The 59690-nt window shown below is 36.9% G+C and overlaps 4 protein-coding genes across 14 annotated transcripts; 1 reads left to right on the forward strand and 3 right to left on the reverse strand.

The window, feature by feature from the left end:
- Positions 1 to 17459: 17459 nt before the first annotated feature.
- LOC117419566 (putative Dol-P-Glc:Glc(2)Man(9)GlcNAc(2)-PP-Dol alpha-1,2-glucosyltransferase) lies at positions 17460 to 20806 on the reverse strand. Its single transcript, XM_034032436.3, has 3 exons — positions 20341 to 20806; positions 19870 to 20067; positions 17460 to 19505 (listed from the first exon to the last, which is right to left on the reverse strand). The coding sequence occupies exons 1-3, from the start codon at positions 20500 to 20502 to the stop codon at positions 18447 to 18449; spliced, it is 1419 nt and encodes a 472-aa protein (XP_033888327.3). The 5' UTR covers positions 20503 to 20806; the 3' UTR covers positions 17460 to 18446.
- Positions 20807 to 27257: 6451 nt separating this feature from the next.
- On the reverse strand, positions 27258 to 30572 carry LOC117419433 (putative Dol-P-Glc:Glc(2)Man(9)GlcNAc(2)-PP-Dol alpha-1,2-glucosyltransferase). Its single transcript, XM_058986073.1, has 3 exons — positions 30189 to 30572; positions 29663 to 29869; positions 27258 to 29298 (listed from the first exon to the last, which is right to left on the reverse strand). The coding sequence occupies exons 1-3, from the start codon at positions 30408 to 30410 to the stop codon at positions 28240 to 28242; spliced, it is 1488 nt and encodes a 495-aa protein (XP_058842056.1). The 5' UTR covers positions 30411 to 30572; the 3' UTR covers positions 27258 to 28239.
- A 4335-nt stretch (positions 30573 to 34907) lies between these two features.
- Positions 34908 to 47241, forward strand: LOC117419434 (G2 and S phase-expressed protein 1-like). 4 transcript variants are annotated; one of them, XM_058986084.1, is made up of 12 exons: positions 34908 to 35038; positions 35296 to 35365; positions 35830 to 35887; positions 36249 to 36876; positions 37108 to 37272; positions 37554 to 37702; positions 40872 to 41265; positions 41372 to 41438; positions 44319 to 44564; positions 44712 to 44940; positions 45851 to 45985; positions 46735 to 47241. In XM_058986084.1, exons 2-7 carry the CDS (start codon positions 35344 to 35346, stop codon positions 40873 to 40875), a joined length of 1026 nt encoding a protein of 341 aa, XP_058842067.1. In that variant the 5' UTR covers positions 34908 to 35038; positions 35296 to 35343; the 3' UTR covers positions 40876 to 41265; positions 41372 to 41438; positions 44319 to 44564; positions 44712 to 44940; positions 45851 to 45985; positions 46735 to 47241. The 4 variants fall into 4 exon arrangements, 2 of the variants coding, with proteins under 2 accessions (XP_058842067.1, XP_058842068.1); XM_058986085.1 differs by lacking the exon at positions 46735 to 47241 and adding an exon at positions 46569 to 46726; XR_009307263.1 differs by having other exon boundaries at positions 34912 to 35038; positions 36249 to 36400.
- Positions 47242 to 47599: 358 nt separating this feature from the next.
- LOC117419680 (L-threonine dehydratase catabolic TdcB-like) lies at positions 47600 to 56538 on the reverse strand. Of its 8 annotated transcripts, XM_058986076.1 has the most exons (9): positions 56389 to 56538; positions 56240 to 56290; positions 54027 to 54145; positions 51078 to 51256; positions 50478 to 50659; positions 49359 to 49489; positions 48808 to 48956; positions 48345 to 48434; positions 47600 to 47961 (listed from the first exon to the last, which is right to left on the reverse strand). In XM_058986076.1, exons 1-9 carry the CDS (start codon positions 56440 to 56442, stop codon positions 47720 to 47722), a joined length of 1197 nt encoding a protein of 398 aa, XP_058842059.1. In that variant the 5' UTR covers positions 56443 to 56538; the 3' UTR covers positions 47600 to 47719. The 8 variants fall into 8 exon arrangements, with proteins under 8 accessions (XP_058842059.1, XP_058842060.1, XP_034782164.1 ...); XM_058986077.1 differs by lacking the exon at positions 56240 to 56290 and having other exon boundaries at positions 56389 to 56512; XM_034926273.2 differs by lacking the exon at positions 54027 to 54145 and having other exon boundaries at positions 56389 to 56436.
- Positions 56539 to 59690: the final 3152 nt, after the last annotated feature.

Consider the following 59690-nt stretch of genomic DNA (forward strand, 5'->3'; position numbering starts at 1 on the left):
CAACTGATATGAGTGCAGGTTTGTAAAGAGGCCTCAAGGTCAGAGACAGGGGCAGCTGTGTGTTTGGACAAAGTTATCTCAGACAAAAGAAAAGAGCAGCATAGGCGTATAAGAGGCTTGGGGAGGCTAAAAAAAATCCCCAAATTAAATTGCCCAAACCCTCACAAGAAATTGTTCTGACCAACACAAAAAGTATTTGTGAGAGAAGATCGATTTTTTTTTTCCCCGCAAGCGCGCAAAGCAGGTCTAACAAACATATTTCTCGTTTTCCTACTGTGCAACCGCCAGACTGCTAGGGCAGCTGGGATATCAAAATCAGCACTATAGACTCAGATTCAGGATTTACTTGCATTTCAATGTCATTGGAGGAGACAATGCTTGGCTGGTTTAACGTCAATTCTTCCCACCGATCTGAGCCCCCCATACCGCTGCAGGAGGCAGCCGACGAAAACTCGGAATCCTTTTTGACATTCCCTTGCCTGGAACATCCTCTTCACAATTTCTACATTTATTCGAATCTGATTTTTACAGAACTTGTGGCAAAATATTTTCATAGCATATACTGTCTGTTTTCACGCACCACCGTTTTGTGAGAATTTGATAACTGTGACTCTACAGTCAGAACATACTTCCTTCGACTGTTTGAACAAATGCCACATTTCAGAACACTGTTTGTGGTGCCAGATTATGAATGTTTTTGAAGATTTTTCTTTATATTTTTCCAGTCCTTCATTCCATTTTCAGTGAAAGCGGGGTATTTTTAACTTCTGAAAAAGTGTCTGCAGGGAAAGCAGAAAACCGCATCTACCTGCTTTACTGTACGCTAAATTTGAAAACGTATTTTAATATTCTGATGAAAATGAATGGTTTTGCTTGCCAAAGACAGTTTTCAGATACACAGGTAACAAGCCTATGATGGTCCTGTTGCAGTATCACCAAGGTCCAAAATACAAGATTTAGTTGCATTTCAATGTCAGGCAGGTTTAACGTCCATTCTTCCTGCCGATCTGCGCCCCATACAGATAGTCAAAAACTTACGGTAAAAACCCTTACAGTCAAGTACTTCTGAAAAACACATATTTGCACAGTTTTCATAACAACTTCACTAAACTTGTATTTATAACTCAACACTAGCCTCTTATATATGATTTGGATTGCATTTGACTAGAATCTTTCACTTACTGTGCTCTTATTACAGGATTATGAGGGCCCTCTGTATGTGTCTGCACTGGTTTTCATATAAGGTAGGGGCTGCAGAGACTGGAGTACATGCTTCTAGTTTGTTTTGTTTTTTCCAAAATATGTCAATGGACAGGTCATTTCAACCAGGCTTGAAATTGAAATGGTAATAACAAACAGGCTTGAAGAAAGTGTACATTTATGGAGTTTTGCATTTCCTTGAGACCATTTTCAAATATCTTTGTGCAGTTTACCAACTTGTATTTGATGCTTCATTTGAGAGCCCCTCACAGCTCCGTGGGCAGACTTGACATTTGTGTCGACCTCAATTGATCCCTTTACTTTCTGTTCAGGAGAACTTCTGCTTGCTTGACTGTAGACATCGGACAGGAAATGTTCTTGCTCTGGGGATAATCAGTTCATTGCTAATGGGGTTAAATACATTTCCTAGTAACATTTACTCTGTAATTATAAACTTAATTGCTATCACACTATCAGTGTATATTCAATTAATGCATGAAATATAATAGATTTTGTAGCTGTACTCCAGATTCAAATAATATATTTTTTTTGGTATAAGCGAATTATTGTACAATTAGACACTATGAATACATTGAGTATATAATGCATAGAGGCATGATCAGAGATAATAAACAGGTTTGGTCAGTAAATTACCATGAACCTAATGTGCCAAACTTGTGATCAATATAGGATGAGAAATGTGGCAATGAACATCGAGACTGCAGATATAAATATATCACTAAAAAGCTGAAAAGATAGATACAAAATAATCAGGTTTAATAAGAGCACATTCATACACTCATTGAGCAATATACATTATTAGGGATGCACAGAAACAACAAATAGACAAGGCAAACTGGACAATGTGTATAATGTGTAATTAAAGCAAGGAGATGGACATACTGTTGAATACTGACATTATATTGCATCAGCAGTGTTAGGTAAAAAAAAAGGGGGGGGGGGGGGGGCTTTATTCAGCTTTACTTGTCCCTTCATTTTCACTAAATAAAAGGACAGCCGTTTAGCTATAATCTCCTGGGGCTGAATCCACGTGTTGAGTACAGTTCGTGGGTAGGAGTATTATAAGGTTTCTGTGATAGTGACAAATGAGCATTGTTACTGCCAATTTAAGCCCATATTTTCAGTAGATTTGTACTGACACTGGTTATTGTCAACTTAAATCCTGAATCTGATGAAAGATAGCTACACTCCAAATTTACACTACATATCTACAATAAAGATTTAGAATTCAATAAAGAGAGGGCTTGCCATATCAGTTTAGTTTCCATTTCATGGACCATAGCTTGTTTCTTTAGCAACCAGAGATTAATTGAGAATCATTTACAATAGCAATTCAATTTTATTTCTGTTTAATTCATGGGACAGGAGCAAGGGCTGTGTGGATGAAGAACCTTGGGAATTGAGAACAGGAGAGAAGTGCTTAGTGACTGAGGAAGGAGTACAGGGTTTCACCTTGGCTCGCAGAGTCACAGAGGTGAGACCGAATCAATCGGCCTCCAAGGCTGGGAAGCAACCGCTGCTTCACCCAAGGGGAACCTAGAAGGTAGAGAACATCTGACCATAGCACCCGGTTCCAATCAAAGTGCCAATGCCGTTGAGCAAACTCCAGGCGCTAATGTTTGTTGGTTGCTCTCAATAAAGGCTTTTTTCTGGCAACCCTTCCAAATAGCCTACTGGCATGGAGGTGGCGTCTAATTGTAGATTTGGAGACTTGGTGACCCCAAGATGCAACCAAGTTCTTTAATTCTCCAACTGTGGCCCTTGGATTTCCCTTTGCCTCCCGAACCATCTGCCTCACTGTGCGTGGGGGCAAGATACACTTGCGTCCTCTACCAGGCAAGTTTACCACTATTCCAGTGGTTTTTAACTTCTTAATTATTGCCCTAATAGTGGTAAGTGGTATATTTTGTTATTTAGCTATTGTTTTGTACCCATTGCCTGATTTATGAAGGTCAACAACCATTTGTCTCTTTTCATTTGTGAGTTCTTTGCCTTTCCCCATGGTGATGGATGACAAATGGATTTCATATGTGTGTTACCTCATTTTTATACCCCAGTGAAACAGGAAGCCATGGAAGGCCACAATACACTTCCTTAAGACTGAGATGAACTTAAAGAAGTAGAATGTTAATAACAGATTTAATTTTGTTTGATTTTATTTATAAGAATCTTTAGGGGTGCCAATAATTCTGACACCTATCTTTTTGAGAAAATGTTGATTACTTGTTAATAATTTTTTTTTTCTCTGAGCAATTGTATTAGAATAAAAGAATATGGTTTTTCCATACATTTAAGCATAAAATATAGCTCATTACCTGTGTTGTTTATTTTATCCAGCCTTTTTTGCTCATCTTTATCAAGGGTGCCAATAATTCTGGAGGTGACTGTGTGTGTGTGTATATATATATATATATATATATATATATATATATATATATATATATATATATATATATATATTAGCTCAAAGAGCCAGCTGCCCATGTACATATTTTGTATCCTGATGATGCACATACAATAATTAGTCTCTATATAATTTTAAAAGTGAGTGCCTATATTATGACCGTAGGTTTCTGTCAAAAATAGTAAATCAACTGAAATACTGTAACGGTAACTTACTTACTCGTTAGGTAAGCAAGGGAATTAAGAAACAGACAACCCACAGTCCACAAAATGATTTCCTCTGAGTGGACGTTCAATAGCAGTTGTTTTGTCCCCACTTGTGTTGTTTTAGGTGACACAAATTTTTCAGCAGCACGATAATTGCTGGATGAATCAGCTTTTCTGATAACGATGACCTTAAAAATTGCATCATAACTCCTTCATAATCCCTTTGATACGTGACCCCTTTTCAATCCACTCTTTTCCACATGATCACTGCAGCTAGTTTTATCCATTTCCATTACTGTACACTGTACTCAATACACACATTTGCAACAACCTTGACTTGAAGGTGAGTTGTATCTTTCAAATCTTATTTTCATTAAACCCCCTCCCCCAAAAAACTTGCCTTATATTTGGGCTAATACCTATATATATATATATATATATATATATATATATATATATATATATATATATATATATATACACCTGTGTGTGTGTGTGTGTGGGTTAATGGTTGTTTCCTATAAAACCTCAATGATATATTTTTTAAAATAAAAAATAAAAAACATTTGACATGCTGAAGGTACCGCATCTGACTTCAGCCTGACTCGTTGCTTGCTTCTCAATCCCATGCTATATTCAAGTAAGTCGCCCTCCAGATAATCACTGTCGAGAAAGTGCGCACCACAAACAACAGAATTCTGGTCCTCTCTTTTGATTTGTACAAACCGCACCCAGGAGTGAAATACGACACTTTTTTTCCCTCAAAAGGCATGCACCCGATGCCCTGACAGATTGGAGTTTGTGCAACCCCCACACTCGCAGGTATTCACCATATTATTATTACTATTACTGTATTATTATTTTTTTCATCTAACAAACCTGTCGGCCAGACATACGGGCCGAGAACTGTTTGCCTTTTGAAACGTCACATGTGACGTAGTATAAAAAGGTTGTGTTCTTGGTAGGCTTGGTCCGTGATCCACAAATGTTATTTTAAAAAAAAATAATAATGCTAATATTCTTAATAGACACTGCTGCATCCATTTCAGTGATAAAAAAAACACCCTTGCAAGGTACACTTTAAGCTCAGCTCTGTATACCTTATTTCCTTGGTCCTGCATCACATACAGCTGCTCGACTGATCAGCACTTATCCCCTTTTCTTTAATATTTAGGAATTAAACAACAACCTTATGGTGGACACCATCCTTACTAACCTTTGTGGATGCCACAATAAATGCAAGCTTTTAAACAGTGAGAGGTGTTCCCGACCAGTCATTGTATGTTTGTGTGTTAAATATCTGAATGGTTGTATAAAAAGGCTTGTGTCCACTGTACATACTGAATGACAACAGGGTCAGGGGAAACTGTCTATAATTTCAAAATACAAAGCAACATACTTCAGTTATATTATGTTGTGTGTCCTTTTTCTAAAAATAGCTGTATTCATATTTGATATTCATCCACAGGTCATGACCTCTGTACATTGCCTCTACTAGCTGCTTCCACTGTAATTTGTCTTCAAGCATTTGGTCCAGTGACTGAAGTTTGGCAGTGAGTTTCAGGGGTATATAAATAGCTGTGGCAGGTATTTTTAGAAACACAAGCTTATATTGATGAGCAGAAACAAGCAGTAGTCCTTCAGCAGGAATATTTTAACCTTGGTTAGCAGTCATAAGAATGCAATGATTCATTAAATTTGTTGAAGTAAATAAAGAGGTATATTACCAGAGATATATTTACCCAGATCAAACTGAATGTGACCTGGGTAAATGGCACTGACCTGCTATAAAGAGTATTTTTTTTTTAAATTAAGAAACTGTCAGTTTGTAAACCCAGCATCTTTACATGCTAAATAATTAAGTAGCTGGGATAGAACGGGCAAAATCACGTGGCTTTATTTTGTCATGGGCCATAATGATGACTCCCATGCAATTTAAATGATCACCGTTTGCTGTGTGCCAATGTATGTATGTGTGTGTGTGTGTGTGTGTATATATATATATATATATATATATATATATATATATATACACACACACCTATTTACATTAATTCCTAATAATCATTCCATATTATTTCACTTGTCATATTTATATCCAGTGCAGTGGGTATTACATGCTAGATAATTGTCTGTATCAAGATTTTTTGTGTGCTTTTAATGAATAGTCGTGATTGCTATTTAAATCTGTACATTAAATCATGTCCACAAAAAATTCAAAAATACAGGTTTCTAAAAAATTAGGAGAAAAACAGGAATATAACTATTTCATATTAATCAGTGAAGCACAATCTTTCTGCATTTTCTAGAAGTCAAATGCTCCAGTAACATAAATAATAATCGCAATACTCATACTTTTTGTTGTATTTATTAGGCGCGGCTGCACTTTAGTAACAGCAATAGTGGTTACAAGAGAAAAACAAAGGAAGAAAACACAAAAGAAACTCGGTATAACAAAAAGTTATACCGAGTCCCTTCTGGATCATTTTAACATTGGCTTTAATAAAAAGTTTATCATTGTTAGTTATTATAGTCTTATCTTGAGGTTAATGTTTTTGACATTGTTTACATTTTAAATGGTACTGTGACAGGGAGACATTGTTTGTTTGTTTACGTTGAGGAGGAGAGTGTCCGCTCTGCAGGAACTACTACACAAAACCCTTCCAAGACAGTGCTCGTGAAGGCATTGCCCAGACAAGGCCCTGTGAAAAGGCCGTTTGAAGAGGCAGGAGCCCACAAGTAGGTCCGTTTAGGGGATGTTGATCCTAAACAGTGTATAGAGAGTAGAGCAGTAGGTTCCTGGAGCGGGATGTTCCTTTTAGTGGGACTAGCACTTGCCATTTGTGTGGCAAACTTTTCTTTTTCGCTTTGTTTTGTTTTCTTTTTTTTTTAAATGTGATACTAGGGCTACCCTTGCCGGTACCCTAGTGTCAGCACTTGTGTTAATTAAATGTGTGTCAACACCCAATGCTCTGTGTCTGCCTCAGTATAGTTCAGTGATGACCCACACACGTACCAAAGCCCCCTGTTACAGGCACACATAATTAATTATGCCGAGATGGGAAGTAAATGGCAACGTAAACATTTACAGTGCAGACTATTTTGGATTATTTATAATAATTTTATCGAATAGAAAGCAAATACTTGTTTCCAAAGAAATTCCCCAAATACTGTCTTTTGATTCTGTCCATCCAAAGATTTAAGAAGTACTGTTTGGTATTCTGTTCTAAACCAGCAGTTTGTTAGTCCCAAACTGTTGTGACACAAATTATATAGTAAATAAACAAGAAAAAACTACAATTTGTTAATCAAATTATTTTACCTTTGCGACTGTGGTACCATTCATACAGCGAAAATTGTAAAGGGATACTTGAGGCGAAACCTCCAGACAGAAGGGTTACAGTTTAAAAAAAAAAGTTGAAAACCACTAATCTAAACCTTGTGAATGAGTTTGCACTGCAAGTGTAGTCTGTTGTGGAAAGCCAATGTTATGGCCTGGGCCTTTAAGCCTGCTGTTTTCAGGTGAATGATATTGACCTCAATGCCATCATGCCAGATTAAATGTCTGCTAATACTGTCAGAATTCAGATGGAAAAATCCAGGCAGCCATGAGAAATGGAGACATACATCAGCATGTGACAGTGTGAGCTGGCACAGTGGTATTGTCTGCTATGGGAGAATAATTGAGCACATCATGTCAGGAAAGTCTTACATGCATGTTGCAGTGTGGCAAAATGCTGAAAATGTGGATGTTCATAAAAATATACAGTGTACTTGGAATTATTTATCCAATGACACACCGATGCTGAAAAAGCAAAGTTCCTGTATTGAGATGGTGATATAAAAACTTTTGACGATTTTACAGGATTATCCCTGTTTTTGGCTTTGATTTCTGAAAAAACGAATGTTCCTGATTTTTAGGACCCTTCTTATCTAATCTATAAAAAGCGTGCACCTATATTTCTGTCAATGAATATCAATCAGCAACAAAAGATTCTTGCACCAGTTACCTACAGTATGGTGAACAGAGAGGCGAGAGAACATGATTTAGACTCCCCAACTGGCATGTTTGTTTTGTGATTGACTACAGCTTCTTCTGCTATTGGACATGTCTGAGTGGCAGGCAGGGCGGTATTACGAATTTGCGAGAATCTCACACTGAAATTAGAAAGGGCTGTTACAGTTAGTGCAGTTACAGGCAGCAACTGAAAAAAAAAATATTAACAACCATTCTGACAGCATGACCCTATTAAACATGTTTTTTCTTTTTTTTCTTTTTTTTGCTGTTATAACTCTATTCCTTATTTATTATGTAGTTTTAATTTCAGATTTCTCTTCTTGTATGAAGGCAACCACACATAGTAATAAAGATTTGAAAGGTTTTTGGAGTGAAAGATTCTGCAGAGACCCTCCCCGAAGCAAAGTCTAATCACCCAGTTCATTTCAATGTAGTAGGAGTTTATGACTCATTGACAATTTGGGATGCTCAGCTGCCTTGTCATTTTTTTCTGTGACTGTGAGTCTACTAATTAGGTCTCATTTGTTAGTACTGCACGAACTGACAGTAAAAAAAGGACATTGAGGATGGAAGTTTTTTGAAATCCTATAAAATAAATACATGGAAAAATTAGTAATGCTGAAACTTTGAGGTCGATTAGCAGCTTCCTGGTATCAAATGTGAAGCATTCAAATCCATTAGTGGGATATGGCTTGTCTTAAGGAATGTCCAATAATGTGTCTCTTTCTCCATAAGAATGTAAAGCAATGCAAAATGTCAGGCAGGCAACTTATTATAAAATCAAGCCGAGATGAACCAGGAGCTTACCAGAGTTTGTGATAAAATCAATTTATCAAATGTCTCTAGGTCACCACAGCAACCCACATACCAATCAGAAGGGCTGAAGATAAGCAGATGACCTGCACTGCAGTATACCATGGTAAATACAGACAGTGGTAAAATAAGTATGAATTGTAAAAACATGGATAAATCATTCAACACTACTCTAATAGTTCCCATAGTAAACTTTGATATTTTTCAACTGTGTTATGCTTAAGCTGTTCGTGTTGCATAATCTTCTGAAGTGGCACACCTATGTGCTGCCACCTACTGGTGCAATTAAATCAGAGTAGTCTTGCTTAATTAAATAAATAGCTACCTTTCAGGAAGGAAGTAGTGTGTAAGGGATGGACAGCTCTGCATTAGCATACAGTTCATTTGAGTCAGATGTATTTGTACTGTATGTGTGGGTGTGGGTGTGTGAGAGAGGTCATTTTGTAGACCATAATCTTTGGACCAAAGCTAACAAAAATAAGACAAATATAAATAGCATAAGGCATCCAATTATTAACTCGCATTTTTCTCTTGAAATCTAATGACTAGATTAAAATAAAAAATGAAACTGAATTTTAGCCAACATTTTTTTGATCACTTTTTGATGGAATTGTCTTTGACAGCTATTTGCTCGAAATAGTGCCTGGTTGCTTATTTTCTCAATCTTCACTTTACCTGGGTGGTTATTTGGATAAGAGTGTCTTTTTGAGAGTAGGCGCTAATTCGCCACTGTGAAATCATCAATGCAGCACCACTTCACGACAGGGATACAGTATTTGTCAGATGATTCACTTGAATATTTTACGGTGGTTGAGTTCTGATCTCCACATTGTAATTCCTAAAGCTAAACATTTTGTGCAGCGGCTCAGACAAGCCTCACGTGCAGGTTTCGCTTTTCACCTCAATACCATCAAATGCTGTGACTATGATGTTAGGGTCAATGCACACCAGAGCAAAAAACTAATAAACAAACAAATTGATTTAAATTAACTAATGCACACCGCAGGCAAAGTGAACAACGCGTTCATTATGGATATTAGCTTCAAGTTTTTTTTTAGGTCAAGCATTCTCATGCTTGACCTAAATTAATAGGTATGTCAATTGTTCTTAATTTGAATGAACAACCAACCAAATTCAATGATATTGTGTTCCAAAAATACCAACATCAAACAGTAGAACTTGCCTGCTAAACAAATAGCATGCCAGAAGTAGATTTTTCTTTTCATTTACAGTCACTGGCGTCAAGCTATGTATATCGCGCATGGTGCTTGACATTTCTCTTCTTGTAGAATGCTGATAGCTTAGCATTTAGCAGAAAAATCACTACCATTAAACACAGACCATTTTTATACAGGTGTCCTCTGTACAATTTAACCCCCTTTTTTCTTTATGAAAACATGACAGATGGTCAGTGAGAAATACAGCATTTTCTATGAAGCTAAGTGGTTCGAAAATCCATGCATGTAACTTAAAACCTCCTATATTGGAAACAAAATACTTTTGTGTTTTTTCACCAGTCCTGCAGACCATCCATTTCACAGGTCAGACCCACGACAGTCATTGTACAACCCACAAAATAAAACTTAGGGGCCTATATGTAAGATCACTGTTTGGATGATTTAAAAAACTGAAGTTTGAAATTATCAACATATGACTGTATGTACACTCCATGGGTTCATAATTGAAGTTGCAAATTATATACTTTTAAATTAACCTATGTTTCACAAGCAGGTGTTACACGTTGCAGCTTGTGAATACCAAAAGCTTCCATTGAGTTAAAGTCATTTTTATAGTGTACTGTACGATTACGGTAACATCTGGAATATCCCGAAGCCTACAGTATACCGTAAAGCCAAAATATTTGGCGAATCACATTCTCATTCGAAGCATTATTCACATATGTAATACTTTCCCTTTTCTTTGTACCTGTCTTTTGCTTAGCTTTTTGTAGAGTAGCAGACAAGGCTGTCACATTTGATTGTGAAATTTCACAATTTGATGAAAGATTTGTCTACTTCACTTTGTGTTTCAATGTGTACACACCTTTTCACCTGTTACACTACTGGTGTAACAATTATTTTTACATATGCACATATTTGCTTGCTAGTGCTTGAGATTTCCCCCAAAGCAGTACTGAACCCAGAAAATATTCTTCCTGTCAGGTATACCAGAAACAAATACTTTTCCCTCCCTTTTAGGATAAAGAAGTCATTAGCGAACCCTGTAAAATTTCAACTGGAAGAGCTGAATCTATTATCTAGTTGACACTTTGTCTGCAACAGACTGCTGAATTCTCAGCAAGAAATTGGCTCCCAGTTATGCAAATACAGTAGCTCTTTCTAGCAAATTGGAGATCAAACTTTTTGGTGCTGTTATAATACAGTATTTTAATGATTTTTTTTTACCATACTTGACATTGAATGTATCCATATTGTTCAAGTATGTACTCACGATCCCAGGCTATACTGCATTTATAGTGCTAGTTGTAGTCTATCTCTGAGACCATTATACTATAAAACTGGTTCCTATTGAAGTTTACTAGACTGGATGTTTTTTCATCAGAGTTGCCCCAAATAGTGACTGCTAAACAGTGACTTGTTTCATTAATTTATTTTTGGCACTACACTAAAAGTCTTTATTTTATGCTCCACTAACATTCCATTTTCCTTTTCACTGAATTTAGGTTTTCATTTGCCTTGAAATCCACCCATATCATTTCCTTTTTTCAGCTACGTTTGCTTTGATCCTTTCTGTTCCCTACATGTTCTCATGTGCTTACAAAATACAGTAGATGCCATAAACCTTGAAATTACAAAAAAGCTTATCGGCCTCTAACAGACACAAGGACTTTCCTCACTGCTTGTAATTGATTTAAATTAACCAACTTGTTATAACACTTCTTGATGATTAGACATGTGCTGCAGAAAGGGGGCAAAAAAAGAAATGTCTCTCCCTTGTCATTCTCCATAAAGGTTGCTGATCCACTGTGGCAGAACATTCACACTCCCTGCTTCCACACATTAAATGTAGCCAGTAGATTGACAATACCGTAATTCAACAAATTCAGCAGCAATGTTTCCAATTGGATAGAACATCCCCAGAAGATCTTTTTGATTAGGGTGGCAACTTAGGCCCTCAAAATTCAGATAACAGCTGTTTACAGCCATATTCAGAACCAACACTTGAGTGTTTGTTCTCACTCTATTGTTCAATCAATATGAGCAACCATTGACTTGGCACACTTAAGTGAGGAACAATTAAGAATTGTTTCTGAATATGTGAATAATCTCATAGACTGATGTTTCAAATGCTTCCAAAAGTTTCTCTGGTGTAACACCAAAAGATTCACTAACTCTGGAAGCTCATAGAAAATTGAACTAATATTATAAGGCTTTTATTCCTGCAATATACATAACTAATTGAAAATGTTATATTGAGAAGGTTGGCAGGTTTAATAATATTTAATATTTTACAGTACCATGGCATGTTTAAATATAGACTCTCATCTTTGAAATACTGCATTTTAGTGGTCAAATTATTGCATTCCTAAAGCAAATGAACTCATTCTCACAGATAGATCAACATTTTTTGAGAGGAGTTGTTTTTTTTAAAACTATAAGTGAACTCATTCTAGGTTGTTTTTTCAGAATTTTAGATGATGACTGGAGTTAATTAATCCTCATAAAGTGGAAAGCCTTGCAATAACAAATATTGGAATGTGTCAGATTTATTATTTTATTAGTGATATGCTTTAAAGATAATGTAATCACTCTCCCAGCATCAAGCTGAGTAGTCTAATCTCCCTGAGTCCCATCACATTAAAACATTTTCAGCTACTTATTTCCTAATTGCTTTAGAAGGATTAAAAGAGACGTTTTAATAATCCTCCTACTCGTCTCAATTTATTCCTCCTACACATAATCATATGCTCCCTTTTTTAGATGTAAAATGTTGTATTCTGTCTAATGTGATGCAAAGTAATCGTCATTTTCATTAAAACTGCTTTACAGTCTTTATTAGTTTCAATTACAATTATAAACTTTAACCACAGAAATGCATTTGTGAAGATGTCCTGCTGTGCTGTTTTTCCCTTTTGTGACACTTCCTGAGCAGAAAACATACTCATCATGATAATCTCTTGAGGAGTCCTGGCAGAGTCAAACACCAGCACAAATGTATGAACTATTTCAAGCCATCATGAAATATTTGTAAGGTCTTAACGTGGTTTTAAAGTATGTTTAAAAAATAATGTTATCTCAAGATGTAATAGACATGTCTCGAAGGAGGCTGTGTGGTCCAGTGGTTAAAGAAAAGGGCTTGTAACCAGGAGGTCCCCAGTTCAAATCCCACCTCAGCCACTGACTCATTGTGTGACCCTGAGCAAGTCACTTGTGCTCTGTCTTTCGGGTGAGATGTAATTGTAACTGACTCTGCAGCTGATGCATAGTTCACACACCCTAGTCTCTGTAAGTCGCCTTGGATAAAGGTGTCTGCTAAATAAACAAATAATTATGTAAGCGTAGGGATATGTCATAAAATAGGAGAGAGCTCAAGTGGTTTTTGGAAGGTATTAATCCCCTAAAGTTTCTCACCAGGGATGTCAGATGGCAGCTGTTCAGACAGAACCCTCAGGAGTAATTTCAGTTTAGTCTCAGAATCTTTTGGTTCATTTAATCTCTATTGCATCAACCAAAGTATAATAAAATGTGTATTCAGCACTTACAACAGATTAGTGAAAACAACATATTGTTAATATATACAAAAACACTATTCTACACCCAATTTACAGCAGTTGACTCAAAGTGAACAATCCTAATTAATTACAATCTTTATTGGAAAACAGAATTGCAAACTACAACATATGCACACAAATGCTTTAGTAAATCTGTATTTTAAATTGTATTCATCTACTATACTCTACATAAACTGGAATTTGTATTCCAATATGCTTTCCACTAAATTTTCTTAGACTTGTCTTCTCACTAGCAGGCTGTCACGCAACACATATAAAGGTTCTCCCAGCTGTCTGCTCGCCTTTGGACAAAAGCTTTGACTTGAAAGACTAAGGTTTTAAAACAAGCCAATTGGAGTTGGAGTAATTCACTTTCAGGGCAAGATTTATGCAGGAAAGTCTGTCTCATGGCTGTGTATCCAAAAATAATTTTGATAGCATTACAAAATTAGGCAAGGTACAAAATAAAACATCAAAAACTATAATAAATAAATAAACCCAGTAAGCAGGTACTGTAAGAGATCAGACCCAACAGCCTCGGTGTGAGTTGAAGTAGCTGCTTTTGCTGAGGTGAGAGAGGGAGAGAGCAGGTTTAAGACTCTCTGTGACCTATGGGAAAGACTGGGAAGTACAGCCTCCCTGCCTCCATGTTGATAAATAGAGACCAGAGCTACATCATCCCTGTGGAGTGGAGTCATTGCTTCAGCAGAGTATTATTTCTAAAGATGCTGTTAAAATGTGTTATATAAAAAAGCTTGGGTACAATCACCAATGTTTATCTTAATGCTCCTGTGCTGTAAATAAAGTTTGTTTTAGAAGAACAAAAAAATCCTCCGCCCATCAGTTTTTGTTCCAGCTAAGATTTGCTAGCACACATACTGCATTAAATGAGTCAATACAGAAATAGGTTTCAAAGAAATTGCCATCTAATCAGATCGATTTTCATATGAAATCAAAATCTTCTGCTCAGCAAGAAGTATATCAATGATGACAAAGCCAACGAGCCCTTTGAAATCAGGAAACTAGAGGTACATCTTAACAATGTAATGAAGATTTGATATCTTCAATTTGAATTAGTCTGCAACAGTGGACACTGAGGTTCAAAATGTGTTGGTGTTTTCAAACTAATTATATACATTTAAAAATTGTAAATCCTAAATAAGTGTAATCAGGGACCTCATTGAATGTGTGGATAAGTTATATTTTAGTGAACAAAAATTCTCAGTACATGTGATAGCATTTCTGTATCCAGTTTCACACAGCTGCTGGAGAGTGGAATTGTGTTCATTGATTATTTCTTTGAGTTTACCAACTTAATCTCAATGACTAAATTTGGAGAACAAAATAAGATGTTAGGGTTTAAATCAACAATGTCCACCTGTCATTAACAATGTAATTTCGGATGTTACAAAATGTGAACTGCAGATTTCACCCATGTATCACGCACCAAACTACAGCATATGTGACTGTCAATATCAATACATGAGTTTATCAGTTCACTTTAAGCTTGGATCAAATTCATTTCCCTGCTGCAACTTCTTTTTCTTAAGCTGATATTTAGTGTTTATGGCAACCACACATTCCACGCAGTTTCAGTAGCGGATCCACAAACTCACATTAACTCAAAAACATCAAGAATATTTTGGTGGTTTCCATGAGAAATACATTTTAAAAAACTGTCAAGATGGATACTACATTTTAGAATTTTAACACAAGGTTTTGAGTCTTTTGCTAATGTAGTGGCATGTTGAACTTGGTTATTCAGTTTCATTAACTTTTTAAATGTTTATTATATTGTGAACTGGTACTACACTTGTATGACCCAAATGAAACTAGCTATTGTTGCTTGTCTTCTCCACCTCTGAGGGGTGCACCTGTCTGTACGTGCATTCTGGCCCATAAATGACCTGTCTTTACAGAGAACTTGTGGAAGGCTGTGTGACAAAGCAGGTGAGGTGGCTGGGGAAGAGAGAAATAATGTCAATGTCAGGCATGGTCATTTTAGTAACCAGGATTTTCATGACTCGGTGGCCATTGTGTGGTTTGTCAACTCTGTTATCTCAGCTAATAATTCTGAAAGCTTCCTTCAGTTATATAGCTGCATGAGGAAAGTTATGACATGTGCTGTCTCTAGGATACTGGTATTTGAACATCTCAAAGATACATAAGCATTTATCCTGATGAAACTCTTGATATTGCACATTCTATTGCTAATGCTATTATTTTGGTAAATCAATATACTTTCTCTGGGTTCTTTGAAACAATACAGTATGTGTGAAAAATGTCATGAAATGTAATGTTAGATTTGAGTTTCTAAAATTCTACTTGCATTTTAATATAAATAAAAACTGACCACATGACACAATTCATGCCAGGAAACCACATTGTATTTGTTGCTTAGCTTAGCCTTGAGAGGAACATGTTTTCAGCATAGTGTATATAGTTTTAATTAATTCCCCTTGGCAGATTTTGCCACAAACACAACTTGCAATTACACACCATTTCATAATTAGAAAGCATTTTCCTCATTTAAAAACATCATTTAGTATGACCAATCCTGATTATTCAAGCTTTCCAATCGTACTTTAATATTTATTTTACATACATAATTGTGAACAGAACACAATTACTTTTATACATATAGCATAGCTTGGTGAAAGATTTTTCGTCATATCTAAAAAGGTTCTACCAATCAGTGTTCAAGATGTCATTTCCAAGAACGTAAACATTTCTTTCAGTTCCAAGAAAGAATGTACTATTACCAAAATCATCTCCAAGTACGCCTTAAAACTCAGACAAATTGAAAACTACACAAAAGATTATGCTTAAACTGCAGCAGCTCATAAAAAAAAGGTTTTGTTGGCAAAATAAAAAGAGGTTAGAAACTGAATAAACGGTAGAACTGAAGTAGGTTATAGTTTATTAAGTCAATAAGCACTTCTGGTGTGTTGGGTTAAAGTGATGTTATTCCCAGACTGCAGCTGTTGGCCGTACAAAATAACTGCATACTGTGAACAATTACCTGTAATGTTCTCTGCTTAGAAGATATAAAGGGATTCATTTTTGTTTTTACAGTATGTGTTATTTCTCAAGAGTAAGAGTCGACATACTATATTGTATCTGGAAGCCTTGTTCATAATTTAAATTTAAAACACTAATTCTCTGTGTATTAAAAAAAGTACCTCTTGAAATGTATTAGCTTTCATTTTCATGAAGTCTCAGTTGCAATTACTGTCAAACTTTTTCTCCTACATAACTATTACCAACATTATCAAAACGAATGCATTTAACCGTACAGTTAAGCCCTTTGTTTTTGGAGATTTACCAAATGTTTTGCTTCATAGTCTTTGGATAAGATGCTTGTAGGTCCAATTCCCAGCTGGATTACTTCACCTGCCCAAATATAGAATGTATCACTTGTTTAGCAAAATACTTCTCAAAGTGCAATGGTCACCTATTATTTTCATGCTTGAAAGCACCATCTAATGATACTTTACTCTGGATGTTATACCGATTGGTAAGGCTGTATTTTTTTCATAGCCATCAGTTTTCACGATTTCTGTGAAATGTACCCACTGCCGTGTAATATGTAGTTCCCCATGTAAAAATGCCTATTTCTGACTTAAAAAGAAATACAGCAAACGTTTGCCTATTGATGCACAACGATTTGGGGCAGCACTCTACACTTGTGCATCTGCATTTCAGTTAGAGAGTTCCCCTCTCCTTAAATAAACAGCAACATTGATTTTAAAACCAGTTCATGCAAGCTGCTTTAGAAACTGTCTTAATAAACATAGAAAAACTATGTAAACTAGCAGTATAGAATGAGTGCATTATATTTTACTCAGTGTCTAGAACAGTTCAATTAGGCCATCTAGTGCTGAAATGATGAAAAACATTCACATTCACATTCAAGAGTTGCTACAAGACTAAATAATAATAAAAATAAAAATAAAAAAAACAAGAAGGGTACTAATACATTTCTAAATTGTTGAGGAATGTAGTTCCTAAACTAAAAAGAGAAAGATATGCAATACACACACAAAAAAAGAAGAATTTATCTGATTTATGTCCAACCATATCATTTATTAAAACAGTAAACATTGCAAATGTACCAATATAGTCATATTACATACATGATACATTTTCACAGAGCAATATGTGTTTCAATTGAATGAAAACTGTCTTAATCTCTTGTGATCCCAGGGGCCATGGGACAGAGTGTCAAGAGGCAATGTAAATATAGTTACCCTGGGTTGGGTGAGATTTAAAAATCTGTCCAATAGTACATTTTAGTAAAGGGTATGTGCAGGTTTTTAACATGATCAGGCATTATCCAATAACCAATAGTTTAAAGGGTGCAAAACTAGTTAAGTAGTAACTCTTCCAGCTCCACAAAGAAAGACAGGTTTGTGGAGTCGTGTTGGAACAATCATTGATTATTGTGATACAATTGATAATTGGGTCTCTAAAGCTTAACATGATCAGTGTCATTGTAGACAGCCAATTTGTCCACAAAGATAGGTGTCAAGTGCTATATAAATAAACTCAGCATTGGAATGGATTTTATTCACACACACACACCCATATACTGTGGGAGAGCCAACAAGCAAAAAGCACACTGATAAAAAAAGAAATATTCATCAATAACTATAAAATACTCAATGGCGGTATATGTAGTAGTACTGAAAAATGGTAAAGTCAGAAAGACGGAAAGTCTTTTTAGGGCATTGAGAAACACTTACAGTCAAAACAATAACGATGGTAAGAAATAACCCAAACTAAAGGAATACAGTATTAATTGAAAATGTACATGTACCTACCTCATTTTCTTTAAAAAGCCCACAAACCAATAGTTGTAGACATTTCCCTTTGGTACTTCAAATCCAGTATTTTATTTTTATTTTACAACCTACTTATTACACCCTTATTACATGACATTATGGCTTTATTTTCTTAGTTTATAGAAATACTCATTCACAGTACTGTCTTTACGTATTTTGTAGCCAATATAAAAAGTATACTTTTCTCCCACACTGGGCATATAGAATGTCACCACATAAATCTCTGCACTTCCCAGCTACCAGACCAATGAAAAGGTCTATTTAGGAAAAGGTAAAAAGTCAGTGCATTCACAATTGTATATAAACCTAGCTCTAAAACAAGCCTGAACACTGACGGCACTTGAATATTGAGTCTATAGATTAAATATGGCAGGATATAATATCGAAATTCCAACAACCTTTGGGGGACTATTGCAGCAACTAAACATACACAAAACATTAGTTTCCAGAACAAAGATTTGGACTTCAGTGAGTCAACAAAACTCCAAGCTGCAAATATATAGCCTGGAACCAGTATGAAAGGGACAAGTCTGTGCTTCTGGAAAATCTTCTTCCATAAATAGAAAGAGTAGTGTCTGTCGTCAGCCAGTAAATACTTATGGACATAAGTAAACTTCCAAACCAAGAATAATGACAGGGCGGTGAGGGAGAGGAAAAAAATAGGGTGCTTCTTCAGGGATTGAATAAAGTTTATAATTTTCTGGTAAGACAATGAATGGGAAATTGAAAATGCTAACGTAAATGAGAAAAAGTAAAACAACTGTGGGAAATTCAGACAAGCCTCGTGGCTGCTCCTGTCCCCTACAACTACCCCACCATTAAGTACAATAAAAACAAGAAAGCCCACCAGCAACATGACATAAGGCCACGTCAAACTGATCAAACTCTTCACATTTGTTGCTGACAGTATGTATTCCACCATGAACTGGGTAACTTTTTTTATCTCTGTGATAGATGCCTCAGTTGAGGTGGAGACTTTATCTTCTCTTTTCTTTGTCAGTTCTGTCTTCCATGCTTCAGTCAACTTCTGGGCTATAAGAACTCCAGCACAGAATACAACCCAAATGATGTTTGTCTGGCGAAACATGACGGCACAGAACCCCAGTAGTCCAGAGATTTTGTGGCTTCCATAGAGGCACATCAAGTAGGCAGATAGGGTGAAGAAGGTGGACCCTACATCCGTGTAGTAGAGGAATGTGAAGAAGTATAGAACCGGAAATGAGGAGAGTGCCAAAGCAGACAAAATTCTCCGAGATGTAGAGGCGGTCTGGAACAGAACACTCAAAATATAAATAACCTTGGGGTGCATCAATAGCAGAACACTAACAATATATATCTGTTTAAATCAATGCAATTCCTCCCTTATTTACACCTTTATAAATCTGTCAGTCATTTTCTGGGTTTTCCCAGTAATAACTGTTACTAATGACTAGGTTAAGGTTTATGGTTGGGCTAGGGTTTGTGTTATAAAATGTAATTATATTAGGCAGGGTTGTTAACATTAGTAAGGATGTAAATAGTAAGGCGTCATACAATATTTACACCAAAGATATGTGTGTGTTACCAACAAAAAAATGCTACCATCTCTTTCCACAGGAGGACAGTCACCAACAGGAAATTACATACACTACCTTGTCTGTTTGGTGCAACTTGCACAGGATGAGATAAATTAAGTACAGGTTTCCACTGCTGAAGAGGAGATTAATGAACCTCAGCATTCCTGTGGAGCAGACCACCTTTCCTGACCATCCAGCCAACCAGACTAAAGATTTAACTATTCCAACAGAAACCAAGTACAAGCCAGGTAAAGTTGTGATCATGGGATCCCACTGAAAAAGAGAGTCAAATGTTGTCATAAAGTTTATTGCAGTTGTAAATGCATATCGATGAATCATCATATAGTACATTAGGCCTATGTAACTGGTTTGACAAAGATTGTGACTGGAGAACGTATTTTATTTTATTTTATTTTTTACCATAATTTATATCCTATATATATTTTTTTCGTAACATTTGCATTTTGATGAAAAAGGTAAAAATGTATTGAGTCATTTGTGGATCTTTGTTTTAATCACAAGAGTTTTAGGGAAAAGAATACATACCTCATTGAATCTACCTTCGCAGTATTTCTGAACTTGTGGTACATGAAATATCTCGTCCATGTAGGGCTCCTTTTGCTCTCGTGTGACTTTTGAGAATAAAATGCAGGAGATCAGAAAGTATGTGCCGAGGGAAGCGAAAATATACCACTCCACTTTCTCCATTATTTTAGTTGTTTTACCGTAAAAGATCACATTTGTAGAAAGAAAAAAAATCCCGATGCATGTGCAACTAGGTTTTTAGAAAAGAAGTCGTATTTTTAAAGCATAGAGGTCCCAGAATTTAAAATTCCATGGCATTTGATAAAACAGAATTACGAAAAAGCCAAAGCCCAGGAAAATAAACTACAGTCGTTTGACAGGGAGTCCTGTTGTAACTCATCCCCCCGGAAACCCATGTAATTTCCAAATAAAATCCATAGAAGATAATTATCATTGCATTAAAGTTACTTTAATGCAATGATATACATATAAATATATATCTATTAGTAGTATAATTATGGAATACACATATTGAACGATTAATTTTAATAGAATGTCAATTCTGAGAATTACTATGTTACTGTTTCCGGGGGGAAATTTTGCATGTAGCACAAGATCTTGTTTGCAGCAGAGACGTCTCCCTCGAGGTATGACACAGGCCAGGTTTTTGTGATGGAACCGCATAACAGTCTCTCGTTTTGATTGGTCCATGTCTGTCACATGAATATGTCGTCACACGAGTGGAAAAGCTTACAGGGCATTTTCAACATTGTAATCAGAGAGAGAGAGTGATCTGATTTCCACAACCTTACCATTAAAATATAATGTGGTATTACGCTGTACTGATATAACAAACTATGGGTGATTACTTTATATGAATTATCATGTTATGCACGAATGTAAGAATTGGCTTTCTGTGGTGGTGTACTTTTTTCTTTCAAGTAGCATATATCTATAATCGTTTTTGCGATATATTTTAATATAAAATGTATACTCTATTGCAGTTTTGTTAGAGGATACATTAGTTTTACCTCTTATGTAATCATAGTTTTACATATAGACTGCTCCTGTTTTCATTTACGTCGCAAATTCTGGGCCGCTTTGCTTTTCAGATAATGTCCCAAATTCTGGGCCGCTTTGGTTTTTAGATAACGTCCCAAATTCTGGGCAGCTTTGGTTTTTAGATAACGTCCCAAATTCTGGGCCGATTTGGTTTGCAGGTAACGTCCCAAATTTTGGGCCACTTTGATTTTTAGATAACCTCCCAAATTCTGGGCCGCTCTGATAACATCCCAATTTCTGGGCTGCTCTGGTTTTTAGATAACGTCCCGAATTCTGCATTTTCGAATTCAGGCCAGTTTTTGAGATATTCTGCTCAGCTGACAGCTGAGTTTCTAAGTCATGCATGCTGGACCGTTAACTGGACCGTTAATTCATTTAAGAGTAACCCTTAGTACATGAATCATGTATTTTTACTCTCCCCAGAAAACATTTAGGAACATGGTATAGCAAAAAAAAAAAAAAAAAAAGGACATCTCATTTGCTTATGTAATGTCCATCAATATATAGTGAGGCGTAGGGGTTTATCAGAACTTCGGGGTTTAAGAGACCAGTGCCCTTCAACAACTTCAAATAAATCCTATTGTATTGTATTAGTCAACATTTCCCTTATCTATTCCTGATAGTTTATACTGTAGGTCAGGGGTTTTCAACCTTTTTTGAAACTGTACCCCTTCTATCTGGAGGTTTCAGCTCGAGTACCCCTTTCCAATTTTCGCTCAACTGAACGGTACCTCAGTTATAATAAAATGGAGAATAATCTGATGACCACCCCCCCCCCCCCCCCCCCCCCCTTATTTAATAAATTTGGGTGACAAACTGCTGGTTTAGGACAGAACAACAAACAGTAGGCTTAATTTTTAAAACTTTTAACTACAAGTATTTGGATGCACAGAATTAAAAAGACAAGTATTGGGTTAGGAGCATACCTATTTTTTTGTAACTTTGATGGCCTTTTTTAAATTGACAGCCTTTTGTGAAAGTGAAGGCCTTTTGATACCCAGCATACACTGCAATACCCAGCAAAGTTATACACTGATATTCTGATAGCACAGCAATTCAATTGAAGTTTGTATTTGGTGTGTTCCTCAAATACACAATAAAAAGTGATATTTATAGGTTATATAGTTATACAGCGATACAGTGGTTTCGGACATCTAAGAACAGGTACTGCGAGCATCTGGATTCATACCCAGAGGTTCTCTGTAGCCTCCTAGGACATTCACAGCTTGTTTGACATCCTCTTGTAGTTGCCCGTTTCTGCATATAAAGAAAAATGCTGTTTGTCAATCTCTGTTTTTTCTTATAAATCAGTCTTTGCAGGAATCATTCCAAAAACACTTGAATCAGTTAGGGACTACCAGTCTGACACTACAGGCCTTTAAATTGCAGTACCAATTTGCAAGTTGCTAAGTGGTTGCGTTCCTCAAATTTGCACTGCAAAGAGATATTTTAAAGAATAGGGTATATAGTGCTTTGTTTCGCCTCTGCTCGCTTTTGGTGCAAAACTATGCTCCGATACACTCAAGCTGATACTGTGATCACAAAACACTTGGAATGGACTTAAATTGGTGCTTCTGTTGCATAAATACAAAATGTGCACACTTCAGGTCTTATATATAATGGACATTTTTTGTATGTATTTTGCTATAGGAAATCCCGATCGGGGGGGGGGGGGGGGGGGGTTGGGGAATGTAGCATTTGAAAACGGGTGGCTCCCTGTGAAAGAGGGCCCCCAGACATGACCCTAGCAAGTTCAACCCGGTTTATAGGCCCCGGGGTCATGGAGATATGACCCCGAAAAGGGTAGTTTTTGGACATTTTTGACAGGGCGTATCTCGGGTTCTGTGGGGGTTAGGAACTTGATTTTTTTTTTGTGGCGGGGCCCCATGGGGCCCCACACAAGGAGTCACCATTTTCATGGTTCAGATGCCAGGACGGCTTGGCAAAGTGAATTTTTTCGTCATGACATGAGTTTTTGGGTGAACCAACACACCGTTTTAGGGGGTGGTTTGGGGTGCTCCCCTGAGTCTATATCACTTTGAATGGTGGTTCTACGCGCTCGGGTTCGAGAGATATGCCTGAAATATGTTTTTCAACCCTGCTATAGACATGAATGAGGCTGAACACCCTGAACGCCCTGAAAATATTTTCTGCAAAGAATTGCTACGAAACTGAGCATATTACATTCATGCTGTTCTAGAACCCTTCGAACGGTGGTTATAGGTGCTCTGGTTCGAGAGATATGACTGAAAATTTGTTTTTTAACACTAGCATAGACATGAATGGTGCTGAATACCCGAAAATATATTTTGCAATGGTGGTGGTACACGTGTGTGGAGGGGAATTTGAGTGCAGGTTTTGCGCAAAAGAGGGGCGGGGAAAAGACTGGGAAGGGTAGCGTAAAAGAAAAATTACTACAATCATTTATTTTCACTATTAGTCTTTAATAAAGGAAAACGACTGCTTTAATTAATTTTCACGTATCTATTTCAGTGCAATGTAGTTTCTTCATGTAATAAGAAATACGTTTTTTTTCTATTTACATTTTATTTCTGTTTCTTCATAAAAAAAAAAAAAAAAAAAAAGATTTCTGGGGAGAGTAAAAAATACATTAACTTTGATTCATGTATGGGTCACGATCCAGTTTATGGTAAACTCGGCTGTCAGCTGAGTCCCCAAAACTGAGCTGAATTCGAAAATACAAAGCGGCCCAGAATTTGGGACGCTATCTAAAAACCAAGGCGGCCCAGAATTTGGGACGTTATCTGCAAACCAAATCGGCCCAGAATTTGGGACATTATTTGAAAAGCAAAGCAGCCCAGAATTTGCGACGTAAATGAAAACAGGGGTAGTCTATATGTAAAACTATGATTACATAAGAGGTAAACTAATGTATCCTCTAACAAAACTGCAATAGAGTATACATTTTATATTAAAATATATCGCAAAAACTATTATAGATATATGCTACTTGAAAGAAAAAAGTACACCACCACAGAAAGCCAATTCTTACATTCGTGCATAACATGATAATTTATATAAAGTAATTACCCATAATCTCAATGACTAAATTTGGAGAACAAAATAAGATGTTAGGGTTTAAATCAACAATGTCCACCTGTCATTAACAATGTAATTTCGGATGTTACAAAATGTGAACTGCAGATTTCACCCATGTATCACGCACCAAACTACAGCATATGTGACTGTCAATATCAATACATGAGTTTATCAGTTCACTTTAAGCTTGGATCAAATTCATTTCCCTGCTGCAACTTCTTTTTCTTAAGCTGATATTTAGTGTTTATGGCAACCACACATTCCACGCAGTTTCAGTAGCGGATCCACAAACTCACATTAACTCAAAAACATCAAGAATATTTTGGTGGTTTCCATGAGAAATACATTTTAAAAAACTGTCAAGATGGATACTACATTTTAGAATTTTAACACAAGGTTTTGAGTCTTTTGCTAATGTAGTGGCATGTTGAACTTGGTTATTCAGTTTCATTAACTTTTTAAATGTTTATTATATTGTGAACTGGTACTACACTTGTATGACCCAAATGAAACTAGCTATTGTTGCTTGTCTTCTCCACCTCTGAGGGGTGCACCTGTCTGTACGTGCATTCTGGCCCATAAATGACCTGTCTTTACAGAGAACTTGTGGAAGGCTGTGTGACAAAGCAGGTGAGGTGGCTGGGGAAGAGAGAAATAATGTCAATGTCAGGCATGGTCATTTTAGTAACCAGGATTTTCATGACTCGGTGGCCATTGTGTGGTTTGTCAACTCTGTTATCTCAGCTAATAATTCTGAAAGCTTCCTTCAGTTATATAGCTGCATGAGGAAAGTTATGACATGTGCTGTCTCTAGGATACTGGTATTTGAACATCTCAAAGATACATAAGCATTTATCCTGATGAAACTCTTGATATTGCACATTCTATTGCTAATGCTATTATTTTGGTAAATCAATATACTTTCTCTGGGTTCTTTGAAACAATACAGTATGTGTGAAAAATGTCATGAAATGTAATGTTAGATTTGAGTTTCTAAAATTCTACTTGCATTTTAATATAAATAAAAACTGACCACATGACACAATTCATGCCAGGAAACCACATTGTATTTGTTGCTTAGCTTAGCCTTGAGAGGAACGTGTTTTCAGCATAGTGTATATAGTTTTAATTAATTCCCCTTGGCAGATTTTGCCACAAACACAACTTGCAATTACACACCATTTCATAATTAGAAAGCATTTTCCTCATTTAAAAACATCATAGTATGTCCAGTATGACCATTATATTAGTATGACCAATCCTGATTATTCAAGCTTTCCAATCGTACTTTAATATTTATTTTACATACATAATTGTGAACAGAACACAATTACTTTTATACATATAGCATAGCTTGATGAAAGATTTTTCGTCATATCTAAAAAGGTTCTACCAATCAGTGTTCAAGATGTCATTTCCAAGAACGTAAACATTTCTTTCAGTTCCAAGAAAGAATTCTATTACCAAAATCATCTCCAAGTACGCCTTAAAACTCAGACAAATTGAAAACTACACAAAAGATTATGCTTAAACTGCAGCAGCTCATAAAAAAAAGGTTTTGTTGGCAAAATAAAAAGAGGTTAGAAACTGAATAAACGGTAGAACTGAAGTAGGTTATAGTTTATTAAGTCAATAAGCACTTCTGGTGTGTTGGGTTAAAGTGATGTTATTCCCAGGCTGCAGCTGTTGGCCGTACAAAATCACTGCATACTGTGAACAATTACCTGTAATGTTCTCTGCTTAGAAGATATAAAGGGATTCATTTTTGTTTTTACAGTATGTGTTATTTCTCAAGAGTAAGAGTCGACATACTATATTGTATCTGGAAGCCTTGTTCATAATTTAAATTTAAAACACTAATTCTCTGTGTATTAAAAAAAGTACCTCTTGAAATGTATTAGCTTTCATTTTCATGAAGTCTCAGACTTTTTCTCCTACATAACTATTACCAACATTATCAAAACGAATGCATTTAACCGTACAGTTAAGCCCTTTGTTTTTGGAGATTTACCAAATGTTTTGCTTCATAGTCTTTGGATAAGATGCTTGTAGGTCCAATTCCCAGCTGGATTACTTCACACAAGCAAGCCTATCATGCTGCATACCTGCCCAAATATAGAATGTATCACTTGTTTAGCAAAATACTTCTCAAAGTGCAAAGGTCACCTATTATTTTCATGCTTGAAAGCACCATCTAATGATACTTTACTCTGGATGTTATACCGATTGGTAAGGCTGTATTTTTTTCACAGCCATCAGTTTTCACGATTTCTGTGAAATGTACCCACTGTCGTGTAATATGTAGTTCCCCATGTAAAAATGCCTATTTCTGAAATAATAGTGTAAATACACTGTACATATTTTTTTTATCACTTAAAAAGAAATACAGCAAACGTTTGCCTTATTGATGCACAACGATTTGGGGCAGCACTCTACACTTGTGCATCTGCATTTCAGTTAGAGAGTTCCCCTCTCCTTAAATAAACAGCAACATTGATTTTAAAACCAGTTCATGCAAGCTGCTTTAGAAACTGTCTTAATAAACATAGAAAAACGATGTAAACTAGCAGTATAGAATGAGTGCATTATATTTTACTCAGTGTCTAGAACAGTTCAATTAGGCCATCTAGTGCTGAAATGATGAAAAACATTCACATTCACATTCAAGAGTTGCTACAAGACTAAATAATAATAAAAATAAAAATAAAAAAACAAGAAGGGTACTAATACATTTCTAAATTGTTGAGGAATGTAGTTCCTAAACTAAAAAGAGAAAGATATGCAATACACACACAAAAAAAGAAGAATTTATCTGATTTATGTCCAACCATATCATTTATTAAAACAGTAAACATTGCAAATGTACCAATATAGTCATATTACATACATGATACATTTTCACAGAGCAATATGTGTTTCAATTGAATGAAAACTGTCTTAATCTCTTGTGATCCCAGAGGCCATGGGACGGAGTGTCAAGAGGCAATGTAAATATAGTTACCCTGGGTTGGGTGAGATTTAAAAATCTGTCCAATAGTACATTTTAGTAAAGGGTATGTGCAGGTTTTTAACATGATCAGGCATTATCCAATAACCAATAGTTTAAAGGGTGCAAAACTAGTTAAGTAGTGACTCTTCCAGCTCCACAAAGAAAGACAGGTTTGTGGAGTCGTGTTTGAACAATCATTGATTATTGTGATACAATTGATAATTGGGTCTCTAAAGCTTAACATGATCAGTGTCATTGTAGACAGCCAATTTGTCCACAAAGATAGCTGTCAAGTGCCATGTAAATAAACTCAGCATTGGAATGGATTTTATTCACACACACACACCCATATACTGTGGGAGAGCCAACAAGCAAAAAGCACACTGATAAAAAAAGAAATATTCATCAATAACTATAAAATACTCAATGGCGGTATATGTAGTAGTACTGAAAAATGGTAAAGTCAGAAAGACGGAAAGTCTTTTTAGGGCATTGAGAAACACTTACAGTCAAAACAATAACGATGGTAAGAAATAACCCAAAGGAATACAGTATTAATTGAAAATGTACATGTACCTACCTCATTTTCTTTAAAAAGCCCACAAACCAATAGTTGTAGACATTTCCCTTTGGTACATCAAATCCAGTATTTTATTTTTATTTTACAACCTACTTATTACAGCCTTATTACATGACATTATGGCTTTATTTTCTTAGTTTATAGAAATACTCATTCACAGTACTGTCTTTACGTATTTTGTAGCCAATATAAAAAGTATACTTTTCTCCCACACTGGGCATATAGAATGTCACCACATAAATCTCTGCACTTCCCAGCTACCAGACCAATGAAAAGGTCTATTTAGGAAAAGGTAAAAAGTCAGTGCATTCACAATTGTATATAAACCTAGCTCTAAAACAAGCCTGAACACTGACGGCACTTGAATATTGAGTCTATAGATTAAATATGGCAGGATATAATATCGAAATTCCAACAACCTTTGGGGGACTATTGCAGCAACTAAACATACACAAAACATTAGTTTCCAGAACAAAGATTTGGACTTCAGTGAGTCAACAAAACTCCAAGCTGCAAATATATAGCCTGGAACCAGTATGAAAGGGACAAGTCTGTGCTTCTGGAAAATCTTCTTCCATAAATAGAAAGAGTAGTGTCTGTCGTCAGCCAGTAAATACTTATGGACATAAGTAAACTTCCAAACCAAGAATAATGACAGGGCGGTGAGGGAGAGGAAAAAAATAGGGTGCTTCTTCAGGGATTGAATAAAGTTTATAATTTTCTGGTAAGACAATGAATGGGAAATTGAAAATGCTAACGTAAATGAGAAAAAGTAAAACAACTGTGGGAAATTCAGACAAGCCTCGTGGCTGCTCCTGTCCCCTACAACTATCCCACCATTAAGTACAATAAAAACAAGAAAGCCCACCAGCAACATGACATAAGGCCACGTCAAACTGATCAAACTCTTCACATTTGTTGCTGACAGTATGTATTCCACCATGAACTGGGTAACTTTTTTTATCTCTGTGATAGATGCCTCAGTTGAGGTGGAGACTTTATCTTCTCTTTTCTTTGTCAGTTCTGTCTTCCATGCTTCAGTCAACTTCTGGGCTATAAGAACTCCAGCACAGAATACAACCCAAATGATGTTTGTCTGGCGAAACATCACGGCACAGAACCCCAGTAGTCCAGAGATTTTGTGGCTTCCATAGAGGCACATCAAGTAGGCAGATAGGGTGAAGAAGGTGGACCCTACATCCGTGTAGTAGAGGAATGTGAAGAAGTATAGAACCGGAAATGAGGAGAGTGCCAAAGCAGACAAAATTCTCCGAGATGTAGAGGCGGTCTGGAAAAGAACACTCAAAATATAAATAACCTTGGGGTGCATCAATAGCAGAACACTAACAATATATATCTGTTTAAATCAATGCAATTGCTCCCTTATTTACACCTTTATAAATCTGTCAGTCATTTTCTGGGTTTTCCCAGTAATAACTGTTACTAATGACTAGGTTAAGGTTTATGGTTGGGCTAGGGTTTGTGTTATAAAATGTAATTATATTAGGCAGGGTTGTTAACATTAGTAAGGGTGTAAATAGTAAGGCGTCATACAATATTTACACCAAAGCTATGTGTGTGTTACCAACAAAAGAATGCTACCATCTCTTTCCACAGGAGGACAGTCACCAACAGGAAATTACATACACTACCTTGTCTGTTTGGTGCAACTTGCACAGGATGAGATAAATTAAGTACAGGTTTCCACTGCTGAAGAGGAGATTAATGAACCTCAGCATTCCTGTGGAGCAGACCACCTTTGCTGACCATCCAGCCAACCAGACTGAAGATTTAACTATTTTAACTATTCCAACAGAAACCAAGTACAAGCCAGGTAAAGTTGTGATCATGGGATCCCACTGAAAAAGAGAGTCAAATGTTGTCATAAAGTTTATTGCAGTTGTAAATGCATATCGATGAATCATCATATAGTATATTAGGCCTATGTAACTGGTTTGACAAAGATTGTTATTTGCATTTACTTGACTAAGACTAACCACTGGAGAATGCTTTTTATTTTATTTTATTTTATATATATATATATTTTTTTACCATAATTTATATCCTGTATATATATTTTTCGTAACATTTGCATTTTGATGAAAAAGGTAAAAATGTATTGAGTCATTTGTGGATCTTTGTTTTAATCACGAGAGTTTTACGGAAAAGAATACATACCTCATTGAATCTACCTTCGCAGTATTTCTGAACTTGTGGTACATGAAATATCTCGTCCATGTAGGGCTCCTTTTGCTCTCGTGTGACTTTTGAGAATAAAATGCAGGAGATCAGAAAGTATGTGCCGAGGGAAGCGAAAATATACCACTCCACTTTCTCCATTATTTTAGTTGTTTTACCGTAAAAGATCAAATTTTTAGAAAGAAAAAAATCCCGATGCATGTGCAACTAGGTTTTTAGAAAAGAAGTCGTATTTTTAAAGCATAGAGGTCCCGGAATTTAAAATTCCATGGCATTTGATAAGACAGAATTACGAAAAAGCCAAAGCCATGGAAAATAAACTACAGTGAGATATGACACAGGCCAGGTTTTTGGGATGGAACCGCATAACAGTCTCTCGTTTTGATTTGTCCATGTCTGTCACATGAATATGTCGTCACACGAGTGGAAAAGCTTGCAGGCATTTTAACATTGTGATCAGAGAGAGAGAGTGATCTGATTTCCACAACCTTACCATTAAAGTATAATGTGGTATTACGCTGTACTGATATAACAAACTATGGGTAATTACTTTATATAAATTATCATGTTATGCACGAATGTAAGAATTGGCTTTCTGTGGTGGTGTACTTTTTTCTTTCAAGTAGCATATATCTATAATCGTTTTTGCGATATATTTTAATATAAAATGTATACTCTATTACAGTTTTGTTAGAGGATACATTAGTTTATCTCTAATGTAATCACAGTTTTACTTATAGACTGCCTCTGTTTTCATTTACGTCGCAAATTCTGGGCTGCTTTGCTTTTCAGATAATGTCCCAAATTCTGGGCCGATTTGGTTTGCAGATAACGTCCCAAATTCTGGGCCGCTTTGGTTTTTAGATAACGTCCCAAATTCTGGGCCGCCTTGGTTTTTAGATAGCGTCCCAAATTCTGGGCCGCCTTGGTTTTTAGATAGCGTCCCAAATTCTGGGCCGCCTTGGTTTTTAGATAGCGTCCCAAATTCTCGGCCGCCTTGGTTTTTAGATAGCGTCCCAAATTCTGGGCCGCCTTGGTTTTTAGATAGCGTCCCAAATTCTGGGCCGCCTTGGTTTTTAGATAACGTCCCAAATTCTGGGCCGCTTTGCATTTTCGAATTCAGCTCAGTTTTGGGGACTCACTGACAGCCGAGTTTACCATAAACTGGATCGTGAATTCATTTGAGAGTAACCCATAGTACATGAATCAAAGTTAATGTATTTTTTACTCTCCCCAGAAATCTTTTTTTTTTTTTTTTTATGAAAAAACAGAAATAAAATGTAAATATTAAAAAAAAAACGTATTTCTTATTACATGAAGAAACTACATTGCACTGAAATAGATACGTGAAAATTAATTAAAGCAGTCGTTTTCCTTTATTAAAGACTAATAGTGAAAATAAATGATTGTAGTAATTTTTCTTTTACCCTACCCTTCCCAGTCTTTTCCCCGCCCCTCTTTTGCGCAAAACCTGCACTCAAATTCCCCTCCACACACGTTTACCACCACCATTGCAAAATATATTTTCGGGTCTTCAGCACCATTCATGTCTATGCTAGTGTTAAAAAACAAATTTTCAGTCATATCTCTCGAACCAGATCACCTATAAGCACCGTTCGAAGGGTTCTAGAACAGTATGAATGTAATATGCTCAGTTTCGTAGCAATTCTTTGCAGAAAATATTTTCAGGGCGTTGGGTGTTCAGCCTCATTCATGTCTATAGCAGGGTTGAAAAACATATTTCAGGCATATCTCTCGAACTCGAGCACGTAGAACCACCATTCAAAGTGATATAGACTCAGGGGAGCACCCCAAACCACCCCCTAAAACGGTGTGGTGGTTCACCCAAAAACTCATGTCATGACGAAAAAATTCACTTTGCCAAGCCGTCCTGGCATCTGAACCATGAAAATGGTGACTCCTTGTGTGGGGCCCCATGGGGCCCCGCCACAAAAAAAAAATCAAGTTCCTAACCCCCACAGAACCCGAGCCCTGTCAAAAATGTCAAAAAACTACCCTTTTCGGTGTCATATCTCCATGACCCTGGGGCCTAGAAACCGGGTTGAACTTCCTAGGGTCATGTCTGGGGGCCCTCTTTCACAGGGAGCCACCCGTTTTCAAATGCTACATTTTCAACAAATTTACACATTTTCAGCATGATAGAATGTCAAGGTTGCATTCCCAATAGCTTTTGAGCTCCAGGTTGGCCAAAAAAGTCTAAACTGGTGTCCTTTCTAGCTGGGGACATGTCGCTTGGAGGGATCGACACGGGCCCCGAGGTGGACCTCCGTACCGATTTTCAAGTCTCGGCGACCCCCGGAACCCGAGATATAGCACCCTGAAAAATGTCTATGGGAAATCCCATTATAAAACCCCTTTGGGGCAACGCCCACCATCTGGCGGTGGGGTGGCGTATGAACCCGTGGCCGATGTCTTTCTTTAGCTAAGACTCTTGTGCACACAAAGAGTGCCCTTCTGAGTTCGTTGGCCCAGGGGTCGTGGAGATACGGGTACGATAAGAGACCACCCCTTCCCTATGGCAAATCCCATTATAAAAACACCACTGGGGTAAGGCTCGGCCAATGGCGGTCGTGGGTCGTACTCGAAGGAACCAATTTTCTTTAGCTAAGACTGTTGTGCATCTAAAGAGAATAGAGTTCATCTTGACCAGAACTGTTTTCCACCGAAAAAAAGATGAAAGAAGGTAACCTTGTTAATGTCAGACCATCTTTAAATATATTATAAATGCATTGCCTGCGGTTCCTCTTTCTTTTTCTGACCTGTTGTGCTACATGACAAGTAAATACTGTATCACCAAGCAGCCTTCTTGTCCCTGGTACTTTAAAATGAGTTGGATCTGATCTCAGTTAAGAACGGGATGTGATTACTGTTTCTGCCCTTTGTGGGTATAGCAGATTACCGCAACTCCCCGTCATGAGTCTACTGTTTCTCATCCCTGCTAACACAATGGATAACAATCAGAAATCTGTTCTTACGAACCTCCTACTTCCTCATGAATAAGTGATTTGGTTTTCGATCATTTCACAAAGTTGAAGTATTGTCATCCAATACCATGTCATATTAAGCTTTTAAAACGAAATTCAACCCGCATAAAACCAATGTTACTGCATCCATGAACAAGGTTTTGAAATGCCTTATAAAAATATATGATAACTATGTTTTTCGGTAAAAAGTAAGAACATGAAAGACAAAAAATAATGTCTGAAATGTTCTTTCTGCTCTGATTAATTTAGACATATAATTACTAATATAATAGATGGATGGAGGCTATATCTGCATCCTGAGCTATTCGAAAAAAGGCATAATATTATAGTGACGTCAAAATGTCATAATTCCTCTAGAAGAAAATATACTTCAACTTTGACCCATTCTAGACCACTTTCAATTCAAACACAAAATGTCTCGTTTTCAATCACAGGACAACGCCCACAGTAGAGAAACGTTCATTAATGATCAACAAAATGAGAATAATAAAAGCATACAGCATTGAAACACATTTTCCTTAAAAATACATTATTTTTTGCAGTTCAATATCTATCCAGTTTAATTCACAGTTCCTGAATTATCACAAAGAAAATTATATTTAAGGTTATTTAATATTGAATTAATATACGTTATTATTATTCATTAAATTCACTTGCAATTTGAACCTTAACACCCGTTTATTGTCTTTTTTAAATACAGATAGACCTGCTAATATCCATGTATTATAATAATAAAACAATAGTAATAGAAAGGTTTCAGTGAGTACAGGAAAATAATTCCATCTCGGGTTTCTGTGACAGTAAACTTATTCGACCTAACGGTCTCGTAGTTTACATAAACCCTAGATGGAATTATTTTTCTGTACTCACTGAAGCCCATGTATTATTCAATATATATTCTATTTATATACTCGTGTCACCAAATACACATCTTCGAAGTTTCAAGCACACCATCTCCTCATCACTTCTGCACTGATTTGAATGGTTTATTTGTATGCACTAATTATGCATTTTGTTAGATTCTTTTTACGCAGCCTTTTCTCAAACCTCATAAGTTACCGTGCCAATGTATAGGCCTACTGTCTTAGTTATATTATTGGAGACAGTACTGAGGCAATAAAACACATTACTTCAACTTTGTGGTATCTTATGAAACGCCTGGTGACACAAAGACATGACCTTTGAATTTGTTATAGTATTTATACATCCTAAAGTCTGTTGTTAATTGTAATAAATAAATAAGAAATTCGATTAATTTGTATTTCTTATTATGTTGACTATAGTCTACATTAGAGTAATATATTGACATGTTTTTGAAATGGCACTAAAGTAATATACACATTAATATAGTCGCAGACAAAAGTATATTGACATCCTACACTTAATAATTTAATTCAAGAAAGTACAAACAATATAAGAAACTATAGTGTTGTTGGACCATAGACTATTTCAGGTTCTTTTTTTTTTCCTAAGAAAATATTTATAAATTGTTAGTTGAATGTGATTAAAAATTAATAAAGGTCTGTACAGAAACCAAAGAATTGACTTGGTTTCCACCAGAAGCGAGCGAACGACCGAAGAAGAAAGGAAAACGTCTCCATAAAACTACAAATCCCAGAACGTTTGGTATACGTATGGGAGGTAAAAAAAAAAAAAAGTGACGTACTAGGGTGACCAGTGAAAATTGACTTTGTTGGTCATATGAGTGCGTTTAAAATTTGAGTGGAAAATTTGAAATTTGTTTTTGTGCTCGTCTGGTAAAGCTGCTGCACAGGACATTATTATTATTATAGTTTTTAATAATTCAGTGCGTCTTTATAATCGGTAAGTATTAAAATGAATGATATTGCACAAATATAAACTAAGTAAAATGTAAATGATTGTATAACTTTAGGCGTATGGCGGTTTCAATGTGTTTTAAGTCTGGTTCAGACGATAATCTTCAAAGGGGGGAAACAACCATCGTACATTTTCCACATTTTGGCAACTCTGCAAATAGTAATTCATTTTTTGTAATTAATATAACCATTAAGTTCCAATAAATGTAGTTTGTAATTGTAAAATAACTTTTTGTTTTGTAGCTAGATTATTATCAAAGAATCAAAAGGCTACACTGTTCTGTGAAAAACATGGATTCGCTTGACAATGGTGGTAAGTATTAGTGATTTAAGGTGCCCCCTTAAATTTAATTTTTTGCAGTCACGGGGAGTGGCCTATAATTAGCACCGCGGTTTAACATTAGATTGACCCGGCCTTGTGTATGCTTTTTACTTCCGTCAATGCACCAAGCACACGGAAACATTCTGATTACAAATGTACTAATATACAGTACATTTAAAATATTTGAACTTGTTTTATTGTTTGTGTACAGTAGGCAGTTTTTTTTGGATGTGTGGTTTAACTGAGTTTGTTCCATGAATTGTGCAGTCTGTCCAATTAAAAACCTCGTAACAACAACTTCCTGTCAACGTAACTGCCTTGAAGGCTTCAGATGTACTGTTACTTTAGACAACTTTAAGAATGAGTCCTTCATCAGCGTTACTAGTTAAGCATTTTTGTGTCTTTATTGAAATGGGGGGAAATCAATTAATAAAAGCACGATTCATTTGCTTTAGGTTGTGTTCTTCTTACTGAGGAAAAGTTTGACTTTGACCTTACATTGTCTCCTGCAAGGTATGTATTCTTTTTTCTAATAGTTTTCACAGTACAGTATATATAGTCAACACTGTTGTCAATCCATCTATTAAGAAATCTTGCTTGAATGCCACTAAGCATAGTGTTAACTTTATCATTTAACCTTTACAAATGAATTCTGTGTATACTGTAGAAACAAATACTATATTAAAAGTTTAATAAACTGTTTTCACTAGAGGTAGAGGCCACTGACAAGTCATCTTCTGGGATAGTAATTTTGACCCTGTTAGAAACTTGTGGAAAAAGACTAGACATGTGGATGATAGTGTTACTACTTTACACATCTTTAAACTGTAAAATTAAATGGATAATGTTTTGTATCTATTATTTTTATCATTAGTGTAAAGGATGAAGATGAAGATGAGGATGATGAAGTGTTTGTGGGGCCTGTTAGGCATAAAGAGAAATGTGTTTTAGCTGGAATTGAAAAACAAGCTAACATGACTGAAAGCAAGACTGAGACCATCCCCACAGGAAGTTGGAGCCCTATAAGTGGGGATAAGTTTGTTGAAATTTTTAAAGAAGCACACTTTCTGGCAAGGCAGTTTGAAAAAAGTGGAGTGGATGTTGTACAGCCTGAAAAGAGAACTGTTAAAAATGAAGTTGTTGAAAAGTTTGTTGAGAACTCTAAAGCTAAACTTAATGTTCTTCATAAAGCAAAAGAGCATGTCATTAGCCCAGTTAAAAGGGACACATTTTGTGTTTGGGATAGTCCTTTAAAACAGCTCCCACCAGCCATACAACAACGTCTCCTATCCTCCAACACGGCTGCAAGTCCATCAAAAATAAATGCTAGTGCATCCAGTCCTGCTAAAGTTTGTAAGACTCAACAGCAGAAACAGAGCACAGGTAGTTCAGCAAATGTGTGCAAGAAAGAAGCTACACTATCTTATTCAAAGCGAATTCCCTTAAGCAAAGCAGTGTCTTCAAAACCTGGTGGAAAAAGTGGACATATGGCAGCAGAGAAGGTATGCAACGGATTTCAGAAATATCCATTAATATAGCTATAAAGAGTTATGCACTGATTCTTTATAGCAATGTTGTAAAGAAAGTACTTGAACAACACAGTATCATGGAATGTGGTTGATTCTGGTATGTAACATTCTTTCATAGATACATTCCAATTTTAGACATGCAAAAATATGCAGTCTATTTCTATCATATTTAGATGAACACTTTACTTTCTTTTTATTTTGAAGCCAAGAACTGGAATTAAATATAGTTCTTCAAGGAGGCGGCATAACAGTAGTGCATGTTCATCAGAGGATTTGCACTCTGATAATGCAAGCATTGCTTCAGATATAAGTGAGTCGTCCCTAAATGGTAGCATCCTCGGAAAAAGAACTGTTCCAGTTTCCAATAAGGTTAGTATCTTTAGTAAAAGGAATTATCCTATAATGAACGCTCATGTGTGGTTTGTTTGAAGCACAGATATGTATTTTTTCACTCTCAGCATGTAAATTTGGAATTGTTATTTTCATGTCTGTCATCTTTGGTTTGGGCTAGAGGTTCTTGCTACACAGAATGAAAAAAAGGATTAACTGTACAGTAATACACTACACAATATCTATGCATTACACAATTTAAGATTGTACTGGAAAAGATAGATTTGTAACTTCAATTCTAAACTACTGTTCTGCTCTAGATTGGTCTTCGAAAGTCTTATGGAACAAAACCTGCTGTCCAGCACAGAGGTGTTGGGGTTGCTACTAGAAGAAACACATCCTCCTCCTCCTCCTCTATCAAGTATGAATTCAAGCATGAACTCCAGTATTTCTGTGTCTCCTGGAAAAGGTAAGACCAACTCCCCTGTTTCAGAATTTCTGTCTTAGTATTTCTAGAAATTGGCACCATTGTGTGTTTTTAATAGCTAATAACTGTTTTAAGAACCTTGTGTCATATAGTTCATTTACACTTAAAACAGACCTCAGCTGCATTTGAGCCCCCTGTTAACACTTGAACAGTGCTCTCTGCCGGCCTGAGACTATGCGTGTGCATAGCCCCTGAACTAAAGTGCGTGACCTCAGACGTCATATCTCTATGGCGACCTCGCTATACACAGAACGAAAAGTTAACACAGAAGTGCATTGCGAGTTTACAAATGATTGAAGTCCTTTGGCATTTTATATACCGAGCATCAAAAAAAAGAACTTATCACTATTATAACACATTTATTTTCGAAAGAAATAAGGTATATAAATGATGGACATTGGCAATGTTTTTGGTTTCTTTTTAATCACTCGATCATTCATCCTTGACCATGACACCCTTGAGTGACTATGACTGAAGTATATGCACTTAATCACCTAATTAGTGAGACAGTTGATTGGACACTGGATATGGAGTGATTTCAGCTGTTGAATTGCAAGCTTGAATAAAAGCAATAAAGAAAATCACAGAAAAAAAAAAAACAATATGCCACGTCTGTCAAGAGAGCAGCTCCTTTGTGCAATCGGCATTTTGGAGGCTAGACTAGGGCAGCGTACTGTGGCGCGCAGTCTTGGGTGCTCACAGCCAGCAATTTCAAACCTGGCGAGATGGTATAACTAGACACACTCTGTCAATGGCCACAAACTGGGAGACCCAGAGTCACAATACCTGCCCAAGATCGACCAGATAATTTTGCAGCATCTTCGTGATGTCAATTGTTAATCAGCACAATAAAAAGTCTCTGCACCTGCTCTAAAACAGTTTGTGATTTTTTTCGATCACATCTAGTGAATTTTATCCAAAGATAAGTGTTAAGATTCTTTTGATGCTCAGTATAGTTAACACTGGCCCGTATTTGGCCACTAACAAACCTGAATTGCAGAAGTGTTTTCTTTTTAATTCTCGAGTCTTAAACGGCACCATGCAGGAGTACACATTTGTATCTGTATAAAGTTACAAGTATATGCTATTGAAGTGCATGTATTGATCCAAAAAAGTTTTCTCCACTTGTGTACTCCCATTTATATTACATGAATTTATGAAACAAAACATTTTCTAGTTACTAGCATTTGTAATATTCACCTTTAACCTAAAATAAACCCCATACCTATTATATGTTTATTTTCTTTTTCAGCTAGTTAAAATGCACTTTGGTTTCCCCCCCTTGGAAAACCGTTTAACTGAATTACAAAACACCACGTCCTTTTTGCAAATTCACAAATACAAACTACTGAAGTTAGCTTGCCTTTTAAAATATTATGTTCAACGGGTGCAAAAACAAAAGTCTAAAATTAAGCTTATATTTTGCTTAATACTGTAAACACGTATTCCCCTGCAGGTCTATGCGTTACTGTAGGGTTTATATTCGTTTTAATCTCTCTCTCTCTCGATATAGATAAAGAATAGTTAACCACAGACAACCGTTTTAATTGAAGAAATACAGTATTTTACTGAAGAGAGTGTGCAGCATTTACCTGTAAACAATCAGTAGTTTTGGTTTGCTTCAAACTTGGAAGAGTACTATTTTGCTTCTAAGTGTAGTCAGTAAATAACAATTTATGCAAAGCTAATTGGCATCTGTATTTGTTAAACACAGTAAGGTGTATGAACAATTCAATAATTGATAATTTAATGTTTATCAAGTTTCACACACAAAGTGTGCAAACTAAATAACTAACATTTCAATTCTATATGAATTGTTACAATTCATTAATTTAGTTCCATGAAAGGAAAATGGAACTGGAATTATACTCAACAGTTCCTTGAAGCTTAGACTTTTGGTCTGCTGTTTTGGAAACTCAATCTGTTGACGTGTCCAGTTCAAAACTCTGCAACAAAGCTTTCACATTCTTGATAGAATCAACAAACAGCTGCAACAAAGTCTTCAGTCCTCAGTATAGGATCCACAACAACGCCCGTCCGCTCTGTCCTCTTCACCGAATCTATTAGCTACGCAGGTAGCAGGGCACAGTTTCTTTTGGATACTGTGGTTTTAGGTGTACAGCAGACCCAGACTTGTTTGTCTGATAAGTCTCTAAGTTTTTCTACAGCAGTCCTCCAGCCGGGCCTCAGTTTCATTGCTTGTGGTAGTGACTCGCTTGCAGCTTGCTTCATCTTCTTGGGTCAGTTTTCAGGCAGAGTCCCGTCTTGGGTCCGTTTTTAGGCAGAGTCCCGGAGTTGCAGCTTAGCTTAGCAGAGTGACCACCTTGTTTAGCGTTCGACATGGAGCGCAAAATGTTCAGTTTTGCTTGGATATTTATAGTCTTTTTACTCTGCTGAATGGCCACTTTCGCAACACTCACAATTCTTTGAGATTTGTCCTTTGTCTGCTTCCTTTCGTCCAGCAGCTTGTTGCAGTTGGGACTTGCTACATCTATATTTTATGTCTTCCTTGCACCAAACCGCTTGTGTTTGCAGTTTTACGGTCTTTTCGGTGTCCTTTCAACCTCACCCAGTCCAGATGCCCTCCTCCTAGCCCTGGTCCTCTTCAGTTCAGTATTCCTGCCAGGAACCAAGGGGCCCTTTTCTTAAGACAGCAGTTTGCTCTTTTTCCCCCCAAGACACAGCAGTTTCATTAATTAGTCCAGTTATATCATAAATACACATTCAGGCATTAATATGATATTCAGGGAATATGTCCCACAAGGGTGTGAGTAATTCTGCAGTGGAAATGTGCATTTTGTGATACTTGGAGGTAAAGCACTGATCAGGAAGTCATAGAAGGGTGCATTTATTTTGTAATAATTTTCATCTTACGAGTTTGTCATGTATTGTTGAAGTATGTGGGACATATTTCAAGAAAACATATGGTAATACAGTATGAAACTAATACATATCACATGTATGCACACCACTTTTAAGGCAGCCTGGCTCTTAAGATTTACACACCTTATAAATTATATTATAGTTGACCTAGATAAAGGAAGAAATGGTTTAGTAATATCTATCTTCTGTGGAATTAAACTGAAAATAAATATTTACTGGTGTTAGTTGGACATTTTTTTATTTTCACATACATATCTTTCTTCTACAGGTAAAACAAACACATTGGTAAATAATTCCTTGAGCAAAACAAAGATGCAGGCATCTTCCAGTGGGAAAAGACTTGTACCACCTGTAGTTGGTGGACGTTTACACACATCTCAAGTAAAAAAAAGTTCCAGTTGTTGCATCTAAGCTAGTCAAATCTGCAAGTGCTAGTAGTAAACTCCATAGTCCTGCCAGACGACTGGGATCTGCAGCAACACTTCAACCGCACACTCCAGACAACAAGGAACGACCAAGTTCAGTGCGAAATGTGCAGAGTTCAGCTCAACAAAATAAAACTACAAGTGACATCAAGGGAAGTGTACCAGTATTCCCTAAACCAAAGGCATTTGTTGCACCTACACCAACTGGTCACCTGAAAGGTCCAAGGTACTCCGGGGGTAAGAACCATTGGATTTGTATTAATTGTGCATTATTTTAATATGAATAACAGTTTAAATATGAGGTACTGTGAGACTCCTATAAGCCTTGATTTGATTTCCTTAGTACCTTCACCTGAAGCACCTCGGATTATGCAACCCAAGAGGCTAATGTCATGCAGTAATACTGGAAGGTAATTTCACCTTTTTTTTTTTTTTTTTTTTTTTTTTTTTTAAATCTTTCTGTATGGCACTGTCACAAAGACGGCCAGAGTGGGTGGTGTCAGACCAGAGCCAGGAAATAAATAAACAGAGAGATGTGGTTTGGTATAAGCTGGGCGCGTGATTGCGCTCAGCATTTAATAATTAAACAGAAAATAAAAGGTTTGAAACAACAAAACACAGGACACGGCACTCGAGCCAAAACAAAAGGACAGACAAAACGTACTAACACACAAACGGTGGATGCACAGACAAACGAACAAACACGGTGAGTGAAAACACTATTTTTACTATTATTATTCTAACACTTATTATCTTTACCTCTGTCTCCAATCCCGTTCTCCACTCACCGAACACCTAACCACGAGTGACTAAACGTGCATCTATTTATACTGTTTGTGCTGGGATTCAATTACTAATTAATTATTCACTTGAATCCCAGCACATGAATTCATTACGTGAAACCCTGTGTTCACATATTATATTTTAAGTGCACGTGCGTGATGTGCAATCCCGTGTCTAAATACAAATATACACTTTTTAAATACACGTGAAACTCAGACCCGTTTATATCCCGTGTACCAATGACTATACACCAACATTAACACACGCACGCAACACACAAATGCACACAGGGACGGGGCACATTGCCACAGGCACTCACTGGCAAGAGGTACTAGGATGGTTCCTAAAAAGTAAGGCACAATGTCACCAAGTTTTATTTGAAATGTAGCCTATATAAATGTGGTGGTACATACATTAGTTGGGCATGTACAGTTGCAGACAAGAGTACTGGCACCCTACGCAATAAGCGAATTCAAGAAAACCTGTTAAATGGAATCATTTAGTGAACGTTAGCCAGTAACAGACTGGATACAATGCTTGGCTGCAGCTTTTTTCTTTTTTTTGTTAATCTGTCCAAATCATTTCTATTGGATTGAGATCTGGTGATTACGAAGGGAGGGGGGAGGGAGAAGAGGAGTTATATTCTAGTCTCAAACAATAGAATTTTGTTGAGTGCTTCAGATTCCTGTTCATATTTCTTGGCTTATTGTTATGAATTTTCTTAAAGTGGTTTGCAGTGAGGTCTATGTACAGTTCTTTCATGCACTGCCTGATGCTTCTAAATCCTTTCTATAAAGAGTAAGTAGTGGGGTTCCAAAAATTAGTGTTCTACATCCCCATGTGTTGTGGTAGTGACTCGCTTGCAGCTTGCTTCATCTTCTTGGGTCAGTTTTCAGGCAGAGTCCCGTCTTGGGTCCGTTTTTAGGCAGAGTCCCGGAGTTGCAGCTTAGCTTAGCAGAGTGACCACCTTGTTTAGCGTTCGACGTGGAGTGCAAAATGTTCAGTTTTGCTTGGATATTTATAGTCTTTTTACTCTGCTGAATAGCCACTTTCGCAACACTCACAATTCTTTGAGATTTGTCCTTTGTCTGCTTCCTTTCGTCCAGCAGCTTGTTGCAGTTGGGACTTGCTACATCTATATTTTATGTCTTCCTTGCACCAAACCGCTTGTGTTTGCAGTTTTACGGTCTTTTCGGTGTCCTTTCAACCTCACCCAGTCCAGATGCCCTCCTCCTAGCCCTGGTCCTCTTCAGTTCAGTATTGCCTGATGCTTCTAAATCCTTTCTATAAAGAGTAAGTAGTGGGGTTCCAAAAATTAGTGTTCTACATCCCCATGTGTTGCTACAACTGTTTAAAAAGCTTACCTGTAATTTTATTTTCATTAACATCCTGACAACTTTTTACACATAAATGGTAAGATCCTTCGGTAATGTGTTCAAATGTACACTTCATTGCACCCCTAATATATACTTTTCCTTTTTTTAAATTTTGTAAAGAGCTTTGAAACAGACTTTTAAAGTTGTATTAAAAGTTGTCAGGATGTTAATGAAAAAAAATTACAGGTACACAGGGGTTTGATATGTCCTCCTAAATCATTTAAGAAAAAAAAAAAAGCATAGCAACAAGTGCTGTGGATTTTCTGTTCTGTACCATGTCATGGATTGTTATTGCTGTGGTACCTGTTTGACAATGTGGGCAATAATCCTTGCACTATCAGTGCACTAGAGCAGCCATTTTGAGAATAGCTTTGAAACAAGACTAAAGATGTTAACAATGAAAGGAAGTGACGTACATTATTTAAACATAGCAACACGTGGGGATGTGCAACGCTATATTTTTCGGAACCCTGTTACTTACTCTTTAAGCCCTTGGCTTTTAACTTTGAATTTCGGTTTTTAGCTGCTCAGACGATTCTACCTGCTGTACCAGTCCTTTTCTTTGGATGGCCACTTCTTTCAAGCATTTCAGTTGAATGTGTATTCTGTGGTACTAATTGATTATTGCTCTGATTTTAGTATTCCACATTTCTTTGATACTGTTATGTAGCTATTTCCTTTGTTGTAGTTGGCTACAAGTGTTTTTCTCAAATGTGAATCCAACTCCTTTGTCTTGATCATCATGTGCTGTGTTGCCAAAACATTGTTCTTCAACAGATGTTGTAAATAATTACCTCTTTCTGGTTATTGACTTTAATGCAGCTTCCTTATTTTGCAATGGTTTTCAATTAATGAATACATTTTTAAATTAGTTCTAGTAAATGTTTACATACTTTATGTAAAGGTGCCAATACTTTTGTCTAACAAATATTTGAAGTTGCTGAAGTGCTTTTTTAAAATTATATATATATATATATACACACACATACAATTGTTTTTGCTCTTTGCCATATTAATTGGTGGCTAATGTTCACTAAATGCTTGCATTTAACATGTTCTTGAATTATACTGTGTAGTGTGCCAATACTTTTGTCAGACAATTAGCTTAGATTTATTTATTTCTCCTCGTAGCACTCGGGCAAGTACCACTACTGATCTTTCTGCTCAAGTTGCACAACATACTCCCATTCTCGGAGCTCGATCTGTCTCTGTGACATCCAGTGTATGCCGTTCCTCTGCCTTGCCTACACCAGTGAGCAGACGTTTCTCTGGAATTCCAGTAATGACCCCCAGAACTCTACCAAGGACACTGGTGTCTTCATGTCAAACATCTGAGAGTGCCAAAGTCCTTTTATCTGACAGAAGATTTTCAGCAAGGTGAGCACTAAACAGTTACTGTGTCAATCTATTTAAGATAGTCTGGACTAATTTATAGATAAAATGATTCAGTAATAATACTTGCAATAATATGGTGAACTACATTTTCATTTTTAAATGCTCCTAAAATGATGCTTTTATTTGCAGTACCCTACAGATAAATGAAGTAAAGCCACAAGACAAGTGCCAGTATGATTCTTTACCCAGAGAACAGTCTCCTCCACTACAGATGGTCCCATGTGCTCTAAATTTTTCACCAGAGAACCCAAAGGCAGAACTACACCAAGTCATTTTAAAAGATCAGACAGTTAAAAGCCCTACAAAACCTTGTGATGCTTTAACAGAAACACAACTTCTGAGGTCTGCTGAAAAAGAGGTAGGTACATTTTCAGTTTGCAAAAGGCATTGTTCATGCTGTAACTGTGTAGCAAACAAAGCATGTTTGTGTCAAAATGGGCAATGTTTTTGTAATGGGTCATTTACTGTATGATGTGGTTTCAATAAAAGTAATGCTTAACTTCTATAAAGATAAGCTGCAGTGTACAATGGCTTTCTGAGGCTAAGTTTAGCACTCTTTCAAATTTTATAGATACAGTAGACCCCCGTTAACAGTGCAGATTAGGACCAATTTGAGCCCAAATTAGTGAAAAACACGGATTAGCCGGAATTGAGTTTATATTGTTAATTGAAAACTCAAAGAATGCAATAATATAAATAAATGTCCCAACAATGGTTAAAACATATAATGTACATAATCTGTGTTCGAAGGCAGAGAGAGTTGGTTTAAAAAAAGTCACTGATCTTGCCGAGTCTTAACTGCTCTTCATATTCAGGCTGTCAAGTCTGCTTTCTGCTCACTTGTCATTATTTTCAGTAACTACAATACAGTCCTGTCCATTGACTTACACTATACTGTACTCAATTTAATTAAATGAGGACCGTCCGCTTCCTCATATACGCTGATTTCTGCATTAATAAAGCCCGCGAATACCCGTTTCCGCATAGATCTGATGATTTCTGCACTATACATTTTGATAATGTACTGTATTAAACCGCATGGATTATTGAAACAAAGATTAATGGGAGTCTACTGTATTCTATACGGAGGGGAGGGGGAGCGCGTTGCTACTAAAGTATTGCATGTCTGACAATGAAAGGACAATGGAAGCCTGTGGTAATTCTTGTAATTTTGTAAGATCTGGTGCAATATGCCAAATGTCTGTTCTGCTATGAGCCAAGTAAAATGTTATTGAGGTTGAAATGTAATTCTAAAACTTTACCAATAGACTTTGCTTGTGGACATTGAAGTGGATGCTCAACCCTCTGTTCCAAAGACAGAAGATAGACCTCTTATTGATCTCTCAAACACTCCAGACTTGATTAACAAATCACTGCTGCTCAAGCCTACTGTGGTTGGACAGGTAAGGATGATTTGAGTGTTGGTATGTTTTTTGCATTAAACCACATTTTCAAAGATCAGAATGAACTACCTGACCTAAAGTAACCAGTCATAAATATGAGTTTTATATTCAAATTTTATTTGTCACACTCACACTTTTTAAACTATTGGTGCAAAAAAGGACTAGTTCAACCTTAAGACTAAGTACTGGTGTTCTGAAAAATAGTGTTATACATCCCCACGTGCTGCTACAACTGTTTTAAAGAATGTACCTGTAATTTATTTTCATTGTTTACATCCTGACTTTTTACATAACTTTTTAAAATCTGTTTCCATGCTCTTTTCAAAATGGCCACTCTAGTACACAGGGGTTTGATATCTGTTCTCATAAGTCATTTAAGAAAAAAAAAAAAGCATAGCAACAAGTGCTGTGACTTTTCTGTTATGTACCACGTCATGGATTGTTATTGCTGTGGTACCTGTTTGACAATGTGGGCAATAATCCTTACACTATCAGTGCACTAGAGCAGACATTTTGAAAAGAGCTTTGAAACAAGACTAAAGATGTTAACAATGAAAGGAAATGACATACGTTATTTAAACAGTTATAGCAACACGTGGGGATGTGCAACGCTATATTATCCGGAACCCTGCTACTTGCTCTTTAAGCTACACTTTCACTGAAGAAATGGATGCCTGTCAATGTTCTCCTGAAGTACTGTTATGTATAGAATGTAACTTTTTTTTTTTTTTTTTTTTATATATATAAAGTTAATTGACCTGAGTTCCCCGCTTATAAAATTTTGTCCAGTGGCCAGAAAGGAGAATGAAGTGGAGTCCCCTTTAATTAAGTTTACATTTTAAATGTTTTGTCATTACAATCTGGTCAATGTTTTAAAGTGTAAAATGTATTTACTGGTACTGTGGATTTGTATAAATTATATTCAAGATATCGTGTTTGTTTTTTTTTAAATTTAGTAGTATTTAAGAGAAAAGGTGGATAGTGAACTTTTGGAATTAAACCTTAATAATAAGAAAACAAAAAAAAATAGGTTCTGGGTTTACTTGTGTTAATGTGCTAACTTTAATTTTATTACATGAATCATTTATTTGCAAATGACTGGGTTTCTTTTGAATAAAGTAACTTATTTTAGTTTGGGACCAACACAGTTTAAAATTAACTTATGTATTTCAAATTCTAGAAAATGTATTTTACATGTTTTATTAATCTTGTATGTAATAATAAAAAAAAATGCAATAAATATCCAATTAATTCTATGCTTTCTGGTTCAAAATTACAACAAAACCCTGTGTACAGTCTGTGAATAGTCTTAAAAGGTGCAGTGTCCTGTGTGGTTTTTTAAATCGTTTCGGTTCCACAGATCATGTTGAAAATCAGCACTGGAGGTCTTAATAGCTAATCCGGATGTTCTAGGTACATGATTCCCTTGGTCATGTTTGATTGTGGGTATTGCACTGTACAAGAGACATGATCCCTTTTGTGGCAGAAACTTTACAACGCTGCAGCTGACCTCACACTTAAGACAGGGTGGCAGATTTGGTTCATGACTAGGATTTGATTCTCAATACAGCTCTGCCACATTAACACTTTGCCATATCAATAACACAGATAACATTGAGTTTATTTATTTTATTTTCATATATTCATGGTTGTGCTACTGTAGGTCTGCATAAGGTTTAACACAGCATACTGGTTTGTTACATCTGAAAACTATATTCTCCACAGATGTTTTGTTTAATCAGGAAAATTGCTTAATTCATCTTTACCAATGTTGCCCCCACTTAAAACAACAACTACATTTTTCCCTTTGAGGTCTGGTATCTTGTTTCCAGAAATAGCTGCAAAGGCTGCTGCTCCTGATGGTTCCACAACAATGCCAGCCCTGTACAGTGTGGAGACTGCAGCTTTAATTTCATCATCTTTGACAAGTACAATTTCTTCTACATACTGTTGGCAAATCTGAAATGTGATGGCACCTAGAACAGAGAGAATAACTTGGTGAACCACTACATCTATTTAAGCATTGTGCAACTATTCACTAACAATTCTGGAAGAACAGAAGGATCTCTGACTTTACAAGGAGCATAACTGGCTGCCTGTGCAGCCAGCTAATCCCTCACTGGTGGCTGCATTGTCCAATGTGAAAATTAAGGCAATATACAGATGTTTCTGGAATGTCAAAATTTGCAGAAAACCACCACTGGAAATAACATTTCAAGTCACAAACAGATTGAGACTGTAAAGACACATTGCAGTTTTTGGGCCAATGTATTTGCCGATAAATTTTGCTAAAAACTTGACAGTTTAAAAAAAAAAAAAAAAAAAATTCAGAAAGAAGATTAGGCCATAATACATTCACCTGCAAAAGGAGGAGCCAGTCCTGCTGCAATACTTTTTGCATCCATAGATACTGGATTCTTCTCAATAAAGCTTGTGTACATGGTGCAGGCTGTTTACAATAACAGATAGTAAAAGCATTGTTAATGATTCAAATATTTAAACATAACAATCAATACTAAATCTGAAAAATTGATGAGGTAAATTACACATGCTCCAAAATAATTGCTGATAAGCATACTGAATCCTACTCCGACTCCAAGGTTCAGTACAAACCATTACTGGCAGCTAACAGGTGCATTACTTCAGATCGATAGTGATAACGCAGGCTATAATTTGAAGTTTCTGTCTCCATCCCTGCTAGAGTCAATAAGCTTAAACATGTTTGCTCTATAACTGAATACCAGCATGCTTAATGAACTACAGTAATTGGGAGACTGTTTATGTGAAACACATAAATATAAATATAATTAAAATATTGTTACCTCCTTCTGGTTCAACTCCATATATCATAGTGCTGTTACAGTTTGAAAGTTTAATGGCAGCAGCTACACCAGCCAATAGCCCTCCACCTCCACAGCACAGGACTACAACATCTGGGTTAGGGATGACCTCAAGGATTTCCAGACCAAGACTATTGTAAATATAAAGAGAAAGCTAGAAATCACTTTGTTACAAAAATTTGTTTCAGATGAGCAAACTGCAAACAAAGTTCATGGATTCCTTAATACTATCTGTGTCCATTTTATTTCCCCAGTCATAACAGCATGATTACATTAGTAATACTTCTTAAACATTTGGATCTGTAAATATAAAAAAAAGCATTCAAACATTGTTTTCTTAAAAATAGTCAGTGCTAAAATATCTTATTCTGTAAAACAATGTAAAACATGTTTATACATAAATACAATCGCAGAAAACTTCAATGAATCTTTATACTAGGATTATATAAAACAAAATATGTTCTATATGTTCCAACACCTTAATTATGTAAAGACTAGTTGCCCTTTGTAAGTTGTCATTTTTTTTAGTGTACCTCCCATGCCCAGCAATTAGATCTATGTCATCGTAGGAATGCAGGAAAGTCATATTATCCTCCTGCACGCAACGCTCAACAGCAGACAATAACAATGTAGTTGGCATGCGTTCCACCTCAACTCCAAAGCTCTGAAATGTGTTTAAATAAAAAAAATGGAAGACTCATTAATAAAACCCTGCACTCAGAAATTTCCAACTAAGTCCTACAATGAAAAAGCTCCCCCTGATTTACTGTAATATGAATTACAGACGATACCAAAACATTTGTTAAAGAAACAAAAAAAGCAAATGAAAAAGGTACTGAATAACTGTAATGGCTGATATCTCAGGGGAGTTATTTTAAAGCCTTTAGTAGTAATAAACTAAACTGAGTAAAAAATAATCCAAGCTGTCAAGTGTATTTTTAAAACATATATTAGCTGCAAGGAATAGCAGTAATCATGGCAGCAAGTAACAGTAACCGCTGACTGCTGTATGATCCCACAAATACAATGATTTAGATAATGTTAATAACCTAAATATAATGTTAATACCCTAAATATAATGGTAAATGCAAGCACACACCCACAAGCTTTAAAAATAACTTGAAATGTAGAATTTGTTAAAAAAAATACTCAGGCTCATTATTGTAGACACAAAGGAGCAATGAGCTTACAACTATTGTAAAGTACAAAGTTTCCTAACTTATTTACAGTTGTTGGAAAGATAACAAAACAGGCACTGGTATTAAGATATGCACAGTTAAAACGTTTAAAACATGAATTATTGATTTATACTAAGTTTAGTCAAGTCTCAAAATGTACACCAATAGAATACAATCGCACTATATTGCTTGGGTCCAAATGAACCTTTTAGCGAAAAGATGGTCTACTCTGTTTACTGCATTAATACAGTATTCCTGTAATAATTATTTACGGCGATATTTAAATAATGTGCCCTGGCCTATAGAGACAAAGATTAAAATAAGCCTTTCTTTGTAATACCAACAATAGGGAGATTGACTATATATGCAAAAAATATTTTGTAATTCATGTCAGCCTCTTTTTACTTATAGACTCTGAATATCAATGTGCATGCCTAGATTCATTTTATTTTAAATCTGCTACAAATCACTTACAGTGATTACAGAAGACCTTGTGGCAGGGGCTGTTTCTGGCATCAGTACTTTTCCTCTTGAACCATAGTGTTTTGAGGCATAAGCAAATGACTTCCCATAGTTTCCTGCTGACATTGTAACAAAATGTCCTCCTTTTGGTCTTCTAGCAAATTGATTAGCTACCCCCCTAATCTTAAAGGAACCTGTAAAAGAAATATCTTCTTAACAAAGTCATTCTGGATTTGCAAACATGTAAATTGTATTTTAAAATGAAGAATATACTGTATAATGGTTATAAGTGGACATTGCAAATTGCTCATATTTTGAGTCACCTACTCAGTCCACTAAACACACTCTATCAATCTCATTTATACAACGTTCTAATTTGTTAAACAGCTGTTCAAAAGGTTGATTAGTGTACGCGAGGTGTAACAAGGAAGGCCTTTTGGCAGCTTTTGGTGTGATTACCAAAGATCTTTATGAGCACTGGAAGCATCCCACACAGTCATGGCAGTGCTGCAAAGCACAACACAACACAACACAGGATTTCCAGAGTGGTAGGTCTTGGGATTTGGATTTCCTCTAGGGAAAACAACTGTAGAAACATTTGAAAATACTAGCCTGTCCTTTGCATGTTTTCCATCTTTATATAGAGGTTGTAGGTGACATCCAGTGGTAATGCTGTTTGACTCAAAGGTATTAGTGGAGTGTTAACAACTCCTAGAGGGCTATTCATCACGGTGTCTCTGGCTTCCTTCAACATCTCCAGGGTAAGCTGCTTTCCAGGTGTTATTTCCATTCTGTGATTAATAAATACAACGACAATAACTAAACAGGCAAGACAAAACAAATCTGCAACACATTTTAATGAATTATTATTATTATTATTATTCATTTATTAATTATATGGATAATTGCAAAGCATATGACATGGTTTATTTAAATTTCCAGAAAGCTTTTGACAAAGTCCCGCATAAAAGATTAATTCTCAAACTGAATGCAGTAGGGATTCAAGGAAAGGCATGCACATGGATTAGGGAGTGGTTAACACTGTTGCAGCAGCAAAGGTCATTCAAAATGATCTAGACAGCATTCAGAACTGGGCAGACACATGCCAATGACATTTAATAGAGAAAAGTGTAAGGTACTGCATGCAGACAATAAAAATGTGCATTATAAATATCATATGGGAGATAATGAAATTGAAGAAGGAATCTATGAAAAGTGTTGAATTTAAATCAAGGGAAGTAATGTTAAAACTTTACAATGCATTAGTAAGACCTCATCTAGAATATTGTCTTCAGTTCTGGTCACCTCGTTACAAAAAGGATATTGCTGCTCTAGAAAGAGTGCAAAGAAGAGCGACCAGAATTATCCCGGGTTTAAAAGGCATGTCGTATACAGACAGACTAAAAGAATTGAATCTATTCAGTCTTGAACAAAGAAGATTATGCGGTGATCTGATTCAAGCATTCAAAATTCTAAAAGGTATTGACAATGTCGACCCAGGGAACTTTTTCGACCTGAAAAAAGAAACAAGGACCAGGGGTCACAAATGGAGATTAGATAAAGGGGCATTCAGATCAGAAAATAGGAGGCACTTTTTTACACAGAGAATTGTGAGGGTCTGGAACCAACTCCCCGGTAATGTTATTGATCCTTCAACAAGCTGCTATAGCACCCGTGAGGGGCACCGATTATTTCCGATCAGGGTGGGATCAGCCAGGCAGAATACCATAAGGGAAATGAGCTAGACCACAATACTGTGTCGGGCAGTGAACACCATTTTATTAAATACAGGTGGTAACTACACTTAACAAATAGGGCCGATCTAGCATACAGTCACGACATGCGGTTCACATTGCCAGTTAATTAAAACAATACAAGATTTCAATTTAAAACTAAAGTGCAGTGCGGCTCAATAAGATCGCAGAGACGGGACTCACTAAAAACAACAATAAAACCAATACGCCCCTATCTCCAGCACGCCAATAAAACCCCATGCCTTTTAAAATACTACAATTGTTTCAAAACAGACATGACCGAATGAAAGCCAGAAGCAGGGATGCGCCTTTAAATTCGGTGGCACTTTGTTTCATTTTTGTATTCTCCAACCACCCGCTGAATCAGGGTTAGCTGGCAGCGCGTCAGCCTCCACTCCAACCAAATCCAGGTTCATATCACACTGGACAAATCATCTCTGGAATCATTAAATCAGGAACATTTACATCAGGTGCTCAGCTTCTCCCAAATCAAACAATTTACAGGTATGGGAGCTGTAACAGGAGAGCATAACTAACAGAAAACAATGCGCCAAAATAAACGTGCTTATGTGACCAAAAAAAAAAACCATTCAATAAAAAGTGAATATAATACAATAGTTAAGTCAAACGTGCCTATTTAAAGTGACGTGAGCAACCCCGCTACATTAATAATTAAATTTCATACAAGAATATATTCAATGTTATTAAAAAAATAATAGTTGTAAATAAGACACCGTATGTAAACATTTTCGTTGTATTAAAAAAAACAAACAAACATAAAAAAATTCTTAACCTGTCTTGTTTGAATGAGAATTATAAATACGAACGGTTAAGATGCACAGACATACACGCACACGCATATAATATATTTTCTACTTATAAGTCAATCTTCTTACTCTGTGAGCAGGTCAGTGGTTTGAGCATTTATTATCAGCCATATAAGGGCAGTCGGGATTGGCTGTGGCTGAAAATCCACAACGCATTGTGGGCAGGGTTACAAAGTAACACGACTTTTAAAAACTATACACTGATTGGCTATGTGCCAACGCGTTGAATCAAATCGTTTGTAAAATTGTTTACACGTTAGTAAGAAATCCGCTACGCGTTGATGAGAATGTTACCCTTTCATTGGCAGTTTCACAACGATTTGCCAAACTTTCTTACGCGTTGTGTCAATACATTTCTGGCCCCAATGGCTTGCCATACCCGTGCAGCTGCTAGCGTTCCTGCATTGCATTCGACATACTTCGGAGACTGCTAGACCGGGTGTTCCCAAACTGTAGTCTGCAGCAGCAACAACTTTCTACGCATTTAATATAGTTTTCACTTTCCTTAATGTAACATACATTACACTAACAGTTCCATAAACCTAAAATAACACAGGATTCGTTTAAAAAACATGATCATTTAGAACCCCATATACCAAACACAATAAAATAAAAACCCGTCGGTGTTGTCTGTCGTTTGAAATATATATATATATATATATATATATATATATATATATATATATATATATATATATATAACAAAAAACAACAATACAAATACCAATGAAGAAAAAAACAACATTCAAATGAAAAAAAATAGATTAAGTTTATTTACAGCGTTACAGTTTTTTTTATTTATTTATTTTTTTTTACATTTTTTAATGTGTCATTTTTCTTAAGAAGTGCTAATAGTGGGCCGCAGTGCCTAATGCAGCTGAACAGGTGGGCCTCAGGAGAAAAATAAAAATCCCCCTGTGCTAGCCAGTATCTACACCGTTATACAAATGAAAGTGTTTCAAGGTTTAAAATAAACTTACTTGGTTCCTGTCCCGTGACAACTGATTACGCTTGACGAGGAGAGGAAGCCAGTAATAACTATAGCTTGTGCGCACGCGAACGTGATGGGATGCTGTCTGGCTGTACGCTGAAGTTTTGGCTGTAGGGGAAATCGAATAAATCTTAATATTTTTTGGAGCGATATAACTCAGAGCTCCACAGAATAATTGCAAACATATTTTAAAGGACAATAAAAAGGAAACAGTGTACCGTTTTTGTAATAACTTATTGTAACAAAATAAACATACAATTTCACAAAATTAAGGCAAACTGTTCCTAGAACACATTCTCACCGTTACTCCAATAGAACAATTTCTAAAGCAATATTCGAAGCTTGGTTTTCAACAGAAATCAACTGAAGAGCACACATTCATCTTAAATATAGCTATTGGCTTTAGTTTAATCAGTGTATAAACCACGAGGGTGTATCGTATGAACACAAACTCAAAATGCATGCGATACTTAATTCTGGAAAGGCGTTTCCCTTGGAACATATTTTGTAGCTGGACCACTAACATAATGGGAGCGTTCCCGGAGATCATTCTGCGCAGATTATGTGCAGAATCCGACCAATTTAGCCAATGATGTTCTAAGAATGATCTTTGTGCACGCACCCATTGGCTAAATTGGTCAGGTTCTGCACAGAATCTGCGCAGAATGGTCTCCGTGAACTCTCCCGACATCTCCCCCAGTTGATGCTGTGTTGTGGTTAATTACGTGATTTTTCTGTCATTTAGTTTGTTGTATTTGTGTTTCATTGAACACTTTTTACATTATGCAGGCAGTGAGACATGTTATTTGCGCTATGTCTGGTATAGTGGATAGCTCTAGCAGCAGCGCTACTGCTCAAACGAAGAGGTGGGGAGGAAAAAACGGTGATACTGAGGGCGAATACGGTAGTGACATGTTACTAACAATCACGTAAATAAAGTTGTTTGTTTAATTAAGCCATTATGATAACAATTAAAGTTATTTTTGTGATCGCCTTTTATGTAATTATAAACCCCTTTTCACCAATAACCTCCTTATATAAATAACATGTTTAAACTGTTTTCAAATATCTATAATTGTTTTCTAAAGGTCTGGGCTTGGTTATGTGGTCATTTTAATTTGTAGATACTTCAAGAAAGAAAGATATGCTTTTGTTTTAGGTTACCAGGTAACTGGTGTGTTTATGAAGAATTGGGACTCGCTGGATGAACATGGTGTCTGTACCTCAGAGAAAGACTGTGAAGATGCTTATAAAGTCTGTCATGTTGGATATCCCCTTTCACCACGTCTCTTATGTCAAAGAGTACTGGCACGAAGTTTTCAAGTATACACTTTCCTTAATGTAACTGGCGTCCACGACCTATTCTCTATTTAACTGTACAGGTCGCGATGCAGACTACGCCATCTATAGTTTAACGAGAAATAGAACCTCACATAACCTTATTAATCTAGCAGCAATATTTGGGTACCCCACACAGAGCCCCTCTCAAATAAATGAAAAGACAAAAGAATGGAAATTGGTTGTGCCAACAAAATCTTTATTATCAACAACACTAAAACCCACAATTGCTGCAGTGCAATTACACACAATCCTAACCATATATCTTGCACAATAGAATAATTGCTTATTTATTGTCCCCAGCGACACCTAGAGGAGAGATAGAGAAACGTCCATCCAATTAATAAATATTTGGCTGCTCCACCCACCAAAGCCCAGAAGGGCAGTCAACCACCACCTGTGATAAAATAAACAAAAAGAAACCACACGTGAATTATTAAAGTAAATATATTAAAAGTGTAACTCTAAACAATCACCACACCAAACATAATAGTGCACAATTCAAAAAGAAAACACAACCCAGCACCTTACTTGACTAAACGTTCAATGCTCTGTAGAGCAGAGCAGCTACAATAGCGACGCTCTCCCTCGCAGCTCCTATAGACACACACTAAAAGCTAGCTAAACGCTGCACGATACTATTAAAACTGTAAAGACAAATAAAAACGTGCGTACACAAACTAAAACAAACAAGGGACAATAATAAGCAAAAACAATGTGCAAGATAAACACAGGGAAAGACAACTAGCAGAAACAGTGGCTGGCGGCGTTCCACTTCCTACAACAACAAAAGAAACCTTGTTACGCCGCACCACCACAACAAATCTAACACAGCAGTTACATTGAAAACACAGTTTACATTACCTCGGGAGAGTCCGGAATACTGACGTCCAAAAGTATATCCGCCGACTCGCCCTACAATATACCAATAACAATACCATAAAACCAGGACACCAAAAGAGTACTGCACATAAAAATTAAGAGGGAGCAAAACAATAGTGCAACCAGCTTACCTCGTCACAGGGGGAACCACGGGAACACAGGAACACCAAAACACAGCTGCACATCGACTACCTGGTTCTCTTGCACCCTTATGGTGCCGATATTTATACTGCCAACAATTAACACTTCCTGGTTCCCGCGGTCCCACCTGTTACATAACATACATTACACTAACAGTTCCAAAAAACCTGAAATAGCACAGGATTCATTTAAAAAACATGATCATTTAGAACCCTATATACCAAACACAATAAAATAAAAACCTGTCGGTGTTGTCTGTCGTTTGAAAATCACCATATTGTCTATGTCACATGGTAATTTCTTAGGTGTCTGATTCTTTTTGGTTCAATCCACCACCGGCGTAGATTTAGCTAGGGACGGTAGGGACATGTCCCTACCAATGTCAAGGGACCGTTGAATTGTCCCTACCAATAATTTTGATAAATCTGAAACGTCTTTTGTCATGTTATTTTATCCGCTCCACAAAGGGTTAACTCTCTCAAGATCCCCCTCGTTGCTCCTCCCTCCTCCAAAAAAAAACAAAACAAAAAAAACGCTAATTTGATTGGTTTAGGCACTAGGTTCTCAACCGGGCGGTGAACGTTTGAATAATAACGTACTAGTAATAATAACAGTGACGTGCCAAACGATACTCCCGATTTTGCCCTTTGAGTGCAGTTTTTTATTTGTTAAAAAAGTTTGAAAGATCCAATAAATTTCGTTCCACTTCATGATTGTGTCCCACTTGTTGCTGATTCTTCACAAAAAATTACAGTTTCATATCTTTATGTTTGAAGCCTGAAATGTGGCAAAAGGTCGCAAAGTTCAAGGGGGCCGAATACTTTCGCAAGGCAAAGTATATATATATATATATATATATATATATATATATATATATATTGTTATTTTTTTCTTTTTTCTTTTTTTTTTGGATGTTAGGAGTTAGGATGGTATTTACTCGCGCATAAGTTTGAATGTTATTTCCGAATCTCTCCTTTAACATGTTTGAAGGGGACACTGTATTACTTAAAACGTGAATTAAGTCTTAAATCGTGTTAAAAGTGAGCAGTTACCTTGGGATTACACACCAGGTTCAGACGCAATGATTGGACTTATGTATCCGCAGGCGACCTGAGACTCACCGTTTCAACGGTGTCAGGAGTGCTCAACAGAAAAGAATGCCTAGAGAAAAATATTGTATACTGGCCAAGGGCTTTGGTTTTGCCCAGAGCCGTAACTAAGCTTTTAGCTACCGGGGCATGCAAATATATATATATATATATATATATATATATATATATATATATATATATATATATATATATATATATATTGCATGCACCTCCGGAATGAAGAAACCGGAGGTGGATGGAAAGACTCCATATCGTAGCTAGCGGTGCATGCAAGACTCCATATCAGAGCTACAGGGGCATGCAATTATATATATTGCATATTGCATTATTATTATTATTATTATTTATTTCTTAGCAGACGCCCTTATCCAGGGCGACTTACAATCGCAAGCAAATACAAATACATTCAAGTGTTACAATATAAGTCATACAATAAGAACAAGAAATACAATAATTCTCAAGTGTGACAAACCACAATTCAATAATACAGCAGATAATAGTGATAGTTACATCAGGATATGATTAAGTACAAAATACTACAGATTAAACACTTGGGAGATTACAATATTCTGAGGTACAGGATTAAATGCAGTAAAATAGGGGGCAGATAAGAGCAAAATAAAGCATATTTAAATGAAGGGTGATAGTGTCCCAGGATACAACAGAGGAGTTCTACAGGTGCTGTTTGAAGAGGTGAGTCTTAAGGAGGCGCCGGAATGTGGTCAGGGACTGGGCAGTCCTGACATCTGTAGGAAGGTCGTTCCACCACTGCGGAGCAAGGGTGGAGAAGGAGCGGGCTCGGGAGGCAGGGGAGCGTAGCGGAGGTAGAGCCAGTCTTCTAGTGCAGGCGGAGCGGAGAGGTCGAGTGGGGGTGTAGGGAGAGATGAGGGTCTGGAGGTAGCTGGGTGCAGTCTGATCAAGGCATCTGTAGGCCAGTACAAGAGTCTTGAACTGGATGCGAGCGGTGATCGGGAGCCAGTGGAGCGAGCGGAGTAGTGGAGTAGCGTGGGCGAAGCGAGGTAGAGAGAACACCAGGCGAGCAGCAGAGTTCTGGATGAGCTGGAGCGGACGGGTGGCGGACGCAGGGAGGCCAGCCAGGAGGGAGTTGCAGTAGTCTAGGCGGGAGAGTACCAGGGCCTGGACCAGGAGCTGGGTAGCATAGTTGGTGAGGAAGGGTCGGATTCTTCGGATGTTGCTCAGGAAGAATCTGCAAGTGCGTGCCAGAGTGGAGATGTGCTGGGAATAAGAGAGGCAGGGGTCCAGGGTGACTCCAAGGTTTTTAGCTGAGGAAGAGGGAGAGAGTGTGGTAGATTCCAGAGGAACAGAGATAGAGAGATCAGAGGAGGGGGAGGAGGAGGGAAAGAAAAGGAGGTCAGATTTAGAGAGGTTGAGTTTGAGGTGATGCGAGTGCATCCAGGAGGAAATAGCAGACAGACAGGTAGAGATACGGGAGGAGATGGTGGAGTCAGAGGTGGGGAAGGAGAGGAAAATCTGAGCATCATCAGCATAGAAATGGTATGAGAAACCATAGGATGCGATGAGGGGGCCCAGGGAGCGGGTGTAGAGAGAGAACAGGAGAGGACCCAAGACTGACCCTTGGGGGACTCCAGTCAAGAGAGGGTGAGGTGTGGAGGTTGCTCCACGCCAGGTTACCTGGTAAGTGCGGTTGGAGAGGTAGGAGGAGAACCAGGCCAGAGCAGTGCCAGAGATCCCCAGGTCAGCAAGAGATGATAGTAGAATAGAGTGATCAACAGTGTCAAAGGCAGCAGAGAGGTCGAGGAGAATTAGGACAGAGGAGAGAGAGGCAGCTCGGGCACACTTAAGTGAGTTGGTGACAGAGAGAAGGGCGGTTTCAGTGGAGTGAGCAGAGCGGAAGCCAGATTGGAGAGGGTCAAGCAGAGAGTGGTTGGACAGGAAAGCAGAGAGCTGGCGGTGTACAGTCCGCTCGAGGGTTTTGGAGAGGAAGGGTAGGAGGGAGACAGGACGGTAGCTCTGGAGGGAGGTGGGGTCGAGGGTAGGTTTTTTGAGGAGGGGAGTGATAGAGGCTTTTTTGAAGGCAGAGGGGAAGATGCCAGAAAGTAGAGAGGTGTTGAGGAGGGAGGAGATGAAGGGGAGTAGAGCAGGAGCAGCAGCTTGAAAGAGGTGAGTGGGGAGGGGGTCCAAGGCACACGTGGTGGGTT

The sequence above is a fragment of the Acipenser ruthenus genome, chromosome 14 (assembly GCF_902713425.1).
Source record: "Acipenser ruthenus chromosome 14, fAciRut3.2 maternal haplotype, whole genome shotgun sequence".
Taxonomy (NCBI): domain Eukaryota; kingdom Metazoa; phylum Chordata; class Actinopteri; order Acipenseriformes; family Acipenseridae; genus Acipenser; species Acipenser ruthenus.

Coding starts and splice junctions, on each gene's coding strand:
- LOC117419566 (XM_034032436.3), bottom strand. CDS start 20,502: ATGGAGAAAGTGGAGTGGTATATTTTCGCTTCCCTCGGCACATACTTT. Junction 20,068..20,340: donor GCGAAGGTAGATTCAATGAG/GTATGTATTCTT, acceptor TCTCTTTTTCAG/TGGGATCCCATGATCACAAC. Junction 19,506..19,869: donor AGTTGCACCAAACAGACAAG/GTAGTGTATGTA, acceptor GTTCTGTTCCAG/ACCGCCTCTACATCTCGGAG.
- LOC117419433 (XM_058986073.1), bottom strand. CDS start 30,410: ATGCATCGGGATTTTTTTCTTTCTAAAAATTTGATCTTTTACGGTAAA. Junction 29,870..30,188: donor GCGAAGGTAGATTCAATGAG/GTATGTATTCTT, acceptor TCTCTTTTTCAG/TGGGATCCCATGATCACAAC. Junction 29,299..29,662: donor AGTTGCACCAAACAGACAAG/GTAGTGTATGTA, acceptor GTTCTTTTCCAG/ACCGCCTCTACATCTCGGAG.
- LOC117419434 (XM_058986084.1), top strand. CDS start 35,344: ATGGATTCGCTTGACAATGGTG. Junction 35,366..35,829: donor GGATTCGCTTGACAATGGTG/GTAAGTATTAGT, acceptor CATTTGCTTTAG/GTTGTGTTCTTCTTACTGAG. Junction 36,877..37,107: donor GACATATGGCAGCAGAGAAG/GTATGCAACGGA, acceptor TTTATTTTGAAG/CCAAGAACTGGAATTAAATA.
- LOC117419680 (XM_058986076.1), bottom strand. CDS start 56,442: ATGTGCAGCTGTGTTTTGGTGTTCCTGTGTTCCCGTGGTTCCCCCTGT. Junction 56,291..56,388: donor GTGGTTCCCCCTGTGACGAG/GTAAGCTGGTTG, acceptor GGTATATTGTAG/GGCGAGTCGGCGGATATACT. Junction 48,957..49,358: donor CTAATTGCTGGGCATGGGAG/GTACACTAAAAA, acceptor TATTTACAATAG/TCTTGGTCTGGAAATCCTTG.